Source organism: Salvelinus namaycush, unplaced genomic scaffold (genome assembly GCF_016432855.1).
Source record: "Salvelinus namaycush isolate Seneca unplaced genomic scaffold, SaNama_1.0 Scaffold1274, whole genome shotgun sequence".
NCBI classification, from domain to species: domain Eukaryota; kingdom Metazoa; phylum Chordata; class Actinopteri; order Salmoniformes; family Salmonidae; genus Salvelinus; species Salvelinus namaycush.
In genome coordinates, this window is record NW_024057980.1 from 11,279 (window position 1) to 74,673 (window position 63,395).

General features: G+C 46.1%; 1 protein-coding gene across 1 annotated transcript; it reads right to left on the reverse strand.

The window, feature by feature from the left end:
* Window positions 1-28,967: 28,967 nt before the first annotated feature.
* LOC120036267 (lysosomal-trafficking regulator-like) lies at window positions 28,968-60,642 on the reverse strand. Its single transcript, XM_038982743.1, has 6 exons — window positions 60,510-60,642; window positions 56,217-56,315; window positions 43,215-43,354; window positions 43,033-43,130; window positions 34,305-34,461; window positions 28,968-30,562 (listed from the first exon to the last, which is right to left on the reverse strand). The coding sequence occupies exons 1-6, from the start codon at window positions 60,633-60,635 to the stop codon at window positions 30,352-30,354; spliced, it is 831 nt and encodes a 276-aa protein (XP_038838671.1). The 5' UTR covers window positions 60,636-60,642; the 3' UTR covers window positions 28,968-30,351.
* Between the last annotated feature and the right edge of the window lie 2,753 nt (window positions 60,643-63,395).

A 63,395-nucleotide genomic window follows, 5' to 3' on the forward strand; every position in this document is an offset into this window, starting at 1 on the left:
AATGCCATTTTATCTCTGTTCTTTTTTAGTCAGGTCAGTAAATAAATATAAATTACGGTCCCATTCTGATTTGCTTCTAACAGTGCCAAGAATTAGAACAGGTCATGGTAGAAATAGTTTTAGTTACTCAGCTCCGTGGTCCTGGAATTCTCTCCTGAACATTTTAAAATGTGATGATCTAGTTTCATTGGTGGAGTTTAAACACTTGATCGATGCATATATCATAGAAGAGTGTAATTGTTTTTAGTCAAGATGTTTGTGTTTTTAATGTAATAAGTAATTGTTGTACTGTATGTGTGTTTATAGTTTTGTTTAATGTTGTGTTAGTGTATATAAGTTGTTTTGTCTGAAACTTTGTTCCCCTGCTGCTATTGGACCAGGTCTCTCTTGGAAAAGAGATGTTATCTCAATGAGAAAAAACCTGTATAAATAAAGGTTAATAAAAAAAAATATATATATAATAATAACTGATCCCTAGTGATATAGTAACTGATCCCTAGTGATATAGTAACTGATCCCTAGTGATATAGTAACTGATCCCTAGTGATATAGTAACTGATCCCTAGTGATATAGTAACTGATCCCTAGTGATATAGTAACTGATCCCTAGTGATATAGTAACTGATCCCTAGTGATATAGTAACTGATCCCTAGTGATATAGTAACTGATCCCTAGTGATATAGTAACTGATCCCTAGTGATATAGTAACTGATCCCTAGTGATATAGTAACTGATCCCTAGTGATATAGTAACTGATCCCTAGTGATATAGTAACTGATACCTAGTGATATAGTAACTGATCCCTAGTGATATAGTAACTGATCCCTAGTGATATAGTAACTGATCCCTAGTGATATAGTAACTGATCCCTAGTGATATAGTAACTGATCCCTAGTGATATAGTAACTGATCCCTAGTGATATAGTAACTGATCCCTAGTGATATAGTAACTGATCCCTAGTGATATAGTAACTGATCCCTAGTGATATAGTAACTGATCCCTAGTGATATAGTAACTGATCCCTAGTGATATAGTAACTGATCCCTAGTGATATAGTAACTGATCCCTAGTGATATAGTAACTGATCCCTAGTGATATAGTAACTGATCCCTAGTGATATAGTAACTGATCCCTAGTGATATAGTAACTGATCCCTAGTGATATAGTAACTGATCCCAACCCTGATCGCTAGTGATATAGTAACTGATCCCTAGTGATATAGTAACTGATCCCAACCCTGATCCCTAGTGATATAGTAACTGATCCCTACCCTGATCCCTAGTGATATAGTAACTGATCCCTACCCTGATCCCTAGTGATATAGTAACTGATCCCAACCCTGATCCCTAGTGATATAGTAACTGATCCCTAGTGATATAGTAACTGATCCCTAGTGATATAGTAACTGATCCCTAGTGATATAGTAACTGATCCCTAGTGATATAGTAACTGATCCCTAGTGATATAGTAACTGATCCCTAGTGATATAGTAACTGATCCCTAGTGATATAGTAACTGATCCCTAGTGATATAGTAACTGATCCCTAGTGATATAGTAACTGATCCCTAGTGATATAGTAACGGATCCCTAGTGATATAGTAACTGATCCCTAGTGATATAGTAACTGATCCCTAGTGATATAGTAACTGATCCCAACCCTGATCGACAGTGATATAGTAACTGATCCCTAGTGATATAGTAACTGATCCCAACCCTGATCGACAGTGATATAGTAACTGATCCCTAGTGATATAGTAACTGATCCCAACCCTGATCGACAGTGAAATAGTAACGGATCCCAACCCTGATCCCTAGTGATATAGTAACTGATCCCTAGTGATATAGTAACTGATCCCAACCCTGATCGACAGTGACATAGTAACTGATCCCAACCCTGATCGACAGTGACATAGTAACTGATCCCAACCCTGATCGACAGTGACATAGTAACTGATCCCAACCCTGATCGACAGTGACATAGTAACTGATCCCTAGTGATATAGTAACTGATCCCTAGTGATATAGTAACTGATCCCTAGTGATATAGTAACTGATCCCTAGTGATATAGTAACTGATCCCTAGTGATATAGTAACTGATCCCTAGTGATATAGTAACTGATCCCTAGTGATATAGTAACGGATCCCTAGTGATATAGTAACTGATCCCTAGTGATATAGTAACTGATCCCTAGTGATATAGTAACTGATCCCAACCCTGATCGACAGTGATATAGTAACTGATCCCTAGTGATATAGTAACTGATCCCAACCCTGATCGACAGTGATATAGTAACTGATCCCTAGTGATATAGTAACTGATCCCAACCCTGATCGACAGTGAAATAGTAACGGATCCCAACCCTGATCCCTAGTGATATAGTAACTGATCCCTAGTGATATAGTAACTGATCCCAACCCTGATCGACAGTGACATAGTAACTGATCCCAACCCTGATCGACAGTGACATAGTAACTGATCCCAACCCTGATCGACAGTGACATAGTAACTGATCCCAACCCTGATCGACAGTGACATAGTAACTGATCCCAACCCTGATCGACAGTGACATAGTAACTGATCCCGACAGTGATATAGTAACTGATCCCAACCCTGATCGACAGTGACATAGTAACTGATCCCAACCCTGATCGACAGTGACATAGTAACTGATCCCAACCCTGATCGACAGTGACATAGTAACTGATCCCAACCCTGATCGACAGTGACATAGTAACTGATCCCAACCCTGATCGACAGTGATATAGTAACTGATCCCTAGTGATATAGTAACTGATACCTAGTGATATAGTAACTGATCCCTAGTGATATAGTAACTGATCCCAACCCTGATCGACAGTGATATAGTAACTGATCCCTAGTGATATAGTAACTGATCCCTAGTGATATAGTAACTGATCCCAACCCTGATCGACAGTGATATAGTAACTGATCCCTAGTGATATAGTAACTGATACCTAGTGATATAGTAACTGATCCCTAGTGATATAGTAACTGATCCCTAGTGATATAGTAACTGATCCCTAGTGACATAGTAACTGATCCCTAGTGATATAGTAACTGATCCCTAGTGATATAGTAACTGATCCCTAGTGACATAGTAACTGATCCCTAGTGATATAGTAACTGATCCCTAGTGATATAGTAACTGATCCCTAGTGACATAGTAACTGATCCCTAGTGATATAGTAACTGATCCCTAGTGACATAGTAACTGATCCCTAGTGACATAGTAACTGATCCCTAGTGATATAGTAACTGACCCCTAGTGAAATAGTAACTGATCCCTAGTGATATAACAACTGATCACAACACCGATCCCTAGTGATATAGTAACTGATCCCTAGTGATATAACAACTGATCACAACACCGATCCCTAGTGATATAGTAACTGACCCCTAGTGATATAGTAACTGATCCCTAGTGATATAACAACTGATCACAACACCGATCCCTAGTGGTATAGTAACTGATCCCTAGTGATAGTAGCTGATCCCAACACTGATCCCTAGTGATATAGTAACGGACCCCTAGTGATATAGTAACGGATCCCTAGTGATATAGTAACGGATCCCTAGTGATATAGTAACGGATCCCAACCCTGATCGACAGTGATATAGTAACTGATCCCTAGTGATATAGTCACAGATCCCTAGTGACATAGTAACGGATCCCTAGTGATAGTAACTGATTCCAACCCTGATCGACAGTGATATAGTATATAGTATCTGATCCCTAGTGATATAGTAACTAACCCCAACACTGATCCCAAGTGATATAGTAACGGATCCCTAGTGATATAGTAACTAACCCCAACACTTATCCATAGTGATATAGTAACGGATCCCTAGTGATATAGCAACTGATCACAACACTGATCCATAGTGATATAGTAACTGATCCCTAGTGATATAGTAACTGATCCCTAGTGACATAGTAACTGATCCCTAGTGACATAGTAACTGATCCCTAGTGACATAGTAACTGATCCCTAGTGACATAGTAACTGATACCTAGTGATATAGTAACTGATCCCTAGTGACATAGTAACTGATCCCTAGTGATATAGTAACTGATCCCTAGTGACATAGTAACTGATCCCTAGTGACATAGTAACTGATCCCTAGTGACATAGTAACTGATCCCTAGTGACATAGTAACTGATACCTAGTGATATAGTAACTGATCCCTAGTGACATAGTAACTGATCCCTAGTGACTTAGTAACTGATCCCTAGTGGTATAGTAACTGATCCCTAGTGATAGTAACTGATCCCAACACTGATCCCTAGTGATATAGTAACGGACCCCTAGCGATTGAGTAACGGACCCCTAGCGATTTAGTAACTGATCCCTCGTGATTTAGTAACTGATCCCTAGTGATTTAGTAACGGATCCCTCGTGATTTAGTAATGGATCCCTAGTGATATAGTAACGGATCCCTGGTGATATAGTAACTGATCCCTAGTGATTTAGTAACGGATCCCTAGTGATATAGTAACAGATCCCTAGTGATATAGTAACTGATCCCTAGTGATATAGTAACTGATCCCTTGTGATATAGTAACGGATCCCTAGTGATATAGTAACGGATCCCTAGTGATTTAGTAACTGATCCCTAGTGATATCGTAACTGATCCCTAGTGATATAGTAACAGATCCCTGGTGATATAGTAACTGAGCCCTAGTGATATAGTAACGGATCCCTTGTGATATAGTAACGGATCCCTAGTGATTTAGTAACTGATCCCTAGTGATATAGTAACTGATCCCTAGTGATATAGTAACTGATCCCTAGTGATATAGTAGCTGATCCCTAGTGATATAGTAACTGATCCCTGGTGATATAGTAACTGATCCCTAGTGATATAGTAACTGATCCCTGGTGATATAGTAACTGATCCCTAGTGATATAGTAACTGATCCCAACACTGATCCCTAGTGACATAGTAACGGATCCCAACACTGATCCCTAGTGACATAGTAACGGATCCCAACACTGATCCCTAATGATATAGTAACGGATCCCAACACTGATCCCTAGTGACATAGTAACGGATCCTAACACTGATCCCTAGTGATATAGTAACGGATCCCTAGTCTTAGTTAGTGGTAAATTATCCTAGAGCCAACACAGATGTCAAACAGCTCTCTGTCCATGTACTCTTGGATTTAAGGGCTGCCTTCAACACTGTTGACCATGATGTCCTTCTGGAGAGACTGGAGAGGTGGGTTGGCCTCTCTGGTCCTGTTCTAAATGTGTTTAGGATCAATTTAACCGGTTGAGAGTTTGTCACCTTTGGTGAACATAACTCAGAGAAAATACATATCACGTGGCGTTCCAAAATGTTCGATTTTGGGTCCGGTACTGTTCAGTTTATATATATATATGTTACCCCTTCGTAGCATTATCAGAAAGCACAGCATTGATTTTCACTGCTACGTAGACGATACACAACTTTACATTTCTAATTCAGCAGAGGATTTTAGCTCCACGGAGAAATTATTAGACTGTATTAGTGATTTAAATACTTGGATGGCTCACGACTTCCTCCAGCTAAATCAAGACAAGACCGAGGTAATTATTGTTGAAGCCAAAGCACAGAGAGAGAATCTGGCCGCACATTTTAATTCACGGGTAATAAAGATAAAACACCAGATAAAAAAAACTAGGTGTTATTTTAGATTCTGAACTCTCTAATCACACATTAGGAATGTGACCAAACCACCTGAGGAACAATGCCAAGGTGCGGACGTTTCTCTCTCAGGATGATACAGAGAGACTCATCCATACTTTTATTACAAGCAGGCTTGACTACTGTAATGCTCTCCTGTCTGGTCTACCCAAGAAAGCTATTGGTCATCTGTAAAACATACAGTATGCTGCAGCACGGGTACTGACCAAGACCAGACAGAGAGAACACATTACACCGGTTTTAAGGTCTCTGTACTGTAAAACATACAGAATGCTGCAGGGTACTGACCAAGACCAGACAGAGAACACATTACACCGGTTTTAAGGTCTCTGTACTGTAAAACATACAGAATGCTGCAGGGTACTGACCAAGACCAGACAGAGAACACATTACACCGGTTTTAAGGTCTCTGTACTGTAAAACATACAGAATGCTGCAGGGTACTGACCAAGACCAGACAGAGAACACATTACACCGGTTTTAAGGTCTCTGTACTGTAAAACATACAGAATACTGCAGGGTACTGACCAAGACCAGACAGAGAACACATTACACCGGTTTTAAGGTCTCTGTACTGTAAAACATACAGAATGCTGCAGGGTACTGACCAAGACCAGACAGAGAACACATTACACCGGTTTTAAGGTCTCTGTACTGTAAAACATACAGAATGCTGCAGGGTACTGACCAAGACCAGACAGAGAGAACACATTACACCGGTTTTAAGGTCTCTGTACTGTAAAACATACAGAATGCTGCAGGGTACTGACCAAGACCAGACAGAGAGAACACATTACACCGGTTTTAAGGTCTCTGTACTGTAAAACATACAGAATGCTGCAGGGTACTGACCAAGACCAGACAGAGAACACATTACACCGGTTTTAAGGTCTCTGTACTGTAAAACATACAGAATGCTGCAGGGTACTGACCAAGACCAGACAGAGAACACATTACACCGGTTTTAAGGTCTCTGTACTGTAAAACATACAGAATGCTGCAGGGTACTGACCAAGACCAGACGGAGAACACATTACACCGGTTATAAGGTCTCTGTACTGTAAAACATACAGAATGCTGCAGGGTACTGACCAAGACCAGACAGAGAACACATTACACCGGTTTTAAGGTCTCTGTACTGCAAAACATACAGAATGCTGCAGGGTACTGACCAAGACCAGACAGAGAACACATTACACCGGTTTTAAGGTCTCTGTACTGCAAAACATACAGAATGCTGCAGGGTACTGACCAAGACCAGACGGAGAGAACACATTACACCGGTTATAAGGTCTCTGTACTGGCTGCCTGTGAGTTTTAGAATATATTTGAAGATTATTCTATTGGTTTTTAAATCAATCCACAATTGTTCCCCCCAATACATGTCAGACATACTTTTAGTTATGTACCCAGTAGGTCCCTCAGGTCCTCTGGCCTTATAACTATCCCAAAGCCTAGGACCAAGAGGCATGGAGAGACAGCCTTATAACTATCCCAAAGCCTAGGACCAAGAGGCATGGAGAGACAGCCTTATAACTATCCCAAAGCCTAGGACCAAGAGGCATGGAGAGGTAGCCTTATAACTATCCCAAAGCCTAGGACCACGAGGCATGGAGAGACAGCCTTTTAACTATCCCAAAGCCTAGGACCACGAGGCATGGAGAGACAGCCTTTTAACTATCCCAAGCCTAGGACCAAGAGGCATGGAGAGAAAGCCTTTTAACTATCCCAAGCCTAGGACCAAGAGGCATGGAGAGACAGCCTTTTAACTATCCCAAAGCCAAGGACCAAGGGGCATTGAGAGACAGCCTTTAGTTACTCTGCCCCCAGCCTTTAGTTACTATGCCCCCAGCCTTTAGTTACTATGCCCCCAGCCTTTAGTTACTCTGCCCCCAGCCTTTAGTTACTCTGCCCCCAGCCTTTAGTTACTCTGCCCCCAGCCTTTAGTTACTATGCCCCCAGCCTCTGGAATAGCCTGCCAGAGATCCTGAGGGGGGCTGAAACTGTGGACAAGAGATCTTAAAACATATTTCTAGCTTTGCTTTTCCTCAGGGTGATTTTTAGTTGTTCAGTTTGTGTCACTTTTGTTTTTTATCCTCTTATGTTTTATTGTGTAGTAAATATTTCAGCTTTTATTTTCATTGTTTTTTTAAATCGCTTTTTTTTTCTTCCTGAAAAGCACATTGCGTTGCATTCCATGTCTGTAATGTGCTGTATAAGTTCCAACCCATTACTAACTTACCTTTATCCTGTCCATACAAGCCTCCATCTTGAGTTGTTCCACAGCTTTCCTGGCGTGGGAGATGCTGGCTGTGCTGTTGTTGACCACACCGTCCTTCATGATGATGACCTGGGAAAGGAGCACAAAGAGACGTTGGGTCAAGAGGCAGGGGGGGGGGGGGGGGGCATGTACGTGCGTGTGCATGTGTCCCCCCCCTCTGTGTGTGTGTGTGTGTGCTGTTGGCCACACATTTTTATTCACGGGTAATAAAGATAAAACACCAGGTAAAAAAAACCTAAGTGTTATTTTAAATTCTGAACTCAATTTCCTTTCACACATTAGGAATGTGACCAAACCACTTGAGGAGGATTGCCAAGGTGTTGATGATAATCTTGGGGTTGAGTAGAAATATGAATGATGAAGCCAGAACCATAAAACTTCCTAAGAGTTGGTTGACCATCTTGTCATCTTCAGAAACTTCCTAAGAGTTGGTTGAATATCTTGTCATCTTCAGAAACTTCCTAAGAGTTGGTTGAATATCTTGTCATCTTCAGAAACTTCCTAAGAGTTGGTTGAATATATTTTCATCTTCAGAAACTTCCCAAGAATTGGTTGAATATCTTGTCATCTTCAGAAACTTCCTAAGAGTTGGTTGAATATCTTGTCATCTTCAGTTGTGTAGAAGAAGCACAAAGACATGGAGCCAAGAGGTCTGACATTCGTAGCCTGTTTCAAAACCGAAATAACTACCATGGCTGTACACATTGGAAATGTATTTAGTGAGAGACCGGTATTCCCCTACTGTTGTTCAAGCCATGTTACTATGTGATTTACCTCTATCATTGACTGAGCGATAGTTAAGAAACAGGAGTGTCTGCAGGTCTGCCTGACTGTCTGCATCCTACATTGAGTTATTTCTAAATGCATAGTAAATATTGTTAGTCAGAGGGTAGATCCAATAAATAATAAAATCACTCCCACAGTCGCTGCTAACACAGAATACCCCACAGTCGCTGCTAACACAGAATACCCCACAGTCGCTGCTAACACAGAATACCCCACAGTCGCTGCTAACACAGAATACCCCACAGTCGCTGCTAACACAGAATACCCCACAGTCGCTGCTAACACATAATACCCCACAGTCGCTGCTAACACAGAATCCCCCACAGTCGCTGCTAACACAGAATACCCCACAGTCGCTGCTAACACAGAATCCCCCACAGTCGCTGCTAACACAGAATACCCCACAGTCGCTGCTAACACAGAATCCCCCACAGTCGCTGCTAACACAGAATACCCCACAGTCGCTGCTAACACAGAATACCCCACAGTCGCTGCTAACACAGAATACCCCACAGTCGCTGCTAACACAGAATCCCCCACAGTCGCTGCTAACACAGAATACCCCACAGTCGCTGCTAACACAGAATCCCCCACAGTCGCTGCTAACACAGAATACCCCACAGTCGCTGCTAACACAGAATACCCCACAGTCGCTGCTAACACAGAATACCCCACAGTCGCTGCTAACACAGAATACCCCACAGTCGCTGCTAACACAGAATACCCCACAGTCGCTGCTAACACAGAATCCCCCACAGTCGCTGCTAACACAGAATACCCCACAGTCGCTGCTAACACAGAATACCCCACAGTTCCACAATCCCAGTGATTGATGCTGAGATGTATCTACTGCTCGTGTTTAGTGAGGAAGACGCTGGAAAATACTGGCCAATAGGTGAATCCTGAATCCACATCAGAAAGATAGGCCTATTTAATTCCCAGGTAGTTGGATATACTGTACAGTGGACATTCTGACTAGAGTGGGCTTGGTTCTCCCACCTGGTGTTGCTGCCTACAGAGCAGCATGACTGGGAAAACAGCCCATCCTACATTACAGGCCTGTTCATCACCATCATGACTGGGAAAACAGCCCATCCTACATTACAGGCCTGTTCATCACCATCATGACTGGGAAAACAGCCCATCCTACATTACAGGCCTGTTCATCACCATCATGACTGGGAAAACAGCCCATCCTACATTACAGGCCTGTTCATCACCATCATGACTGGGAAAACAGATGTTCTATTTGCACACAGTACATGTAGCTCACCCTCACTGAGCCCCCGCTGCTCCATATATCGTCTTAGTGGACTCCCTTTTCTCTATTCATATTTGGAAATAAAGGCCAGATATTTTGAGGTGGAGTCGTCTGTCTATTCAGTATAATGTACAGGTCATTTTTTTTTTAGAGGGCCTTCTTGGCCCAGCATTACCGCGGACGGGGTTGGGTACTAGAGAGAGACTAGGGCAACTACGTTATTGAATGTAATTATTTTCCAGGGTGGGTGCGCCCAACACCGCCCGTTATAACCCGGTGGTAACCGATAACGTTGTTACAGACCCGGTCATCATCTACGGTTTGATAACCCCAACCACATTTATATCCGGACACAATAAACACAGGTTTAATTATAGGGCTTATTATGGGAATCATTCGACCAATCTAACTATGCAGCTGAGGCGCTGCAAATGGTTATCAACATGGCAATATGGGCTATGTTCCGCTAGAAAGAAACAGCCACTCGCCCTTCCTTAGCCTACAGTGATTCTAGAATACTTTAAGGCCAATAAGCGATAACCCACTCATATCTCATCATTAACATTTCAAAAATGCACATGCAATATTTGAACACGTCGTAGGAGTATAACTATGAAATCAGCAGCGTAAAGAACGCGGTTTTTGTTTCACCCACCTGAAATGATGCCAGTGATGATTCCAATATCGAGAATTCCGGACTTGACTCCACCCAACAAAGAGACCTGTCAAATATCACCGGGGGGGATGAACGGTCTCGAAAAGGAAACCCCGGAACGTTCCAGACAGGCTGGAATGATGACCGACTACGAAGCACGATATGTATTTGTGTTGATGGTGAGAAATAGGCTGTGGTCTCATTAGTCGCTTGCTGTGACTGTGCGGTGTCTCTTCCCAAAATGTGCCGTGCGTTTACGCATATTCCGTTTTAGGAGGGATGGTTGTGTCGCGGTCGCGTTGGGTCCGTCTGTACTGTCAGAGTCAGAGCCCCATCAGTAGGCTAGTAGCTGGATCTGGAGGAGAGAGAATTAAGCAGGCAGCTGGGGGAGACCTCGCTATGACAAGGAAATATGCTGCGTTTGCTTGTACTGTATTGTGGAAGAAACACCTAAATGAACACCGTCCATCTTTCCTTAACTATTAGTACTTCACTTTTACACCCATGCGTGTGAAAATGGCACCTGCCGCCTTTTCTATTTGCCTCAGTATTGCCGTAGGGCAACAGAGCAGAGCGCGCTGGGGACGGGAGCGGAATCCCGGTTTGATCCGCTTTGACATCATCGTGGGTTTCCCATGTCGGTCTTTCTTGGAAAGGGAACGGCAGTTAGGAAACTCGCTGAATCAGAGGCCACAAAACGTACACAACAATCAGATAAAACCACCCCTTACTCCCATTCATAATAATAATAATAAAATGTGAGATATGCGTACCAAATGGCACCCCATATACTAAATTATAGTGCACTGTATAGGGAACAGGTTGCCATTTGGCTAACATAGAACATAGAAGTCTGGACATAGAAGTCTGGTGGTCAGAAAAGGGGGGGAAAGGTTTTCATTCTTTTAATAGGCCTTCTGCTCTCTCTGTGTGGTGCAGCTAGATGGTCCACTGCAGCGATTCTCAACTGGGGGGTCGGGAGGTCTCGAATGGTGCCTGAATAAACTAAATATGTCTGAAGTTAAACGATTTAAACCAGGTAGAAAGTGTGTAGAAATTATAATGAATTTACATTTAATCTCTGAACAATCTTTCTTCAATAACAGTATTTTTTTTAAATGGAGCTATTAGCAGCGCCATTATGGTTGATTTTGTGGTCTCAACCCAGTGAGTTTAATAACATTATTTATCAAGAATATGGGCAAAATGTAATCATTGACAATGAAAGTGGTGGGAATGTTTTTCCCTTGTCATGTAATTGCTACATTTAATATCAATATAGCATTTAAAATATACTGAAAAATATAAATAAAACGCAAAATGTAAAGTGTTGGTTTCATGAGTTGAAATAAAAGATCCCAGAAATGTTCCATATGCAAAATTTGTTTCCATCCCTGTTAGTGAGCATTTCTCCTTTGCCAAGATAATCCATCCACTTGACAGGTGTGGCATATCAAGAAGCTGATTAAACAGCATGATCATTACACAGGTGCACCTTGTGCTGGGGACAATAAAAGACCACTCTAAAATGTGCCGTTTTGAAGGAGTGTGCAATTGGCATGCTGACTGCAGGAATGTCAACCAGAGTTGTTGCCAGAGAATTGAATGTTCATTGCGCTACCATAAATTCCCTCCAAATTCGTTTTACAGAACGTCCAACCGGCCTCAAAACCATAGAGCAAGTGTAACAACGCCAGCCCAGGACCTCCACATCCGGCTTCTTCACCTGTGGGATCATCTGAGACCAGCCACCTGGACAACTGAGGAGTCTTTCTGTCTACAATAAAAACCTTTTGTAGAGAAACTCATTCTGATTGGCTGGGCCTGGCTCCCCAGTGGGTGGGCCTATGCCCTCACAGGCCAATCCATGGCTGCGCCCCTGCCCAGTCATGTGAAATCCATAGATTATGGCATAATAACTACTGCTACTACTACTGCTACTACTACTACTACTACTACTGCTGCTAATACTACTACTAGTACTGCTACTACTAATACTACTAGTACACTACTACTACTACTACTAGTAGTACTGCTACTACTACTGCTACTACTGCTACTACTAATACTACTAGTACACTACTACTACTACTACTAGTAGTACTGCTACTACTACTGCTACTACTACTACTACTACTACTACTACTACTACTACTACTACTACTCTTTAAACAAGAATAATGTACATTTTCCAGAGAAGAAGTCAAGGCACATAATCTAAAGTTTCTTAAATATGCAAATGTATATTTATATACTGATCACATGGTTTGTTGATAATTCAAAACAAATGAATGTTCCATAATCCAGACATCGACCTCCAGGCCAGAGCAGGAGAGGCCAGGGGGCATCCCAAATGGCATCATATGTCCTTTATAGTGTACTACTGTTGACCAGGACTCTGTTAGTAGTGTACTACTGTTGACCAGGACTCTGTTAGTAGTGTACTACTGTTGACCAGGACTCTGTTAGTAGTGTACTACTGTTGACCAGGACTCTGTTAGTAGTGTACTACTGTTGACCAGGACTCTGTTAGTAGTGTACCATATAGGGAAGGACTCTGTTAGTAGTGTACTACTGTTGACCAGGACTCTGTTAGTAGTGTACCATATAGGGAAGGACTCTGTTAGTAGTGTACCGTATAGGGAAGGACTCTGTTAGTAGTGTACCATATATTTTTTTCATATTGCCCTTTTTTTAATCAAAATACATCATTCATACAATGTTGCACCTGCTAACGATGCCTTAGGAACCATGTTACACCTGCTAACGATGCCATAGGAACCATGTTGCACCTGCTAACGACGCCTTAGGAACCATGTTGCACCTGCTAACGACGCCGTAGGAACCATGTTACACCTGTTAACGACGCCTTAGGAACCATGTTGTACCTGCTAACGACGCCTTAGGAACCATGTTGCACCTGCTAACGACGCCGTAGGAACCATGTTACACCTGTTAACGACGCCTTAGGAACCATGTTGCACCTGCTAACGACGCCTTAGGAACCATGTTGCACCTGCTAACGACGCCTTAGGAACCATGTTGCACCTGCTAACGACGCCTTAGGAACCATGTTGCACCTGCTAACGACGCCTTAGGAACCATGTTGCACCTGCTAACGACGCCGTAGGAACCATGTTGCACCTGCTAACGACGCCTTAGGAACCATGTTACACCTGCTAACGACGCCTTAGGAACCATGTTACACCTGCTAACGACGCCTTAGGAACCATGTTGCACCTGCTAACAACGCCTTAGGAACCATGTTGCACCTGTTAACGACGCCTTAGGAACCATGTTGCACCTGCTAACGACGCCTTAGGAACCATGTTACACCTGCTAACGACGCCTTAGGAACCATGTTACACCTGCTAACGACGCCGTAGGAACCATGTTGCACCTGCTAACGATGCCGTAGGAACCATGTTACACCTGCTAACGACGCCTTAGGAACCATGTTACACCTGTTAACGACGCCTTAGGAACCATGTTGCACCTGCTAACGACGCCTTAGGAACCATGTTGCACCTGCTAACGACGCCTTAGGAACCATGTTGCACCTGCTAACGACGCCTTAGGAACCATGTTACACCTGCTAACGACGCCTTAGGAACCATGTTGCACCTGCTAACGAAGCCTTAGGAACCATGTTGCACCTGTTAACGATGCCTTAGGAACCATGTTACAACCTGCTACCGATGCCTTAGGAACCATGTTACACCTGCTACCGATGCCTTAGGAACCATGTTACACCTGCTATCGATGCCTTAGGAACCATGTTGCACCTGCTAACGATGCCGTAGGAACCATGTTACACCTGCTAACGACGCCTTAGGAACCATGTTGCACCTGTTAACGACGCCTTAGGAACCATGTTGCACCTGCTAACGACGCCTTAGGAACCATGTTACACCTGCTAACGACGCCTTAGGAACCATGTTACACCTGCTAACGATGCCTTAGGAACCATGTTGCACCTGCTAACGACGCCGTAGGAACCATGTTACACCTGCTAACGACGCCTTAGGAACCATGTTACACCTGTTAACGACGCCTTAGGAACCATGTTGCACCTGCTAACGACGCCTTAGGAACCATGTTACACTTGTTAACGACGCCTTAGGAACCATGTTGCACCTGCTAACGATGCCTTAGGAACCATGTTACACCTGTTAACGACGCCTTAGGAACCATGTTGCACCTGCTAACGACGCCTTAGGAACCATGTTACACCTGTTAACGACGCCTTAGGAACCATGTTACACTTGTTAACGACGCCTTAGGAACCATGTTGCACCTGCTAACGACGCCTTAGGAACCATGTTACACCTGTTAACGACGCCTTAGGAACCATGTTACACCTGCTACCGACGCCTTAGGAACCATGTTACACCTGCTAACGACGCCTTAGGAACCATGTTACACCTGCTAACGACGCCTTAGGAACCATGTTGCACCTGTTAACGACGCCTTAGGAACCATGTTACACCTGCTAACGACGCCTTAGGAACCATGTTGCACCTGCTAACGACGCCTTAGGAACCATGTTGCACCTGCTAACGACGCCGTAGGAACCATGTTGCACCTGCTAACGACGCCTTAGGAACCATGTTACACCTGCTAACGACGCCTTAGGAACCATGTTACACCTGCTAACGACGCCTTAGGAACCATGTTGCACCTGCTAACGACGCCTTAGGAACCATGTTGCACCTGTTAACGACGCCTTAGGAACCATGTTGCACCTGCTAACGACGCCTTAGGAACCATGTTACACCTGCTAACGACGCCTTAGGAACCATGTTACACCTGCTAACGACGCCGTAGGAACCATGTTGCACCTGCTAACGACGCCGTAGGAACCATGTTACACCTGCTAACGACGCCTTAGGAACCATGTTACACCTGTTAACGACGCCTTAGGAACCATGTTGCACCTGCTAACGACGCCTTAGGAACCATGTTACACTTGTTAACGACGCCTTAGGAACCATGTTGCACCTGCTAACGACGCCTTAGGAACCATGTTACACCTGTTAACGACGCTTTAGGAACCATGTTACACCTGCTAACGACGCCTTAGGAACCATGTTACACCTGCTAACGACGCCTTAGGAACCATGTTACACCTGCTAACGACGCCTTAGGAACCATGTTGCACCTGTTAACGACGCCTTAGGAACCATGTTACACCTGCTAACGACGCCTTAGGAACCATGTTGCACCTGCTAACGACGCCTTAGGAACCATGTTGCACCTGCTAACGACGCCTTAGGAACCATGTTGCACCTGCTAACGACGCCTTAGGAACCATGTTGCACCTGCTAACGACGCCTTAGGAACCATGTTACACCTGCTAACGACGCCTTAGGAACCATGTTACACCTGCTAACGACGCCTTAGGAACCATGTTGCACCTGTTAACGACGCCTTAGGAACCATGTTGCACCTGCTAACGACGCCTTAGGAACCATGTTACACCTGCTAACGACGCCTTAGGAACCATGTTGCACCTGCTAACGACGCCGTAGGAACCATGTTGCACCTGCTAACGATGCCGTAGGAACCATGTTACACCTGCTAACGACGCCTTAGGAACCATGTTACACCTGCTAACGACGCCTTAGGAACCATGTTACACCTGTTAACGACGCCTTAGGAACCATGTTGCACCTGCTAACGACGCCTTAGGAACCATGTTACACTTGTTAACGACGCCTTAGGAACCATGTTGCACCTGCTAACGACGCCTTAGGAACCATGTTACACCTGTTAACGACGCTTTAGGAACCATGTTACACCTGCTACCGACGCCTTAGGAACCATGTTACACCTGCTAACGACGCCTTAGGAACCATGTTACACCTGCTAACGACGCCTTAGGAACCATGTTGCACCTGTTAACGACGCCTTAGGAACCATGTTACACCTGCTAACGACGCCTTAGGAACCATGTTGCACCTGCTAACGACGCCTTAGGAACCATGTTGCACCTGCTAACGACGCCTTAGGAACCATGTTGCACCTGCTAACGACGCCTTAGGAACCATGTTGCACCTGCTAACGACGCCTTAGGAACCATGTTACACCTGCTAACGACGCCTTAGGAACCATGTTACACCTGCTAACGACACCTTAGGAACCATGTTACACCTGCTAACGACGCCTTAGGAACCATGTTACACCTGCTACCGATGCCTTAGGAACCATGTTACACCTCCTACCGATGCCTTAGGAACCATGTTGCACCTGCTACCGATGCCTTAGGAACCATGTTACACCTGCTAACGATGCCTTAGGAACCATGTTACACCTCCTACCGATGCCTTAGGAACCATGTTGCACCTGCTACCGATGCCTTAGGAACCATGTTGCACCTGCTAACGATGCCGTAGGAACCATGTTACACCTGCTAACGACGCCTTAGGAACCATGTTACACCTGTTAACGACGCCTTAGGAACCATGTTACACTTGTTAACGACGCCTTAGGAACCATGTTGCACCTGCTAACGATGCCTTAGGAACCATGTTACACCTGTTACCGATGCTTTAGGAACCATGTTACACCTGCTACCGACGCCTTAGGAACCATGTTACACCTGCTAACGACGCCTTAGGAACCATGTTACACCTGCTAACGACGCCTTAGGAACCATGTTGCACCTGTTAACGACGCCTTAGGAACCATGTTGCACCTGCTAACGACGCCTTAGGAACCATGTTGCACCTGCTAACGACGCCTTAGGAACCATGTTGCACCTGCTAACGACGCCTTAGGAACCATGTTGCACCTGCTAACGACGCCTTAGGAACCATGTTGCACCTGCTAACGACGCCTTAGGAACCATGTTACACCTGCTAACCACGCCTTAGGAACCATGTTACACCTGCTAACGACGCCTTAGGAACCATGTTACACCTGCTAACGACGCCTTAGGAACCATGTTGCACCTGCTAACGACGCCTTAGGAACCATGTTACACCTGCTAACGACGCCTTAGGAACCATGTTACACCTGCTAACGACGCCTTAGGAACCATGTTGCACCTGCTAACGACGCCGTAGGAACCATGTTACACCTGCTAACGACGCCTTAGGAACCATGTTGCACCTGTTAACGACGCCTTAGGAACCATGTTGCACCTGCTAACGATGCCTTAGGAACCATGTTACACCTGCTAACGACGCCTTAGGAACCATGTTGCACCTGCTAACGATGCCTTAGGAACCATGTTGCACCTGCTAACGACGCCTTAGGAACCATGTTACACCTGCTAACGACGCCTTAGGAACCATGTTGCACCTGCTAACGACGCCTTAGGAACCATGTTACACCTGCTAACGATGCCTTAGGAACCATGTTACACCTGCTAACGATGCCTTAGGAACCATGTTACACCTGCTAACGATGCCTTAGGAACCATGTTGCATCTGCTACCGATGCCTTAGGAACCATGTTACACCTGCTAACGATGCCTTAGGAACCATGTTACACACATTATGTTCCACTTCAGGAGCAGCCACGTCAAGGAAGAGCATGGAACAATACTGATCAGTAGAGAATGGGACCATGTGTACTATGGAGTGTACATATGTATCTCTATGGAGTGTGTACTGTGGAGTGTACATATGTATCTCTATGGAGTGTGTACTGTGGAGTGTACATATGTATCTCTATGGAGGGTGTACTGTGGAGTGTACATATTTATCTCTATGGAGTGTGTACTGTGGAGTGTACATATGTATCTCTATGGAGTGTGCACTGTGGAGTGTACATATTTATCTCTATGGAGTGTGTACTGTGGAGTGTACATATTTATCTCTATGGAGTGTGTACTGTGGAGTGTACATATTTATCTCTATGGAGTGTGCACTGTGGAGTGTACATATGTATCTCTATGGAGTGTGTACAGTCGTGGCCTAAAGTTTTGAGAATGACACAAATATTAATTTCCTCCAAGTTTGCTGCTTCAGTGTCTTTAGATATTTTTGTCAGATGTTACTATGGAGAACTGAAGTATAATTACAAGCATTTCATAAGTGTCAAAGGCTTTTATTGACAATTACATGAAGATGATGCAAATAGTCAATATTTGCAGTGTTGACCCTTCTTTTTCAAGACCTCTGCAATCCGCCCTGGCATGCTGTCAATTAACTTCTGGGCCACATCCGGACTGATGGCAGCCCATTCTTGCATAATCAATGCTTGGGAGTTTGTCATAATTTGTGGGTTTTTGTTTGTCCACCCGCCTCTTGAGGATTGACCACAAGTTCTCAATGGGATTAAGGTCTGGGGAGTTTCCTGGCCATGGACCCAAAATATTGATGTTTTGTTCCCCGAGCCACTTAGTTATCACTTCTGCCTTATGGCAAGGTGCTCCATCATGCTGGAAAATGCAGTGTTCATCACCAAACTGTTCCTGGATGGTTGGGAGAAGTTGCTTTTGGAGGATGTGTTGGTACCATTCTTTATTCATGGCTGTGTTCTTAGGCAAAATTGTGAGTGAGCCCACTCCCTTGGCTAAGAAGCAACCCCACACATGGTCTCAGGATGCTTTACTGTTGGCATGACACAGGACTGATGGTAGCGCTCACCTTGTCTTCTCCGGACAAGATTTTTTCCAGATGCCCCAAACAATCAGAAAGGGGATTCAGAGAAAATGACTTGACCCCAGTCCTCAGCAGTCCAATCCCTGTACCTTTTGCAGAATATCAGTCTGTCCCTGATGTTTTTCCTGGAGATAAGTGGCTTCTTTGCTGCCCTTCTTGACACCAGGCCATCATCCAAAAGTCTTTGCCTCACTGTGCGTACAGATGCACTCACACCTGCCTGCTGCAGGTGCAATCTTTAGGTGCAATCTTACTGGCAGCAATATTCTTGCCTGTGAAGCCCTTTTTGTGCAAAGCAATGATGACAGCACGTGTTTCCTTGCAGGTAACCATGGCTGACAGAGGAAGAACAATGATTCCAAGTACCACCCTCCTTTTGAAGCTTCAAGTCTGTTATTCAAGTGATCTCCAGCCTTGTCATCGTCAACACTCACACCTGTGCTAACGAGAGAATCACTGACATGTCAGCTGGCCCTTTTGTGGCAGGCCTGAAATACAGTGGAAATGTTTTTTGGGGGATTCAGTTAATTTGCATGGCAAAGAGGGAATTTGCAATTAATTGCAGTTCATCTGATCACTCCTCATAACATTCTGGAGTATATGCAAATTGCCATTATACAAACTGAGGCAGCAGACTTTGTGAAAATTAATATCTGCGTCATTCTCAAAACTTTTGGCCACGACTGTAGGCCTCCAGGCCAACTTAGCTGAGTTACATGGGGACCTGGGCAGTTTTTTCCAGGTTAAAGTAAATGGAACACTTGTAAGAGCTAGGTTCTCCATGCTCAAGGAGATGGATGCTCCTAGCTCCTTCTTTGGTTTGGAAAAACAGAGCAGTGAAGCCAAGGGTCTGCATTGTCTACGGCTGTCTGGTGGGCAGGTGACCTCTGTGGTGGGGGAAATGCGGGAGCGGACTGTGGAGTTTTATACTGAGGGCAGAACTGTGTAATCCTATGTGTGCTCAGGTTTGATTTGCAGAACTCCCTAAGCTCTCTCTGGCACAGAGGGATGAAATGGACATTCCTCTGTTGTCCCATGAAATGGCAGAGGCCTTAACCCAGATGTTCCCCGGCCGTGCACCGGGGGTCGATGGACTCCCAGTGGAGAAGTATAAAAAATTCTCGGGAATAACTGGACAGAACTTGTGCGTCGGGGTAGGAGGTTCTGACTCTCCTGCCCAAGAAAGAGGACATGTGTGAACTTAAGAACTGGAGGCCTGTGGCATTGCTCTGTGCGGACTACAATATATTTGCCAAGGTCCTCGCTAATAGACAAGTCCTATCTGGACTCTATAGTACACAAGGACCAGATGTATTGTGTTCCGGGATGCTCAATCAGGAACAACCTGTTTTTAAATCAGGGACATGACGACGTAAGATGGCATTTCGCTACACCCGCAAAAACATCTGCTAAATATGTGTATGTGACCAATACAATTTGATTTGATTGTCGAAACTTTCTAATGTTAACTCTGGACTGGTCTTTTTAGTCCAAGAGTTGGCTTTTGATAGAGTGGACCATGAGTATCTGTTTAATGTGATGTTTGGTTTGGAGAAAGGTTGTTGACCTGTGTGAAGATGTTGTATGGTGGGGCGTCATGTATGGTCAAGGTGGGAGGGGGGCTCAGTAGGCCAGTCTAGGTGAGACAGGGAATTAGACAAGGATGGCCTCTATCGGGGCAGTTATATACACTTGCCATTGAGCCTTTTATGGGCCTGCTAGCAGGAGACTGCAGGGAGTGTGCTGGACAGGCATGGGTGTGGTGACAGGCATAGCAGTGTCGGCGGATGACGTTTCTGTGATGGTGAGGGATGGTCAGGATATGCAGGCACTAGAGACGAGACTGAAGGTGTACGAGCGAGTTTCGTCAGCTAAGGTAAACTGGGGCAAGAGTGAAGCTCTGCTATGTGGGGCATGGAGGGATAGGGCACCTCCTCTGCTTCCAGGGGGTTTGCAGTGGGGTTGTGAAGGGCTTAAAGTGTTGGGGGTGTACCTGGGCTCTGAGAGGTGGGTCAGGAAGAACTGGGAGGGGCTGTCACAGGCAGTGGTGTCAAGACTGGCCAGGTGGAGGTGGCTCCTGTCCCAAGTGTCATATAGAGGGAGGGTGATGATAATCAACAACCTGGTGGCATCTTCCCTGTGGCACTAACTTGCTGTCCTCAACCCCCCCGCCGGTCTGCTCGCAGACCTGCAACGCAAGCTGGTAGACTTTTTCTGGTCGGGCCATCACTGGCTGAGGGCGGCAGTGTTGTACATGACCGTCCACGAAGGAGGACAGGGCCTGGTGGAACTGGAGAGCAGGATGGCTGCTTTCCGGCTAAAGGCGGTGCAGAGACTGTTGCACCATACTGATGTTGGCTGGAGGGAACCAGCATGCGCGCTGCTGAGGAGAGCTGGTGGATTAGGGTTGGACCGGCAGCTGTTCCTCATGAGGCTGGCGGATTAGGGTTGGACCGGCAGCTGTTCCTCATGAGGCTGGAGGATTAGGGTTGGACCGGGCAGCTGTTCCTCATGAAGCTGGAGGATTAGGGTTGGACCGGCAGCTGTTCCTCATGAGGCTGGAGGATTAGGGTTGGACCGGGCAGCTGTTCCTCATGAGGCTGGAGGATTAGGGTTGGACCGGGCAGCTGTTCCTCATGAGGCTGGAGGATTAGGGTTGGACCGGCAGCTGTTCCTCATGAGGCTGGAGAGGCTGAGTACAGCAGGTCTCTGATTTTTACTCTGCGGTGCCGAGGGTCTGGCAGCTGCTAAGGCCCACACAAGACGGGGGTGTGGAACGAGCCGATCTTCCACAACCCAAACCATCCTTTTGAGATTGGTTCAGTCGGCCACCCTGCAGAGGCGACTGATGGCAGCGGGTTTACTAAGGCTGGGAGACCTGCGACTGCTGGGAGAGGAGGTCGTGGCACAACAAACAGGAATAACGTCTCTTAGGCTGCTGGAGAGATTCCTGGAGGAGGTCCAGGAGGCACTGTCTGAGCCGGTAAGGGGGGTGTTTGAGTGGCCAAAGGGACAGGGGCCACCAATGTTTCCGCCATTGCAGGTGACAGCAGAGACTGGAGACTGGCAAGGGGGTCTGGAGGACTTGTTAGATTTTAACACTCCGAGCCTGGGGGAGTTTGAGGGGGTGGGGGGTAAAGCCCTCTACAACCTCTGCATTAAGGTGAGGAACATTAGGAGCCTAACAGGAGTGAAGGCACATCAGTGGCAGGGGATATGTGGGGGGGAGAGTATGGTGGGTTTTAGATGGAGGGGGCTCTACAAACCCCCAGTACCAAAAGGGTCAGGGGACCTCCAGTGGAGGGTTCTACATGGAGCCCTGGCCACTAACAGCTGGTTGGCACGGGTCGACCCGGGAGTCGGACAGGGGTGTCCTTTCTGTGTTATGAGTGAAACTGTGCATCGTGTTTTCTGTTTGCTCAGGCAAAGTTGGCTATTTGGCTAACAAGGAGGAACAGGGTCAAAGGTGGGGGATAACAGATCCTTCACTATTATTTAATGGGATGGTCTCTGTGCGCCTTAGGGTGGAATTTGAGTTCTATAAAATGATAAACAGTGTGGAGATGTTTCAGGGGATATGGTGTGTTGGGGGGGCTGTCTGTACAGCTGGGGAAGATGTTTCAGGAGATATGGTGTGTTGGGGGGGTTTCCTGTATAGCTGGGGAAGATGTTTCAGGGGATATGGTGTGTCGGGGGGCCGTCTGTACAGCTGGGGAAGATGTTTCAGGGGATATGGTGTGTTGGGGGGCTGTCTGTATAGCTGGGGAAGATGTTTCAGGAGATATGGTGTGTTGGGGGGGCTGTCTGTATAGCTGGGGAAGATGTTTCAGGAGATATGGTGTGTTGGGGGGGCTGTCTGTATAGCTGGGGAAGATGTTTCAGGAGATATGGTGTGTTGGGGGGGCTGTCTGTATAGCTGGGGAAGATGTTTCAGGAGATATGGTGTGTTGGGGGGGCTGTCTGTATAGCTGGGGAAGATGTTTCAGGAGATATGGTGTGTTGGGGGGGCTGTCTGTATAGCTGGGGAAGATGTTTGAGGAGATATGGTGTGTTGGGGGGGGCTGTCTGTATAGCTGGGGAAGATGTTTCAGGAGATATGGTGTGTTGGGGGGGCTGTCTGTATAGCTGGGGAAGATGTTTCAGGAGATATGGTGTGTTGGGGGGCTGTCTGTATAGCTGGGGAAGATGTTTCAGGAGATATGGTGTGTTGGGGGGGGCTGTCTGTATAGCTGGGGAAGATGTTTCAGGAGATATGGTGTGTTGGGGGGGCTGTCTGTATAGCTGGGGAAGATGTTTCAGGAGATATGGTGTGTTGGGGGGCTGTCTGTATAGCTGGGGAAGATGTTTCAGGGGATATGGTGTGTTGGGGGCTGTCTGTATAGCTGGGGAAGATGTTTCAGGAGATATGGTGTGTTGGGGGGCTGTCTGTATAGCTGGGGAAGATGTTTCAGGGGATATGGTGTGTTGGGGGGCTGTCTGTATAGCTGGGGAAGATGTTTCAGGAGATATGGTGTGTTGGGGGGCTGTCTGTATAGCTGGGGAAGATGTTTCAGGGGATATGGTGTGTTGGGGGGCTGTCTGTATAGCTGGGGAAGATGTTTCAGGGGATATGGTGTGTTGGGGGGCTGTCTGTATAGCTGGGGAAGATGTTTCAGGGGATATGGTGTGTTGGGGGGCTGTCTGTATAGCTGGGGAAGATGTTTCAGGGGATATGGTGTGTTGGGGGGGTTGTCTGTATAGCTGGGGAAGATGTTTCAGGAGATATGGTGTGTTGGGGGGCTGTCTGTATAGCTGGGGAAGATGTTTCAGGGGATATGGTGTGTTGGGGGGGCTGTCTGTATAGCTGGGGAAGATGTTTCAGGGGATATGGTGTGTCGGGGGGCCGCCTGTACAGCTGGGGAAGATGTTTCAGGGGATATGGTGTGTTGGGGGGCTGTCTGTATAGCTGGGGAAGATGTTTCAGGGGATATGGTGTGTCGGGGGGCTGTCTGTATAGCTGGGGAAGATGTTTCAGGGGATATGGTGTGTTGGGGGGCTGTCTGTATAGCTGGGGAAGATGTTTCAGGAGATATGGTGTGTTGGGGGGGTGGCTGTCTGTACAGCTGGGGAAGATGTTTCAGGAGATATGGTGTGTTGGGGGGGCTGTCTGTATAGCTGGGGAAGATGTTTCAGGAGATATGGTGTGTTGGGGGGCTGTCTGTATAGCTGGGGAAGATGTTTCAGGAGATATGGTGTGTTGGGGGGCTGTCTGTATAGCTGGGGAAGATGTTTCAGGAGATATGGTGTGTTGGGGGGCTGTCTGTATAGCTGGGGAAGATGTTTCAGGGGATATGGTGTGTTGGGGGGGGGGCTGTCTGTATAGCTGGGGAAGATGTTTCAGGAGATATGGTGTGTTGGGGGGCTGTCTGTATAGCTGGGGAAGATGTTTCAGGAGATATGGTGTGTTGGGGGGCTGTCTGTACAGCTGGGGAAGATGTTTCAGGGGATATGGTGTGTCGGGGGGCTGTCTGTATAGCTGGGGAAGATGTTTCAGGGGATATGGTGTGTTGGGGGGGGGGCTGTCTGTATAGCTGGGGAAGATGTTTCGGGAGATATGGTGTGTTGGGGGGCTGTCTGTATAGCTGGGGAAGATGTTTCAGGAGATATGGTGTGTTGGGGGGCTGTCTGTACAGCTGGGGAAGATGTTTCAGGGGATATGGTGTGTTGGGGGGCTGTCTGTATAGCTGGGGAAGATGTTTCAGGAGATATGGTGTGTCGGGGGGGCTGTCTGTATAGCTGGGGAAGATGTTTCAGGGGATATGGTGTGTCGGGGGGCTGTCTGTATAGCTGGGGAAGATGTTTCAGGAGATATGGTGTGTTGGGGGGCTGTCTGTATAGCTGGGGAAGATGTTTCAGGGGATATGGTGTGTTGGGGGGCTGTCTGTATAGCTGGGGAAGATGTTTCAGGAGATATGGTGTGTTGGGGGGCTGTCTGTATAGCTGGGGAAGATGTTTCAGGGGATATGGTGTGTTGGGGGGCTGTCTGTATAGCTGGGGAAGATGTTTCAGGAGATATGGTGTGTTGGGGGGCTGTCTGTATAGCTGGGGAAGATGTTTCAGGGGATATGGTGTGTTGGGGGGCTGTCTGTATAGCTGGGGAAGATGTTTCAGGGGATATGGTGTGTTGGGGGGCTGTCTGTATAGCTGGGGAAGATGTTTCAGGGGATATGGTGTGTTGGGGGGCTGTCTGTATAGCTGGGGAAGATGTTTCAGGAGATATGGTGTGTTGGGGGGGGCTGTCTGTATAGCTGGGGAAGATGTTTCAGGAGATATGGTGTGTTGGGGGGGCTGTCTGTATAGCTGGGGAAGATGTTTCAGGAGATATGGTGTGTTGGGGGGCTGTCTGTATAGCTGGGGAAGATGTTTCAGGGGATATGGTGTGTTGGGGGGCTGTCTGTATAGCTGGGGAAGATGTTTCAGGAGATATGGTGTGTTGGGGGGCTGTCTGTATAGCTGGGGAAGATGTTTCAGGGGATATGGTGTGTTGGGGGGCTGTCTGTATAGCTGGGGAAGATGTTTCAGGAGAATCAGTTGATGGCTGTAAGACGCAGTTGATGGCTGTAGGACGCAGTTGATGGCTGTAGGACGCAGTTGATGGCTGTAGGACGCAGTTGATGGCTGTAGGACGCAGTTGATGGCTGTAGGACGCAGTTGATGGCTGTAGGACGCAGTTGATGGCTGTAGGACGCAGTTGATGGCTGTAGGAAGCAGTTGATGGCTGTAGGACGCAGTTGATGGCTGTAGGAAGCAGTTGATGGCTGTAGGACGCAGTTGATGGCTGTAAGACGCAGTTGATGGCTGTAAGACGCAGTTGATGGCTGTAGGAATCAGTTGATGGCTGTAGGAAGCAGTTGATGGCTGTAAGACGCAGTTGATGGCTGTAAGACGCAGTTGATGGCTGTAAGACGCAGTTGATGGCTGTAAGACGCAGTTGATGGCTGTAGGAAGCAGTTGATGGCTGTAGGACGCAGTTGATGGCTGTAGGAAGCAGTTGATGGCTGTAGGACGCAGTTGATGGCTGTAGGAAGCAGTTGATGGCTGTAAGAATCAGTTGATGGCTATAGGAAGCAGTTGATGGCTGTAAGACGCAGTTGATGGCTGTAAGAATCAGTTGATGGCTATAGGAAGCAGTTGATGGCTGTAAGAATCAGTTGATGGCTATAGGAAGCAGTTGATGGCTGTAGGAAGCAGTTGATGGCTGTAGGAAGCAGTTGATGGCTGTAAGACGCAGTTGATGGCTGTAGGAAGCAGTTGATGGCTGTAAGAATCAGTTGATGGCTGTAAGAATCAGTTGATGGCTATAGGAAGCAGTTGATGGCTGTAAGAATCAGTTGATGGCTATAGGAAGCAGTTGATGGCTGTAGGAAGCAGTTGATGGCTGTAAGACGCAGTTGATGGCTATAGGAAGCAGTTGATGGCTGTAAGACGCAGTTGATGGCTGTAAGACGCAGTTGATGGCTGTAAGACGCAGTTGATGGCTGTAAGACGCAGTTGATGGCTGTAAGACGCAGTTGATGGCTGTAGGAATCAGTTGATGGCTGTAAGAATCAGTTGATGGCTATAGGAAGCAGTTGATGGCTGTAAGAATCAGTTGATGGCTATAGGAAGCAGTTGATGGCTGTAAGAATCAGTTGATGGCTATAGGAAGCAGTTGATGGCTGTAAGAATCAGTTGATGGCTATAGGAAGCAGTTGATGGCTGTAAGACGCAGTTGATGGCTGTAGGAAGCAGTTGATGGCTGTAGGACGCAGTTGATGGCTGTAAGACGCAGTTGATGGCTGTAAGACGCAGTTGATGGCTGTAAGACGCAGTTGATGGCTGTAAGACGCAGTTGATGGCTGTAAGACGCAGTTGATGGCTGTAAGACGCAGTTGATGGCTGTAAGACGCAGTTGATGGCTGTAAGACGCAGTTGATGGCTGTAGGAAGCAGTTGATGGCTGTAGGAAGCAGTTGATGGCTGTAAGACGCAGTTGATGGCTGTAAGAATCAGTTGATGGCTGTAGGAAGCAGTTGATGGCTGTAAGACGCAGTTGATGGCTGTAGGAAGCAGTTGATGGCTGTAGGACGCAGTTGATGGCTGTAAGACGCAGTTGATGGCTGTAGGAAGCAGTTGATGGCTATAGGAAGCAGTTGATGGCTGTAAGACGCAGTTGATGGCTATAGGAAGCAGTTGATGGCTATAGGAAGCAGTTGATGGCTGTAAGAATCAGTTGATGGCTATAGGAAGCAGTTGATGGCTGTAGGAAGCAGTTGATGGCTGTAAGACGCAGTTGATGGCTATAGGAAGCAGTTGATGGCTGTAAGAATCAGTTGATGGCTATAGGAAGCAGTTGATGGCTGTAAGAATCAGTTGATGGCTATAGGAAGCAGTTGATGGCTGTAAGACGCAGTTGATGGCTATAGGAAGCAGTTGATGGCTGTAAGAATCAGTTGATGGCTATAGGAAGCAGTTGATGGCTGTAAGACGCAGTTGATGGCTGTAGGAAGCAGTTGATGGCTGTAAGACGCAGTTGATGGCTGTAGGAAGCAGTTGATGGCTGTAGGACGCAGTTGATGGCTGTAAGACGCAGTTGATGGCTGTAGGACGCAGTTGATGGCTGTAAGACGCAGTTGATGGCTGTAAGACGCAGTTGATGGCTGTAAGACGCAGTTGATGGCTGTAGGAAGCAGTTGATGGCTGTAAGACGCAGTTGATGGCTGTAAGACGCAGTTGATGGCTGTAAGACGCAGTTGATGGCTGTAAGACGCAGTTGATGGCTGTAGGAAGCAGTTGATGGCTGTAGGACGCAGTTGATGGCTGTAAGAATCAGTTGATGGCTGTAGGAAGCAGTTGATGGCTGTAGGACGCAGTTGATGGCTGTAAGACGCAGTTGATGGCTGTAGGAAGCAGTTGATGGCTGTAAGACGCAGTTGATGGCTGTAGGAAGCAGTTGATGGCTGTAGGAAGCAGTTGATGGCTGTAAGACGCAGTTGATGGCTGTAGGAAGCAGTTGATGGCTGTAGGAAGCAGTTGATGGCTGTAAGAATCAGTTGATGGCTGTAGGAAGCAGTTGATGGCTGTAGGAAGCAGTTGATGGCTGTAGGAAGCAGTTGATGGCTGTAAGACGCAGTTGATGGCTATAGGAAGCAGTTGATGGCTGTAAGAATCAGTTGATGGCTATAGGAAGCAGTTGATGGCTGTAGGAAGCAGTTGATGGCTGTAGGAAGCAGTTGATGGCTGTAGGAAGCAGTTGATGGCTGTAAGAATCAGTTGATGGCTGTAAGAATCAGTTGATGGCTGTAAGAATCAGTTGATGGCTATAGGAAGCAGTTGATGGCTGTAAGAATCAGTTGAAGGCTGTATGAATCAGTTGATGGCTGTAAGAATCAGTTGATGGCTGTAAGAATCAGTTGATGGCTGTATGAATCAGTTGATGGCTGTAGGAAGCAGTTGATGGCTGTAGGAAGCAGTTGATGGCTGTAGGAAGCAGTTGATGGCTGTAAGAATCAGTTGATGGCTGTAAGAATCAGTTGATGGCTGTAAGAATCAGTTGATGGCTGTAAGAATCAGTTGATAGCTGTAGTGCATTGGAGAGGCAGCAATTTCAGACCAGTAAACACAAGGACAACACTCGACAGCAGATCATTCTCAGCTTTCATTGATAATAAGAAATAACGACAATAGCACTCTAAGGAAGCCAATGCAAAAACAAAGTGAAAACAAAATGACACAAGAAACAGGGTTGATACAAAGCAGGAAACAGGTTTGATACAAGGCAGGAAACAGGTTTGATACAAAGCAGGAAACAGGTTTGATACAAGGCAGGAAACAGGTTTGATACAAAGCAGGAAACAGGTTTGATACAAAGCAGGAAACAGGTTTGATACAAGGCAGGAAACAGGGTTGATACAAAGCAGGAAACAGGTTTGATACAAGGCAGGAAACAGGTTTGATACAAGGCAGGAAACAGGTTTGATACAAAGCAACACACCCCTGCACCCATCCACACCCATCCATGCATCCCCCTCCGTCTCCTTAATTCCAGCATGCAAGAAGAGGCCTTTCTTAGGGCACAGGGCAGGACATTACAGGCGACACAACCCACGTCATCCCAGATCCCCCTAGCTGGTCTACGTAGTCTAGAGTTCAGAGTGGACAGGAAGGGTATCTCAGACCCCACAGGGCCATGCAGGGTCATCTCCAGGCAGGTGACAGATATGCAGGGTCATCTCCAGGTAGGTGACAGATATGCAGTGTGCCCCTGTAACTGCAGCTTGTCCTGGTCTCTCAGGAACAAGAGCCATCAGTCAGGTGACTCATGCAGAGAGAGACACATGCGTTGTCCGTAGAGGAGAGACGGGGACGGGTCTTCAACCCTCTGCTCTGGCTTTGGATTGGTCAGACACTAGCAGAGGCGGGGCCTTCAGCCCTCTGGTCTGACTTGGGATTGGTCAGATGTTATGTAGCAGCTCACCAGGACAGTCCAAACAACCAATCAAGTCATCAGCAACACATTTCAGAAGGAGGGAACACTATTACCACGACAACAAAACCAAAACATTCCAAAAGCAAATACAATGTATATCTAGATCTCTTTAATATCATATCTTAGCTTCATGTTAACAGACGCTAGTCTGCTCGCACGGAAATGTCTGTAGGGTCTTAGGGTCTGAGCTGAGGGCTTTGATTGGTCGTCTGCAGCATGTTGACATGTCCGTCTCCCGGCGAGGGGAGGGGACTGACTGTTCCGTCCGCCTGGAGAACTGTGGTTATTGTAGTTTTGTCCCAGGGTTGTCTGGAGCAATGCGTCAGAAGAGAAGAGAACTATGGGTATTGTAGTTCTGACTCTCAACATGCCAGGAGGTCTGGGGGCTGCCATAAGAGCAGAGGACTGTGGGTATTGTAGTTCTGTCTCTCAGGGTAGTCTGGGGCCATGCGTCAGAAAAGGACTATGGGTATTGTAATCATGTCTCTCAGGAGGATTGTGGGTAGTGTAGTCATTCAAGGCCCTAGTCTGTCAGCTGGCAGCGTAGCTAGAGAGGAAGCTGTAGAACATGGGGAGTTTCATCCTCTGCTGGTCTCTCCTACACCAGGCCATGACCGTCCCCTCACTGTTAGCGGTGTAGAGGTGGTGGCCGTCACAGGAATACGTCAGGCTGATGATAGGCTTGTTCGACTTGGGGAAGGTGATCTCTCTCACTGGCTTCAAGTCCCAGGTGCTCCACAGCCTGAATGGTTGTGACGAGAGGAAAAAGGAAGACCTTTGTTATTTGACATTTATTCAGGAAGCCACATTCAGATTCAGAACGTCTTTATGACACTACCCAGGTTCCCATCCAATTGAGCGACAGTTTTTCCACGCGCATATTAAAACATTTGCATATAAACAATATGTGCATTTTCCCAGAAGAGATGTTTTTCCATCAGATTGATTTGTTGCAGATAAAAGGACGTGAACAGAAAGATATCTTGTACAGAATAAAAAATACAACTTAAAATGGGTTTCCATCTCAAATGTTTTTCTTATATAATGAATGTGCCCACTCTGGTCTTGGTACGTTCTCTCTAGCCAACAGAGATGGTGTGGGTAGGCTACCTACAGTTCCTTCAGGAAGTATTGGTACGTTCTCTCTAGCCAACAGAGATAGTGTGGGTAGGCTACATACAGTTCCTTCAGGAAGTATTGGTACGTTCTCTCTAGCCAACAGAGATAGTGTGGCTAGGCTACCTACAGTTCCTTCAGGAAGTATTGGTGCTTTCTCTCTAGCCAACAGAGATAGTGTGGCTAGGCTACCTACAGTTCCTTTAGGAAGTATTGGTACGTTCTCTCTAGCCAACAGAGATAGTGTGGGTAGGCTACATACAGTTCCTTCAGGAAGTATTGGTACGTTCTCTCTAGCCAACAGAGATAGTGTGGGTAGGCTACCTACAGTTCCTTCAGGAAGTATTGGTACGTTCTCTCTAGCCAACAGAGATAGTGTGGGTAGGCTACATACAGTTCCTTCAGGAAGTATTGGTACGTTCTCTCTAGCCAACAGAGATAGTGTGGGTAGGCTACATACAGTTCCTTCAGGAAGTATTGGTACGTTCTCTCTAGCCAACAGAGATAGTGTGGGTAGGCTACCTACAGTTCCTTCAGGAAGTATTGGTACGTTCTCTCTAGCCAACAGAGATAGTGTGGGTAGGCTACATACAGTTCCTTCAGGAAGTATTGGTACGTTCTCTCTAGCCAACAGAGATAGTGTGGGTAGGCTACCTACAGTTCCTTCAGGAAGTATTGGTGCGTTCTCTCTAGCCAACAGAGATAGTGTGGGTAGGCTACCTACAGTTCCTTCAGGAAGTATTGGTGCGTTCTCTCTAGCCAACAGAGATAGTGTGGGTAGGCTACCTACAGTTCCTTCAGAAAGTATTCACACCCCTTGACTAATTCAATATTTTGTTGAAATGTATTACAGCCTGAATTCAAAAATATATGTAATATTTTTTTTTCCTCAGCAATCTACACACAAAACCCCATAATGACGAAGTGAAAACATGTATTTAGACATTTTGGTAAATGTTTTGAAAATGAAATACAGAAATATCTAATTTACATAAGTATTCAACCCCCTGAGTCAAAACTTTGTAGAAGCACATTTGGCAGCGATTACAGCTGTGAGTCTTTCCGGGTAAGGCTCTAAGAGCTGTGAGTCTTTCCGGGTAAGGCTCTAAGAGCTGTGAGTCTTTCCGGGTAAGGCTCTAAGAGCTGTGAGTCTTTCCGGGTAAGGCTCTAAGAGCTGTGAGTCTTTCTGGGTAAGGCTCTAAGAGCTGTGAGTCTTTCCGGTTAAGTCTCTAAGAGCTGTGAGTCTTTCTGGATAAGGCTCTAAGAGCTGTGAGTCTTTCCGGGTAAGGCTCTAAGAGCTGTGAGTCTTTCCGGGTAAGGCTCTAAGAGCTGTGAGTCTTTCCGGGTAAGGCTCTAAGAGCTGTGAGTCTTTCCGGGTAAGGCTCTAAGAGCTGTGAGTCTTTCCGGGTAAGGCTCTAAGAGCTGTGAGTCTTTCCGGGTAAGGCTCTAAGAGCTGTGAGTCTTTCCGGGTAAGGCTCTAAGAGCTGTGAGTCTTTCCGGATAAGGCTCTAAGAGCTGTGAGACTTTCCGGATAAGGCTCTAAGAGCTGTGAGTCTTTCCGGGTAAGGCTCTAAGAGCTGTGAGTCTTTCCGGGTAAGGCTCTAAGAGCTGTGAGTCTTTCCGGGTACGTCTCTAAAAGCTGTGAGTCTTTCCGGGTACGTCTCTAAAAGCTGTGAGTCTTTCCGGGTACGTCTCTAAAAGCTGTGAGTCTTTCCGGGTACGTCTCTAAGAGCTGTGAGTCTTTCCGGGTACGTCTAACAGCTTTCCGCACCTTGATTATGCAACATTTACCCATTTTTCAAGATCTGTCAAATTGGTTGTTGATCATTGCTAGACAGACATTTTCAGTTATTGCTATAGATTTCCAAATAGATTTAAGTCAAAACGAAGTCCAAACTAACTCGGCCACTGTATATTTGGCCTTGTGTTTTAGGTTATTGTCCTGCTGAAAGGTGCATTCATCTCCCAGTGTCTGGTGGAAAGCAGACTGAACCAGGTTTTCCTCTATTTTGCCTGTGTTTAGCTCCATTCTGTTTCTTTTCTATCCTGAAAAACTCCCCAGTCCTTAATGATGACAAGCCTACCCATAACATGATGCAGACACCACTATGCTTGAAAATATGGAGAGTGGTACTCAGTAATGTGTTGTATTGGATTTACCTCAAACATAACACTTTGTATTCCGGACATAAGTTAATTTCTTTGTCACATTTTCTGTAGTTTTACTTTAGTGCCTTGTTGCAAACAGGATGCATGTTTTGGAATATTTGTATTCTGTACAGGCTTCCTTCTTTTCACTCTGTCATTTAGGTTAGTATTGTGGAGTAACTACAATGTTGTTGATCCATCCTCAGGTTTCTCCTGTCACAGCCATTAAACTCTAACGGTTTTAAAGTCATCATTGGCCTCATGGTGAAAATCCCTGAGCAGTTTCCTTACTCTCCGTCAACTGAGTTAGGAAGGACGCCTGTATCTTTGTAGTGACTGGGTGTATTGATGCACCATCCAAAGTGTAATTAATAACTTCACCATGCTCAATGGGATATTCAATGTCTGTTTTTTTAAGTTTACCCATCTACCAATAGGTGTCCTTCTTTGAAAGGCATTGGAAAACCTCTGGGTCTTCGGAGTTGAATCTGTGTTTGAAATTCGCTGCTTGACTGAGCTCTTACAGATAATTGTATGTGTAGGGTACAGAGATGAGGTAGTCATTCAAAAATAATTTTAAACACTATTATTGCACACAGAGTGAGTCCATGACACTTATGTGACTTGTTAAGCACATTTTGACTCCTGAACTTATTTAGCCTTGCCATAACGAAGAGGTCGAATACTTATTTACTCAAGACATTTCAGCTTTTAACTTGAAATTATTTGTAAAAAACGTAACATAATTTACATTTTGTAACAACAAAATGTGGACAAGTCGAGGGGTGTGAACACTGTCTGAAGGCTCCGCACACGAGGAGGAGATTATGGAGAAAGAGACTTTTATCTGTCAAACGGCAGCCAAGTCCATATTTATCGAAAGGAGCATCAACACAAAAATCATCACGTCAATCAAAGTTTATTACATCAATATTTGTTCAGAAAGGCGTTTCCGCCACAATTTCTCATAATTTTACAGTCACAAAAAAGTATCCCACCTTGTCTAATGTATTTAGTTTTTTCGACATTTGGAAAGTTTATCGACAAATTTGAGGTTTTCATCAGGTCTGTTGTGACATTCTCTATCCAACATGTACTTTACTCACGTTAAAAGTTTGGAGGGAAACCTGGGTAATTCTGGACAATTTGTTTACAGCAGCATAAAAACAGTCACAAGGAAACAGACTCGTACACAGAGAGACAGACAGGAAGCTGCTCACCTGACCACTCCGTTCTCCAGTCCCCCTGTGATGACGTTGACAGACACTCCCTCCGGCTGATTGGAGAACGCCACAGAGCAGATGATCTCGCGACAGTGGACGTGGCCAATCAGATCGCCGTTCACAGTCCACAACCGTAGGTCACTGCCCCCGCCCACTGGATGTACACAATGACATAATAGGTTAGAGGATGAGTGATACACGCAGGCAGTCAGCCAGACACGCAGGCAGTCAGCCAGACACGCAGGCAGTCAGCCAGACACGCAGGCAGTCAGCCAGACACGCAGGCAGTCAGCCAGACACACAGGCAGTCAGCCAGACACACAGGCAGACAGACAAAAACACTCTAGACTATTCTATATACAGTAACAGCCAGGTCCTCCCACTAGACTATTCTATATACAGTAACAGCCAGGTCCTCCCACTAGACTATTCTATATACAGTAACAGCCAGGTCCTCCCACTAGACTATTCTATATACAGTAACAGCCAGGTCCTCCCACTAGACTATTCTATATACAGTAACAGACAGGTCCTCCCACTAGACTATATACAGTAACAGCCAGGTCCTCCCACTAGACTAGACTATATACAGTAACAGCCAGGTCCTCCCACTAGACTAGACTATATACAGTAACAGCCAGGTCCTCCCACTAGACTAGACTATATACAGTAACAGCCAGGTCCTCCCACTAGACTAGACTATATACAGTAACAGCCAGGTCCTCCCACTAGACTAGACTATATACAGTAACAGCCAGGTCCTCCCACTAGACTAGACTATATACAGTAACAGACAGGTCCTCCCACTAGACTATATACAGTAACCGCCAGGTCCTCCCACTAGACTAGACTATATACAGTAACAGCCAGGTCCTCCCACTAGACTATTCTATATACAGTAACAGACAGGTCCTCCCACTAGACTAGACTATATACAGTAACAGACAGGTCCTCCCACTAGACTATTCTATATACAGTAACAGCCAGGTCCTCCCACTAGACTATATACAGTAACAGCCAGGTCCTCCCACAAGACTATATACAGTAACAGACAGGTCCTCCCACTAGACTATATACAGTAACAGACAGGTCCTCCCACTAGACTAGACTATATACAGTAAAAGCCAGGTCCTCCCACTAGACTATTCTATATACAGTAACAGACAGGTCCTCCCACTAGACTATATACAGTAACAGACAGGTCCTCCCACTAGACTATATACAGTAACAGACAGGTCCTCCCACTAGACTATATACAGTAACAACCAGGTCCTCCCACTAGACTATATACAGTAAGACAGGTCCTCCCACTAGACTAGACTATATACAGTAACAGACAGGTCCTCCCACTAGACTATTCTATATACAGTAAGAGTCAGGTCCTCCCACTATTCTATATACAGTAACAGACAGGTCCTCCCTCTAGACTATTCTATATACAGTAACAGCCAGGTCCTCCCACTATTCTATATACAGTAACAGCCAGGTCCTCCCACTATTCTATATACAGTAACAGCCAGGTCCTCCCACTAGACTATTCTATATACAGTAACAGCCAGGTCCTCCCACTAGACTATATACAGTAACAGACAGGTCCTCCCACAAGACTATATACAGTAACAGACAGGTCCTCCCACTAGACTATATACAGTAACAGACAGGTCCTCCCACTAGACTATATACAGTAACAGACAGGTCCTCCCACTAGACTAGACTATATACAGTAACAGCCAGGTCCTCCCACTAGACTATATACAGTAACAACCAGGTCCTCCCACTAGACTATATACAGTAACAACCAGGTCCTCCCACTAGACTATTCTATATACAGTAACAGACAGGTCCTCCCACTAGACTATTCTATATACAGTAACAGACAGGTCCTCCCACTAGACTATATACAGTAACAGACAGGTCCTCCCACTAGACTATATACAGTAACAGACAGGTCCTCCCACTAGACTAGTCTATATACAGTAACAGACAGGTCCTCCCACTAGACTAGTCTATATACAGTAACAGACAGGTCCTCCCACTAGACTAGTCTATACACAGTAACAGACAGGTCCTCCCACTAGACTATATACAGTAACAGACAGGTCCTCCCACTAGACTAGACTATATACAGTAACAGACAGGTCCTCCCACTAGACTATATACAGTAACAGACAGGTCCTCCCACTAGACTAGACTATATACAGTAATAGACAGGTCCTCCCACTAGACTATTCTATATACAGTAAGAGCCAGGTCCTCCCACTATTCTATATACAGTAACAGCCAGGTCCTCCCACTAGACTAGACTATATACAGTAACAGCCAGGTCCAACCACTAGACTATATACAGTAACAAACCAGGTCCTCCCACTAGACTAGACTATATACAGTAACAGACAGGTCCTCCCACTAGACTAGACTATATACAGTAACAGCCAGGTCCTCCCACTAGACTATATACAGCAACAGACAGGTCCTCCCACTAGACTAGACTATATACAGTAACAGACAGGTCCTCCCACTAGACTATTCTATATACAGTAACAGACAGGTCCTCCCACTAGACTATATACAGTAACAGACAGGTCCTCCCACTAGACTAGACTATATACAGTAACAGACAGGTCCTCCCACTAGACTATTCTATATACAGTAACAGACAGGTCCTCCCACTAGACTATATACAGTAACAGCCAGGTCCTCCCACTAGACTATTCTATATACAGTAACAGACAGGTCCTCCCACTAGACTATATACAGTAACAGACAGGTCCTCCCACTAGACTATATACAGTAACAACCAGGTCCTCCCACTAGACTATTCTATATACAGTAACAGACAGGTCCTCCCACTAGACTAGTCTATATACAGTAACAGACAGGTCCTCCCACTAGACTAGTCTATATACAGTAACAGACAGGTCCTCCCACTAGACTATATACAGTAACAGACAGGTCCTCCCACTAGACTAGACTATATACAGTAACAGCCAGGTCCTCCCACTAGACTAGACTATATACAGTAACAGACAGGTCCTCCCACTAGACTATATACAGTAACAGCCAGGTCCTCCCACTAGACTATTATATATACAGTAACAGACAGGTCCTCCCACTAGACTATATACAGTAACAGACAGGTCCTCCCACTAGACTAGACTATATACAGTAATAGACAGGTCCTCCCACTAGACTATTCTATATACAGTAAGAGCCAGGTCCTCCCACTATTCTATATACAGTAACAGCCAGGTCCTCCCACTAGACTAGACTATATACAGTAACAGCCAGGTCCAACCACTAGACTATATACAGTAACAAACCAGGTCCTCCCACTAGACTAGACTATATACAGTAACAGACAGGTCCTCCCACTAGACTATTCTATATACAGTAACAGACAGGTCCTCCCACTAGACTATATACAGTAACAGCCAGGTCCTCCCACTAGACTATTCTATATACAGTAACAGACAGGTCCTCCCACTAGACTAGACTATATACAGTAACAGACAGGTCCTCCCACTAGACTATATACAGTAACAGACAGGTCCTCCCACTAGACTATATACAGTAACAGACAGGTCCTCCCACTAGACTAGACTATATACAGTAACAACCAGGTCCTCCCACTAGACTAGACTATATACAGTAACAGACAGGTCCTCCCACTAGACTAGACTATATACAGTAACAGACAGGTCCTCCCACTAGACTATTCTATATACAGTAACAGACAGGTCCTCCCACTAGACTATATACAGTAACAGACAGGTCCTCCCACTAGACTAGACTATATACAGTAACAGCCAGGTCCTCCCACTAGACTATTCTATATACAGTAACAGACAGGTCCTCCCACTAGACTAGACTATATACAGTAACAGACAGGTCCTCCCACTAGACTATATACAGTAACAGACAGGTCCTCCCACTAGACTATATACAGTAACAGACAGGTCCTCCCACTAGACTAGACTATATACAGTAACAGACAGGTTCTTCCACTAGACTATATACAGTAACAGACAGGTCCTCCCACTAGACTAGACTATATACAGTAACAGACAGGTCCTCCCACTAGACTAGTCTATATACAGTAACAGCCAGGTCCTCCCACTAGACTAGACTATATACAGTAACAGACAGGTCCTCCCACTAGACTAGACTATATACAGTAACAACCAGGTCCTCCCACTAGACTAGACTATATACAGTAACAGACAGGTCCTCCCACTAGACTAGACTATATACAGTAACAGACAGGTCCTCCCACTAGACTATATACAGTAACAGACAGGTCCTCCCACTAGACTATATATAGTAACAGACAGGTCCTCCCACTAGACTAGACTATATACAGTAACAGACAGGTCCTCCCACTAGACTAGACTATATACAGTAACAGACAGGTCCTCCCACTAGACTAGACTATATACAGTAACAGACAGGTCCTCCCACTAGACTATATACAGTAACAGACAGGTCCTCCCACTAGACTATATATAGTAACAGACAGGTCCTCCCACTAGACTAGACTATATACAGTAACAGACAGGTCCTCCCACTAGACTAGACACAGTAACAGCCAGGTCCTCCCACTAGACTATATACAGTAACAGCCAGGTCCTCCCACTAGACTATATACAGTAACAGACAGGTCCTCCCACTAGACTATTCTATATACAGTAACAGACAGGTCCTCCCACTAGACTATATATAGTAACAGACAGGTCCTCCCACTAGACTAGACTATATACAGTAACAGACAGGTCCTCCCACTAGACTAGACTATATACAGTAACAGACAGGTCCTCCCACTAGACTAGACTATATACAGTAACAGACAGGTCCTCCCACTAGACTATATACAGTAACAGACAGGTCCTCCCACTAGACTATATACAGTAACAGACAGGTCCTCCCACTAGACTATATACAGTAACAACCAGGTCCTCCCACTAGACTAGACTATATACAGTAACAGACAGGTCCTCCCACTAGACTAGACTATATACAGTAACAGCCAGGTCCTCCCACTAGACTATTTACAGTAACAGACAGGTCCTCCCACTAGACTAGACTATATACAGTAACAGACAGGTCCTCCCACTAGACTATTCTATATACAGTAACAGCCAGGTCCTCCCACTAGACTATTCTATATACAGTAACAGCCAGGTCCTCCCACTAGACTATATACAGTAACAACCAGGTCCTCCCACTAGACTATATACAGTAAGAGCCAGGTCCTCCCACTAGACTAGACTATATACAGTAACAACCAGGTCCTCCCACTAGACTAGACTATATACAGTAACAGACAGGTCCTCCCTCTAGACTATTCTATATACAGTAACAACCAGGTCCTCCCACTAGACTATATACAGTAACAGACAGGTCCTCCCAGTAGACTATATACAGTAACAGCCAGGTCCTCCCTCTAGACTATTATATATACAGTAACAGCCAGGTCCTCCCACTAGACTATATACAGTAACAACCAGGTCCTCCCACTAGACTATATACAGTAACAACCAGGTCCTCCCACTAGACTAGACTATATACAGTAACAGACAGGTCCTCCCACTAGACTATATACAGTAACAGACAGGTCCTCCCACTAGACTATATACAGTAACAACCAGGTCCTCCCACTAGACTATATACAGTAACAGACAGGTCCTCCCACTAGACTAGACTATATACAGTAACAACCAGGTCCTCCCACTAGACTAGACTATATACAGTAACGGACAGGTCCTCCCTCTAGACTATTCTATATACAGTAACAGACAGGTACTCCCACTAGACTAGACTATATACAGTAACAGACAGGTCCTCCCACTAGACTATATACAGTAACAACCAGGTCCTCCCACTAGACTAGACTATATACAGTAACAGACAGGTCCTCCCACTAGACTAGACTATATACAGTAACAACCAGGTCCTCCCACTAGACTATATACAGTAACAACCAGGTCCTCCCACTAGACTATATACAGTAACAGACAGGTCCTCCCACTAGACTATATACAGTAACAGACAGGTCCTCCCACTAGACTAGACTATATACAGTAACAGACAGGTCCTCCCACTAGACTATATACAGTAACAACCAGGTCCTCCCACTAGACTAGACTATATACAGTAACAGACAGGTCCTCCCACTAGACTAGACTATATACAGTAACAGCCAGGTCCTCCCACTAGACTATATACAGTAACAACCAGGTCCTCCCACTAGACTATATACAGTAACAGACAGGTCCTCCCACTAGACTAGACTATATACAGTAACAGACAGGTCCTCCCACTAGACTAGACTATATACAGTAACAACCAGGTCCTCCCACTAGACTATATACAGTAACAACCAGGTCCTCCCACTATTCTATATACAGTAACAGCCAGGTCCTCCCACTAGACTAGAATATATACAGTAACAGCCAGGTCCTCCCACTATTCTATATACAGTAACAGCCAGGTCCTCCCACTAGACTAGACTATATACAGTAACAGACAGGTCCTCCCTCTAGACTATATACAGTAACAGACAGGTCCTCCCACTAGACTATATACAGTAACAGACAGGTCCTCCCACTAGACTATATACAGTAACAACCAGGTCCTCCCACTAGACTAGACTATATACAGTAACAGCCAGGTCCTCCCACTAGACTAGACTATATACAGTAACAACCAGGTCCTCCCACTAGACTAGACTATATACAGTAACAGACAGGTCCTCCCACTAGACTATATACAGTAACAACCAGGTCCTCCCACTAGACTAGACTATATACAGTAACAGCCAGGTCCTCCCACTAGACTAGACTATATACAGTAACAGACAGGTCCTCCCACTAGACTAGACTATATACAGTAACAGACAGGTCCTCCCTCTAGACTATATACAGTAACAGACAGGTCCTCCCACTAGACTAGTCTATATACAGCAACAGACAGGTCCTCCCACTAGACTAGACTATATACAGTAACAACCAGGTCCTCCCACTAGACTAGACTATATACAGTAACAGACAGGTCCTCCCTCTAGACTATATACAGTAACAGACAGGTCCTCCCACTAGACTAGACTATATACAGTAACAGCCAGGTCCTCCCACTAGACTATATACAGTAACAGCCAGGTCCTCCCACTAGACTATTCTATATACAGTAACAACCAGGTCCTCCCACTAGACTATATACAGTAACAGCCAGGTCCTCCCACTAGACTATTCTATATACAGTAACAGACAGGTCCTCCCACTAGACTAGACTATATACAGTAACAGCCAGGTCCTCCCACTAGACTATTCTATATACAGTAACAGCCAGGTCCTCCCACTAGACTATTCTATATACAGTAACAGACAGGTCCTCCCACTAGACTAGACTATATACAGTAACAGCCAGGTCCTCCCACTAGACTATTCTATATACAGTAACAGACAGGTCCTCCCACTAGACTAGACTATATACAGTAACAGCCAGGTCCTCCCACTAGACTATATACAGTAACAGCCAGGTCCTCCCACTAGACTATTCTATATACAGTAACAGACAGGTCCTCCCACTAGACTAGACTATATACAGTAACAGCCAGGTCCTCCCACTAGACTATATACAGTAACAGCCAGGTCCTCCCACTAGACTATTCTATATACAGTAACAGCCAGGTCCTCCCACTAGACTATATACAGTAACAGACAGGTCCTCCCACTAGACTAGACTATATACAGTAACAGCCAGGTCCTCCCACTAGACTATTCTATATACAGTAACAGCCGGGTCCTCCCACTAGACTAGACTATATACAGTAACAGCCAGGTCCTCCCACTAGACTATATACAGTAACAGCCAGGTCCTCCCACTAGACTATTCTATATACAGTAACAGACAGGTCCTCCCACTAGACTATATACAGTAACAACCAGGTCCTCCCACTAGACTATATACAGTAACAGCCAGGTCCTCCCTCTAGACTATTATATATACAGTAACAGACAGGTCCTCCCACTAGACTATATACAGTAACAACCAGGTCCTCCCACTAGACTAGTCTATATACAGTAACAGACAGGTCCTCCCACTAGACTATATACAGTAACAGCCGGGTCCTCCCACTAGACTATTCTATATACAGTAACAGCCAGGTCCTCCCACTAGACTATTCTATATACAGTAACAGACAGGTCCTCCCACTAGACTATATACAGTAACAACCAGGTCCTCCCACTAGACTATATACAGTAACAGCCAGGTCCTCCCTCTAGACTATTATATATACAGTAACAGACAGGTCCTCCCACTAGACTATATACAGTAACAACCAGGTCCTCCCACTAGACTAGTCTATATACAGTAACAGACAGGTCCTCCCACTAGACTATATACAGTAACAGCCAGGTCCTCCCACTAGACTAGACTATATACAGTAACAGACAGGTCCTCCCACTAGACTATTCTATATACAGTAACAGACAGGTCCTCCCACTATTCTATATACAGTAACAGCCAGGTCCTCCCACTAGACTAGACTATATACAGTAACAGCCAGGTCCTCCCACTAGACTAGACTATATACAGTAACAGACAGGTCCTCCCACTAGACTAGACTATATACAGTAACAGCCAGGTCCTCCCACTATTCTATATACAGTAACAGCCAGGTCCTCCCACTAGACTAGACTATATACAGTAACAGACAGGTCCTCACCTGAGTCACAGACCGTAGCGATGTCCCCTGTGGTCTCACTGGCTGACACTGCGGTCACCGGGCTCTTGTGACCCGTCAGGCTCTGGACATAACACAACCTAACAAGACAAACAGGTGATTATGTTTTCTGTCTTCCATGAATAAAGCCGGGTCATTGTCAGCAGGCCACCACGTACACCCACCTGTTGAGGTCCCAGAGGATGCATGTTCCGTCCCTGGACACAGAGATAAGGATACTGTATGGTTTACACACATGGAGGCTGGTCACCTCGGAGCTGTGGCCATACAGGTGGACCTGGGACTCTACCTCCATCTCTGTAGGCTGCAGGAAAAGATACACAGAGGAAGAGGAGGGAGTTATACACAGGGAGGAAGAGGAAGAAGAGGAGGGAGTTATACACACAGGGAGGAAGAGGAAGAGGAGGGAGTTATACACAAGGAGGAGGAGGAGGAGGAGGAGGGAGTTATACACGAGGAGGAGGAAGAGGAGGGAGTTATACACAGGGAGGAGGAGGGAGTTATACACAGGGAGGAGGAGGAGGAAGAGGAGGGAGTTATACACAGGGAGGAGGAAGAGGAGGGAGTTATACACAGGGAGGAGGAAGAGGAGGGAGTTATACACAGGGAGGAGGAGGAGGAGGAGGGAGTTATACACAGGGAGGAGGAAGAGGAGGGAGTTATACACAGGGAGGAGGAAGAGGAGGGAGTTATACATAGGGAGGAGGAAGAGGAGGGAGTTATACACAGGGAGGAGGAAGAGGAAGAGGAGGGAGTTATACACAAGGAGGAGGAGGAGGAGGAGGGAGTTATACACAGGGAGGAGGAGGAGGAGGAGGAGGGAGTTATACACAGGGAGGAGGAGGAGGAGGAGGGAGTTATACACAGGGAGGAGGAGGAAGAGGAGGGAGTTATACACAGGGAGGAGGAGGAAGAGGAGGGAGTTATACACAGGGAGGAGGAGGAAGAGGAGGGAGTTATACACAGGGAGGAGGAGGAAGAGGAGGGAGTTATACACAGGGAGGAGGAAGAGGAGGGAGTTATACACAGGGAGGAGGAAGAGGAGGGAGTTATACACAGGGAGGAGGAGGGAGTTATACACAGGGAGGAGGAGGGAGTTATACACAGGGAGGAGGAGGGAGTTATACACAGGGAGGAGGAGGGAGTTATACACAGGGAGGAGGAGGAGGAGGGAGTTATACACAGGGAGGAGGAGGAGGAGGAGGGAGTTATACACAGGGAGGAGGAGGAGGAGGAGGGAGTTATAGACAGGGAGGAGGAGGAGGAGGGAGTTATACACAGGGAGGAGGAGGAGGAGGGAGTTATACACAGGGAGGAGGAGGAGGGAGTTATACACAGGGAGGAGGACGAGGAAGAGGAGGGTGTTATACACAGGGAGGAGGAAGAGGAGGGAGTTATACACAGGGAGGAAGAAGAGGAAGAGGAGGGAGTTATACACAGGGAGGAGGAGGAGGAAGAGGAGGGAGTTATACACAGGGAGGAGGAAGAGGAGGGAGTTATACACAGGGAGGAGGAAGAGGAAGAGGAGGGAGTTATCACAGGGAGGAGGAAGAGAGAGTTATACACAGGGAGGAGGAGGAGGAAGAGGAGGGAGTTATACACAGGGAGGAGGAAGAGGAGGGAGTTATACACAGGGAGGAGGAAGAGGAATAGGAGGGAGTTATACACAGGGAGGAGGAGGAGGAGGAGGAGGAGGGAGTTATACACAGGGAAGAGGAGGAAAAGGAGGAGGGAGTTATACACAGGGAGGAGGAAGAGGAGGGAGTTATACACAGGGAGGAGGAAGAGGAGGGAGTTATACACAGGGAGGAGGAAGAGGAAGAGGAGGGAGTTATACACGGAGGAGGAAGAGGAAGAGGAGGGAGTTATACACAGGGAGGAGGAAGAGGAAGAGGAGGGAGTTATACACAGGGAGGAGGAGGAGGAAGGAGTTATACACAGGGAGGAGGAGGAGGAAGAGGAGGGAGTTATACACAGGGAGGAGGAAGAGGAGAGAGTTATACACAGGGAGGAGGAAGAGGAGGAGGGAGTTATAGACAGGGAGGAGGAAGAGGAGGGAGTTATACACAGGGAGGAGGAGGGAGTTATACACAGGGAGGAGGAGGAGGAAGAGGAGGAGGGAGTTATACACAGGGAGGAGGAAGAGGAAGAGGAGGGAGTTATACACAGGGAGGAGGAGGAGGAGGAAGGAGTTATACACAGGGAGGAGGAGGAAGAGGAGGAGGAGGGAGTAATACACAGGGAGGAAGAGGAGGAGGAGGAGGGAGTAATACACAGGGAAGAGGAGGAAAAGGAGGAGGGAGTTATACACAGGGAGGAGGAAGAGGAGGGAGTTATACACAGGGAGGAGGAAGAGGAGGGAGTTATACACAGGGAGGAGGAAGAGGAGGGAGTTATACACGGAGGAGGAAGAGGAAGAGGAGGGAGTTATACACAGGGAGGAGGAAGAGGAAGAGGAGGGAGTTATACACAGGGAGGAGGAGGAGGAAGGAGTTATACACAGGGAGGAGGAGGAGGAAGAGGAGGGAGTTATACACAGGGAGGAGGAAGAGGAGAGAGTTATACACAGGGAGGAGGAAGAGGAGGAGGGAGTTATAGACAGGGAGGAGGAAGAGGAGGGAGTTATACACAGGGAGGAGGAGGGAGTTATACACAGGGAGGAGGAGGGAGTTATACACAGGGAGGAGGAGGAGGAAGAGGAGGAGGGAGTTATACACAGGGAGGAGGAAGAGGAAGAGGAGGGAGTTATACACAGGGAGGAGGAGGAGGAGGAAGGAGTTATACACAGGGAGGAGGAGGAAGAGGAGGAGGAGGGAGTAATACACAGGGAGGAAGAGGAGGAGGAGGAGGGAGTAATACACAGGGAGGAAGAGGAGGAGGAGGAGGGAGTAATACACAGGGAGGAAGAGGAGGGAGTTATACACAGGGACATAAGAAACACAAGACCAAACCTAAAAGCATACAGAATGAAACATGGTTTGATGATGATGGAGAAATCTAAGGAAGTCATTGAGAAATATATCTAATCAAAGACACAGCGAACCAGACAACACAAACATACACCTTCAATATGGATTAACACTGAAGCAATACAAACACACAGGAACAGAAAATCAGCTGGATGGAATTGAGGAATCCATCAAACCACTTCTGGGAAAACTAGAATAAATTAAACAAACCTCATCATGAGGAACTGGCTCTCCAAAATGGGGATATGTGGAGAAATCACTTTGCAACCCTCCACAGCAATATAACAAAGAGCCCAGAACAAAAATAAAAATATATCACCTATTGGAAAGACACCACAAAAAATGTAAGTAAACTTCAAATGCTATTTGTCTCTAAACAGACAGTACATGGTGTCAGACTGTAACTGATAGAAAACACTGACTAGGTACAGACTCAGAGAGGACAGTCTGGCTATAGAGACCGGTCGTCACAGACAAACCTGGCTGCCCAGAGAGGACAGTCTGGCTATAGAGACCGGTCGTCACAGACAAACCTGGCTGCCCAGAGAGGACAGTCTGGCTATAGAGACCGGTCGTCACAGACAAACCTGGCTGCCCAGAGAGGACAGTCTGGCTATAGAGACCGGTCGTCACAGACAAACCTGGCTGCCCAGAGAGGACAGTCTGGCTATAGAGACCGGTCGTCACAGACAAACCTGGCTGCCCAGAGAGGACAGTCTGGCTATAGAGACCGGTCGTCACAGACAAACCTGGCTGCCCAGAGAGGACAGGCTGGCTATAGAGACCGGTCGTCACAGACAAACCTGGCTGCCCAGAGAGGACAGTCTGGCTATAGAGACCGGTCGTCACAGACAAACCTGGCTGCCCAGAGAGTACAGTCTGGCTATAGAGACCGGTCGTCACAGACAAACCTGGCTGCCCAGAGAGGACAGTCTGGCTATAGAGACCGGTCGTCACAGACAAACCTGGCTGCCCAGAGAGGACAGTCTGACTATAGAGACCGGTCGTCACAGACAAACCTGGCTGCCCAGAGAGGACAGTCTGGCTATAGAGACCGGTCGTCACAGACAAACCTGGCTGCCCAGAGAGGACAGGCTGGCTATAGAGACCGGTCGTCACAGACAAACCTGGCTGCCCAGAGAGGACAGTCTGGCTATAGAGACCGGTCGTCACAGACAAACCTGGCTGCCCAGAGAGGACAGGCTGGCTATAGAGACCGGTCGTCACAGACAAACCTGGCTGCCCAGAGAGGACAGGCTGGCTATAGAGACCGGTCGTCACAGACAAACCTGGCTGCCCAGAGAGGACAGTCTGGCTATAGAGACCGGTCGTCACAGACAAACCTGGCTGCCCAGAGAGAACGGTCTGGCTATAGAGACCGGTCGTCACAGACAAACCTGGCTGCCCAGAGAGGACAGTCTGGCTATAGAGACCGGTCGTCACAGACAAACCTGGCTGCCCAGAGAGAACGGTCTGGCTATAGAGACCGGTCGTCACAGACAAACCTGGCTGCCCAGAGAGGACAGTCTGGCTATAGAGACCGGTCGTCACAGACAAACCTGGCTGCCCAGAGAGGACAGTCTGGCTATAGAGACCGGTCGTCACAGACAAACCTGGCTGCCCAGTGAGCACAGTCTGGCTATAGAGACCGGTCGTCACAGACAAACCTGGCTGCCCAGAGAGGACAGGCTGTGCTCACTCTGCTCCAGGGGAGAGGTAGAGACAGAGCTGCATTTCCTACTACACTGTGACAAATACTCAGACCTAAGAGAATATTTCTTTCCCAAAATTATAATTCAATACAAAGAATTTAAACTATAAAAGATGAAGAAAATATCAAATATTTATTGGGTGAAAAGCCAAAATGTGCAGTTTTGGCAGCCAAATATGGGTCCTCCTGCCACAACCTGAGGGACAGCCAGTGAAAAGTACAAAGTAATGATGATAATATTTCCCGTTTTGTTTTGTCTTTCATACCAGGTCATGTGTCTTCTCAGTCATGTTGACACTGGTCTACTACCAGGTCATGTGTCTTCTCAGTCATGTGGACACTGGTCTACTACCAGGTCATGTGTCTTCTCAGTCATGTTGACCCTGGTCTACTACCAGGTCATGTGTCTTCTCAGTCATGTTGACACTGGTCTACTACCAGGTCATGTGTCTTCTCAGTCATGTTGACACTGGTCTACTACCAGGTCATGTGTCTTCTCAGTCATGTTGACCCTGGTCTACTACCAGGTCATGTGTCTTCTCAGTCATGTGGACACTGGTCTACTACCAGGTCATGTGTCTTCTCAGTCATGTTGACACTGGTCTACTACCAGGTCATGTGTCTTCTCAGTCATGTTGACACTGGTCTACTACCAGGTCATGTGTCTTCTCAGTCATGTTGACACTGGTCTACTACCAGGTCATGTGTCTTCTCAGTCATGTTGACACTGGTCTACTACCAGGTCATGTGTCTTCTCAGTCATGTTGACACTGGTCTACTACCAGGTCATGTGTCTTCTCAGTCATGTTGACACTGGTCTACTACCAGGTCATGTGTCTTCTCAGTCATGTTGACACTGGTCTACTACCAGGTCATGTGTCTTCTCAGTCATGTTGACACTGGTCTACTACCAGGTCATGTGTCTTCTCAGTCATGTTGACACTGGTCTACTACCAGGTCATGTGTCTTCTCAGTCATGTTGACACTGGTCTACTACCAGGTCATGTGTCTTCTCAGTCATGTTGACACTGGTCTACTACCAGGTCATGTGTCTTCTCAGTCATGTTGACACTGGTCTACTACCAGGTCATGTGTCTTCTCAGTCATGTTGACACTGGTCTACTACCAGGTCATGTGTCTTCTCAGTCATGTTGACACTGGTCTACTACCAGGTCATGTGTCTTCTCAGTCATGTTGACACTGGTCTACTACCAGGTCATGTGTCTTCTCAGTCATGTTGACACTGGTCTACTACCAGGTCATGTGTCTTCTCAGTCATGTTGACCCTGGTCTACTACCAGGTCATGTGTCTTCTCAGTCATGTTGACCCTGGTCTACTACCAGGTCATGTGTCTTCTCAGTCATGTTGACCCTGGTCTACTACCAGGTCATGTGTCTTCTCAGTCATGTTGACACTGGTCTACTACCAGGTCATGTGTCTTCTCAGTCATGTTGACACTGGTCTACTACCAGGTCATGTGTCTTCTCAGTCATGTTGACACTGGTTTACTACCAGGTCATGTTGACACTGGTCTACTACCAGGTCATGTGTCTTCTCAGTCATGTTGACACTGGTCTACTACCAGGTCATGTGTCTTCTCAGTCATGTTGACACTGGTCTACTACCAGGTCATGTGTCTTCTCAGTCATGTTGACCCTGGTCTACTACCAGGTCATGTGTCTTCTCAGTCATGTTGACACTGGTCTACTACCAGGTCATGTGTCTTCTCAGTCATGTTGACACTGGTCTACTACCAGGTCATGTGTCTTCTCAGTCATGTTGACACTGGTTTACTACCAGGTCATGTTGACACTGGTCTACTACCAGGTCATGTGTCTTCTCAGTCATGTTGACACTGGTCTACTACCAGGTCATGTGTCTTCTCAGTCATGTTGACACTGGTCTACTACCAGGTCATGTGTCTTCTCAGTCATGTTGACACTGGTCTACTACCAGGTCATGTGTCTTCTCAGTCATGTTGACCCTGGTCTACTACCAGGTCATGTGTCTTCTCAGTCATGTTGACCCTGGTCTACTACCAGGTCATGTGTCTTCTCAGTCATATTGACACTGGTCTACTACCAGGTCATGTGTCTTCTCAGTCATGTTGACACTGGTCTACTACCAGGTCATGTGTCTTCTCAGTCATGTTGACACTGGTCTACTACCAGGTCATGTGTCTTCTCAGTCATGTTGACACTAGTCTACTACCAGGTCATGTTGACACTGGTCTACTACCAGGTCATGTGTCTTCTCAGTCATGTTGACACTGGTCTACTACCAGGTCATGTGTCTTCTCAGTCATGTTGACACTGGTCTACTACCAGGTCATGTGTCGTCTCAGTCATGTTGACACTGGTCTACTACCAGGTCATGTGTCTTCTCAGTCATGTTGACACTGGTCTACTACCAGGTCATGTGTCTTCTCAGTCAGGTTGACACTGGTCTACTACCAGGTCATGTGTCTTCTCAGTCATGTTGACACTGGTCTACTACCAGGTCATGTGTCTTCTCAGTCATGTTGACACTGGTCTACTACCAGGTCATATGTCTTCTCAGTCATGTTGACACTGGTCTACTACCAGGTCATGTGTCTTCTCAGTCATGTTGACACTGGTCTACTACCAGGTCATGTGTCTTCTCAGTCATGTTAACACTGGTCTACTACCAGGTCATGTGTCTTCTCAGTCATGTTAACACTGGTCTACTACCAGGTCATGTGTCTTCTCAGTCATGTTGACACTGGTCTACTACCAGGTCATGTGTCTTCTCAGTCATGTGGACACTGGTCTACTACCAGGTCATGTGTCTTCTCAGTCATGTTGAGACTGGTCTACTACCAGGTCATGTGTCTTCTCAGTCATGTTGAGACTGGTCTACTACCAGGTCATGTGTCTTCTCAGTCATGTTGACACTGGTCTACTACCAGGTCATGTGTCTTGTCAGTCATGTTGAGACTGGTCTACTACCAGGTCATGTGTCTTCTCAGTCATGTTGACACTGGTCTACTACCAGGTCATGTGTCTTCTCAGTCATGTTGAGACTGGTCTACTACCAGGTCATGTGTCTTCTCAGTCATGTTGACACTGGTCTACTACCAGGTCATGTGTCTTCTCAGTCATGTTGACACTGGTCTACTACCAGGTCATGTGTCTTGTCAGTCATATTGACACTGGTCTACTACCAGGTCATGTGTCTTCTCAGTCATGTTGACACTGGTCTACTACCAGGTCATGTGTCTTCTCAGTCATGTTAACACTGGTCTACTACCAGGTCATGTGTCTTGTCAGTCATGTTGACACTGGTCTACTACCAGGTCATGTGTCTTCTCAGTCATGTTGACACTGGTCTACTACCAGGTCATGTGTCTTCTCAGTCATGTTGACACTAGTCTACTACCAGGTCATGTGTCTTCTTAGTCATGTTGACCCTGGTCTACTACCAGGTCATGTGTCTTCTCAGTCATGTTGACACTGGTCTACTACCAGGTCATGTGTCGTCTCAGTCATGTTGACACTGGTCTACTACCAGGTCATGTGTCTTCTCAGTCATGTTGACACTGGTCTACTACCAGGTCATGTGTCTTCTCAGTCATGTTGACACTGGTCTACTACCAGGTCATGTGTCGTCTCAGTCATGTTGACACTGGTCTACTACCAGGTCATGTGTCATGTTGACACTGGTCTACTACCAGGTCATGTGTCTTCTCAGTCATGTTGACACTGGTCTACTACCAGGTCATGTGTCTTCTCAGTCATGTTGACACTGGTCTACTACCAGGTCATGTGTCTTCTCAGTCATGTTGACACTGGTTTACTACCAGGTCATGTGTCTTCTCAGTCATGTTGACACTGGTCTACTACCAGGTCATGTGTCTTCTCAAGTCATATTGACACTGGTCTACTACCAGGTCATGTGTCTTCTCAGTCATGTTGACACTGGTCTACTACCAGGTCATGTGTCTTCTCAGTCATGTTGACACTGGTCTACTACCAGGTCATGTGTCGTCTCAGTCATGTTGACACTGGTCTACTACCAGGTCATGTGTCTTCTCAGTCATGTTGACACTGGTCTACTACCAGGTCATGTGTCTTCTCAGTCATGTTGACACTGGTCTACTACCAGGTCATGTGTCTTCTCAGTCATGTTGACACTGGTCTACTACCAGGTCATGTGTCTTCTCAGTCATGTGGACACTGGTCTACTACCAGGTCATGTGTCTTCTCAGTCATGTGGACACTGGTCTACTACCAGGTCATGTGTCTTCTCAGTCATGTTGACACTGGTCTACTACCAGGTCATGTTGACACTGGTCTACTACCAGGTCATGTGTCTTCTTAGTCATGTTGACCCTGGTCTACTACCAGGTCATGTGTCTTCTCAGTCATGTTGACACTGGTCTACTACCAGGTCATGTGTCGTCTCAGTCATGTTGAGACTGGTCTACTACCAGGTCATGTGTCTTCTCAGTCATGTTGACACTGGTCTACTACCAGGTCATGTGTCTTCTCAGTCATGTTGACACTGGTCTACTACCATGTCATGTGTCTTCTCAGTCATGTTGACACTGGTCTACTACCAGGTCATGTGTCTTCTCAGTCATGTTGACACTGGTCTACTACCAGGTCATGTGTCTTCTCAGTCATGTTGACACTGGTCTACTACCAGGTCATGTGTCTTCTCAGTCATGTTGACACTGGTCTACTACCAGGTCATGTGTCTTCTCAGTCATGTTGACACTAGTCTACTACCAGGTCATGTTGACACTGGTCTACTACCAGGTCATGTGTCTTCTCAGTCATGTTGACACTGGTTTACTACCAGGTCATGTGTCTTCTCAGTCATGTTGACACTGGTCTACTACCAGGTCATGTGTCTTCTCAAGTCATATTGACACTGGTCTACTACCAGGTCATGTGTCTTCTCAGTCATGTTGACACTGGTCTACTACCAGGTCATGTGTCTTCTCAAGTCATATTGACACTGGTCTACTACCAGGTCATGTGTCTTCTCAGTCATATTGACACTGGTCTACTACCAGGTCATGTGTCTTCTCAGTCATGTTGACACTGGTCTACTACCAGGTCATGTGTCTTCTCAAGTCATATTGACACTGGTCTACTACCAGGTCATGTGTCTTCTCAGTCATATTGACACTGGTCTACTACCAGGTCATGTGTCTTCTCAAGTCATATTGACACTGGTCTACTACCAGGTCATGTGTCTTCTCAGTCATGTTGACACTGGTCTACTACCAGGTCATGTGTCTTCTCAAGTCATGTTGACACTGGTCTACTACCAGGTCATGTGTCTTCTCAGTCATGTTGACACTGGTCTACTACCAGGTCATGTGTCTTCTCAGTCATGTTGACACTGGTCTACTACCAGGTCATGTGTCTTCTCAAGTCATATTGACACTGGTCTACTACCAGGTCATGTGTCTTCTCAGTCATATTGACACTGGTCTACTACCAGGTCATGTGTCTTCTCAGTCATATTGACACTGGTCTACTACCAGGTCATGTGTCTTCTCAGTCATGTTGACACTGGTCTACTACCAGGTCATGTGTCTTCTCAAGTCATATTGACACTGGTCTACTACCAGGTCATGTGTCTTCTCAGTCATGTTGACACTGGTCTACTACCAGGTCATGTGTCTTCTCAGTCATGTTGACACTGGTCTACTACCAGGTCATGTGTCTTCTCAAGTCATATTGACACTGGTCTACTACCAGGTCATGTGTCTTCTCAAGTCATATTGACACTGGTCTACTACTGTTGCTTTAATGTATTGTTGTTCTGATTAATATTGTTGTTGTAGTTGTTGTTAATGGTAATCCCATGTCCACTACTACTATTATTATTACTGTTGGTCCCACCATTTATTTATAAATATATATATATATTATTTTTTCGATATGTATACTTTGACAATGTAAGTAATAATGAACTTGCCATGTCAATAAAGTCAATTGAATTGAAACAGAGAGAGAGACAGAGTATGCACTGTGGGGGTCTAGAGGGAGGGATAATGGTAGGTCAGTGGGTGTTGATGTGGAGGCGGACGGATGGAAGGATGGAGAGAGGAGGATGGCTGGAGGGTGACTGAGGGTGTTGCCATGGAGACCCACGGTACTGTACTCAATGTGGTGCTGGTAGAGAGAGAGAGAGAGAGAGAGAGAGAGAGAGAGAGAGAGAGAGAGAGAGAGAGAGAGAGAGAGAGAGAGAGAGAGACAGAGAGACAGAGACAGAGACAGAGACAGAGAGACAGAGACAGAGAGACAGAGAGAGAGAGAGAGAGAGACAGAGAGACAGAGAGACAGAGAGACAGAGACAGAGACAGAGAGACAGAGACAGAGAGACAGAGAGAGAGAGAGAGAGAGAGAGAGAAAAGGGAGAGAGAGAGAGAGAGAGAGAAAAGGGAGAGAGAGAGAAAAGGGAGAGAGAGAGAAAAGGGAGAGAGAGAGAGAAAGGCAGACCTGGCTCTCAAGAGAAGACAGGCTATGTGCACACTGCCCACAAAATGAGGTGGAAACTGAGCTGCACTTCCTAACCTCCTGACAAATGTATGTCCATAATAGAGACACATATTTCCCTCAGATTACACAGATCCATAAAGAATACAAAAACAAAAAAATCGATCACACAGCCATGCAATCTCCATAGACAAACATTGGCAGTAGAATGGCCTTACTGAAGAGCTCAGTGACTTTCAACGTGGCACTGTCTTAGGATGCCACCTTCCCAACAAGTCAGTTTGTCAAATATCTGCCCTGCTAGAGCTGCCCCGGTCAACTGTAAGTGATGTTATTGTGAAGTGGAAACGTCTAGGAGCAACAACGGCTCAGCCGTGAAGTGGTAGGCCACCCAAGCTCACAGAACAGGACCGCCGAGTGCTGAAGCACGTAGCGCGTATCTGTCCTCAGTTGTAACACTCACTACTCACTACTCCTAACTGCCTCTGGAAGCAACATCAACACAATAACTGTTCGTCTGGCGTTTCATGAAATGGTTTTCCACGGCAGAGCAGCCGCACACAAGTCTAAGATCACCATGCGCAATGCCAAGTGTGGGCTGGAGTGGTGTAAAGCTCGCCGCCATTGGACTCTGGAGCAGTGGAAACGCCATCTGGCAGTCCGATGGATGAATCTGGGTTTGGCGGATGCCAGGAGAACGCTACCTGCCCCAATGCATAGTGCCAACTGTAAAGTTTGGTGGAGGAGGAATAATGGTCTGGGGCTGTTTTTCATGGTTCGGGCACCTTCGTTCCAGTGAAGGAAAATCTTAACGCTACAGCATACAATGACATTCTAGACAATTCTGTGCTTCCAACTTTGTGTTAACAGTTTGGAGAAGGCCCTTTCCTGTTTTAGCATGACAACGCCCCTGTGCACAAAGCGAGGTCCATACAGAAATGGTTTATCGAGATCGGTGTGGAAGAACTTGACTGGCCTGCACAGAGCCCTGACCGCAACCCCATCAAACACCTTTGGGATGAATTGGAACGCCAACAGTGAGCCAGGCCTAATCGCCCAACATCAGTTCCCCACCTCACTAATGCTCTTGTGGCTGAGTGGAAGCAAGTCCCCGCAGCAATGTTCCAACATCTAGTGGAAAGTCTTCCCAGAAGAGTGGAGGGTGTTATAGCAGCAATGTTCCTACATCTAGTGGAAAGCCTTCCCAGAAGAGTGGAGGCTGTTATAGCAGCAATGTTCCTACATCTAGTGGAAAGCCTTCCCAGAAGAGTGGAGGCTGTTATAGCAGCAATGTTCCAACATCTAGTGGAAAGCCTTCCCAGAAGAGTGGAGGCTGTTACAGCAGCAATGTTCCAACATCTAGTGGAAAGCCTTCCCAGAAGAGTGGAGGCTGTTATAGCAGCAATGTTCCAACATCTAGTGGAAAGCCTTCCCAGAAGAGTGGAGGCTGTTATAGCAGCAATGTTCCAGCATCTAGTGGAAAGCCTTCCCAGAAGAGTGGAGGCTGTTATAGCAGCAATGTTCCAACATCTAGTGGAAAGCCTTCCCAGAAGAGTGGAGGCTGTTATAGGAGCAATGTTCCAACATCTAGTGGAAAACCTTCCCAGAAGAGTGGAGGCTGTTATAGTAGCAAAGGGGGGAACCAACTTCATATTAATACCCATGATTTTGGAATGAGATGTTGAACATGCAGGTGTCCACATACTTTTGGTTATGTAGTGTATATACATATATTGAGAGAGAGAGGCTTGTACTACTCACAGTAGTAGACATGCAGGTGTCCACATACTTTTGGTAATGTAGTGTGTATATGTACTACTCACAGTAGTAGACATGCAGGTGTCCACATACTTTTGGTCAAGTAGTGTGTATATGTACTACTCACAGTAGTAGACATGCAGGTGTCCACATACTTTTGGTCAAGTAGTGTGTATATGTACTACTCACAGTAGTAGACATGCAGGTGTCCACATACTTTTGGTCAAGTAGTGTGTATATGTACTACTCACAGTAGTAGTATTGAAGCGGTTAATGTAGGCCGTGATGACTCCGCATCTACTGCCGGTGAACAGCTGACATCCATCAGACACCCAGGCACACGCTGTTACCTAGAGAGAGAATGATTAACGTTTACCTGGTGTAGTGGAGAGCACCATATGAAGTGATAAAGACTAGCTACAGTAGTTTACCTGGTGTAGTGGAGAGCACCATATGAAGTGATAAAGACTAGCTACAGTAGTTTACCTGGTGTAGTGGAGAGCACCATATGAAGTGATAAAGACTAGCTACAGTAGTTTACCTGGTGTAGTGGAGAGCACCATATGAAGTGATATTAAAGACTAGCTACAGTAGTTTACCTGGTGTAGTGGAGAGCACCATATGAAGTGATATTAAAGACTAGGTACAGTAGTTTACCTGGTGTAGTGGAGAGCACCATATGAAGTGATATTAAAGACTAGGTACAGTAGTTTACCTGGTGTAGTGGAGAGCACCATATGAAGTGATATTAAAGACTAGCTACAGTAGTTTACCTGGTGTAGTGGAGAGCACCATATGAAGTGATATTATAGACTAGATACAGTAGTTTACCTGGTGTAGTGGAGAGCACCATATGAAGTGATATTAAAGACTAGCTACAGTAGTTTACCTGGTGTAGTGGAGAGCACCATATGAAGTGATATTAAAGACTAGGTACAGTAGTTTACCTGGTGTAGTGGAGAGCACCATATGAAGTGATATTAAAGACTAGCTACAGTAGTTTACCTGGTGTAGTGGAGAGCACCATATGAAGTGATATTAAAGACTAGGTACAGTAGTTTACCTGGTGTAGTGGAGAGCACCATATGAAGTGATATTAAAGACTAGCTACAGTAGTTTACCTGGTGTAGTGGAGAGCACCATATGAAGTGATATTAAAGACTAGGTACAGTAGTTTACCTGGTGTAGTGGAGAGCACCATATGAAGTGATATTAAAGACTAGCTACAGTAGTTTACCTGGTGTAGTGGAGAGCACCATATGAAGTGATATTATAGACTAGCTACAGTAGTTTACCTGGTGTAGTGGAGAGCACCATATGAAGTGATATTATAGACTAGCTACAGTAGTTTACCTGGTGTAGTGGAGAGCACCATATGAAGTGATATTATAGACTAGCTACAGTAGTTTACCTGGTGTAGTGGAGAGCACCATATGAAGTGATAAAGACTAGCTACAGTAGTTTACCTGGTGTAGTGGAGAGCACCATATGAAGTGATAAAGACTAGGTACAGTAGTTTACCTGGTGTAGTGGAGAGCACCATATGAAGTGATAAAGACTAGGTACAGTAGTTTACCTGATGTAGTGGAGAGCGCCATATGAAGTGATAAAGACTAGGTACAGTAGTTTACCTGGTGTAGTGGAGAGCACCATATGAAGTGATATTAAAGACTAGCTACAGTAGTTTACCTGGTGTAGTGGAGAGCACCATATGAAGTGATATTAAAGACTAGGTACAGTAGTTTACCTGGTGTAGTGGAGAGCACCATATGAAGTGATATTAAAGACTAGGTACAGTAGTTTACCTGGTGTAGTGGAGAGCACCATATGAAGTGATATTAAAGACTAGGTACAGTAGTTTACCTGGTGTAGTGGAGAGCACCATATGAAGTGATATTAAAGACTAGGTACAGTAGTTTACCTGGTGTAGTGGAGAGCACCATATGAAGTGATAAAGACTAGCTACAGTAGTTTACCTGGTGTAGTGGAGAGCACCATATGAAGTGATAAAGACTAGCTACAGTAGTTTACCTGGTGTAGTGGAGAGCACCATATGAAGTGATATTAAAGACTAGCTACAGTAGTTTACCTGGTGTAGTGGAGAGCACCATATGAAGTGATATTAAAGACTAGCTACAGTAGTTTACCTGGTGTAGTGGAGAGCACCATATGAAGTGATATTAAAGACTAGGTACAGTAGTTTACCTGGTGTAGTGGAGAGCACCATATGAAGTGATATTAAAGACTAGCTACAGTAGTTTACCTGGTGTAGTGGAGAGCACCATATGAAGTGATAAAGACTAGCTACAGTAGTTTACCTGGTGTAGTGGAGAGCACCATATGAAGTGATATTAAAGACTAGCTACAGTAGTTTACCTGGTGTAGTGGAGAGCACCATATGAAGTGATAAAGACTAGGTACAGTAGTTTACCTGGTGTAGTGGAGAGCACCATATGAAGTGATATTAAAGACTAGGTACAGTAGTTTACCTGGTGTAGTGGAGAGCACCATATGAAGTGATATTAAAGACTAGCTACAGTAGTTTACCTGGTGTAGTGGAGAGCACCATATGAAGTGATAAAGACTAGGTACAGTAGTTTACCTGGTGTAGTGGAGAGCACCATATGAAGTGATAAAGACTAGCTACAGTAGTTTACCTGGTGTAGTGGAGAGCACCATATGAAGTGATAAAGACTAGCTACAGTAGTTTACCTGGTGTAGTGGAGAGCACCATATGAAGTGATATTAAAGACTAGCTACAGTAGTTTACCTGGTGTAGTGGAGAGCACCATATGAAGTGATAAAGACTAGGTACAGTAGTTTACCTGGTGTATTGGAGAGCACCATATGAAGTGATATTAAAGACTAGGTACAGTAGTTTACCTGGTGTAGTGGAGAGCACCATATGAAGTGATAAAGACTAGCTACAGTAGTTTACCTGGTGTAGTGGAGAGCACCATATGAAGTGATAAAGACTAGCTACAGTAGTTTACCTGGTGTAGTGGAGAGCACCATATGAAGTGATAAAGACTAGCTACAGTAGTTTACCTGGTGTAGTGGAGAGCACCACATGAAGTGATAAAGACTAGGTACGTTAGTTTACCTGGTGTAGTGGAGAGCACCATATGAAGTGATAAAGACTAGCTACGTTAGTTTACCTGGTGTAGTGGAGAGCACCATATGAAGTGATATTAAAGACTAGGTACAGTAGTTTACCTGGTGTAGTGGAGAGCACCATATGAAGTGATATTAAAGACTAGGTACAGTAGTTTACCTGGTGTAGTGGAGAGCACCATATGAAGTGATATTAAAGACTAGGTACAGTAGTTTACCTGGTGTAGTGGAGAGCACCATATGAAGTGATATTATAGACTAGATACAGTAGTTTACCTGGTGTAGTGGAGAGCACCATATGAAGTGATATTAAAGACTAGGTACAGTAGTTTACCTGGTGTAGTGGAGAGCACCATATGAAGTGATAAAGACTAGGTACAGTAGTTTACCTGGTGTAGTGGAGAGCACCATATGAAGTGATATTAAAGACTAGCTACAGTAGTTTACCTGGTGTAGTGGAGAGCACCATATGAAGTGATAAAGACTAGGTACAGTAGTTTACCTGGTGTAGTGGAGAGCACCATATGAAGTGATATTAAAGACTAGGTACAGTAGTTTACCTGGTGTAGTGGAGAGCACCATATGAATTGATATTAAAGACTAGCTACAGTAGTTTACCTGGTGTAGTGGAGAGCACCATATGAAGTGATATTAAAGACTAGGTACAGTAGTTTACCTGGTGTAGTGGAGAGCACCATATGAATTGATATTAAAGACTAGCTACAGTAGTTTACCTGGTGTAGTGGAGAGCACCATATGAAGTGATATTAAAGACTAGGTACAGTAGTTTACCTGGTGTAGTGGAGAGCACCATATGAATTGATATTAAAGACTAGCTACAGTAGTTTACCTGGTGTAGTGGAGAGCACCATATGAAGTGATATTAAAGACTAGGTACAGTAGTTTACCTGGTGTAGTGGAGAGCACCATATGAATTGATATTAAAGACTAGCTACAGTAGTTTACCTGGTGTAGTGGAGAGCACCATATGAAGTGATATTAAAGACTAGGTACAGTAGTTTACCTGGTGTAGTGGAGAGCACCATATGAAGTGATATTAAAGACTAGGTACAGTAGTTTACCTGGTGTAGTGGAGAGCACCATATGAAGTGATATTAAAGACTAGCTACAGTAGTTTACCTGGTGTAGTGGAGAGCACCATATGAAGTGATATTAAAGACTAGGTACAGTAGTTTACCTGGTGTAGTGGAGAGCACCATATGAAGTGATATTAAAGACTAGCTACAGTAGTTTACCTGGTGTAGTGGAGAGCACCATATGAAGTGATATTATAGACTAGATACAGTAGTTTACCTGGTGTAGTGGAGAGCACCATATGAATTGATATTAAAGACTAGCTACAGTAGTTTACCTGGTGTAGTGGAGAGCACCATATGAAGTGATATTAAAGACTAGCTACAGTAGTTTACCTGGTGTAGTGGAGAGCACTGTATGAAGTTGATGGGCGGTTCACTCTGTTTGCTCTTCAGCCTCAGCATGTTGTCAGCATAGCCCCAACTCAAGATGGCAGACCACTGGATATCTGTACTGTGCATGCTCCTCACACCTAGAGACACAGAGGAGAGGGTCAGTGCTCCTCACACCTAGAGACACAGAGGAGAGGGTCAGGTCTCCTCACACCTAGAGACACAGAGGAGAGGGTCAGGTCTCCTCACACCTAGAGACACAGAGGAGAGGGTCAGGGCTCCTCACACCTAGAGACACAGAGGAGAGGGTCAGTGCTCCTCACACCTAGAGACACAGAGGAGAGGGTCAGGTCTCCTCACACCTAGAGACACAGAGGAGAGGGTCAGGTCTCCTCACACCTAGAGACACAGAGGAGAGGGTCAGGGCTCCTCACACCTAGAGACACAGAGGAGAGGGTCAGTGCTCCTCACACCTAGAGACACAGAGGAGAGGGTCAGGTCTCCTCACACCTAGAGACACAGAGGAGAGGGTCAGGGCTCCTCACACCTAGAGACACAGAGGAGAGGGTCAGGGCTCCTCACACCTAGAGACACAGAGGAGAGGGTCAGGTCTCACACCTAGAGACACAGAGGAGAGGGTCAGGTCTCACACCTAGAGACACAGAGGAGAGGGTCAGGGCTCCTCACACCTAGAGACACAGAGGAGAGGGTCAGGGCTCCTCACACCTAGAGACACAGAGGAGAGGGGCAGTGCTCCTCACACCTAGAGACACAGAGGAGAGGGTCAGGTCTCACACCTAGAGACACAGAGGAGAGGGTCAGGTCTCCTCACACCTAGAGACACAGAGGAGAGGGTCAGGGCTTCTCACACCTAGAGACACAGAGGAGAGGGTCAGGTCTCCTCACACCTAGAGACACAGAGGAGAGGGTCAGGTCTCCTCACACCTAGAGACACAGAGGAGAGGGGCAGTGCTCCTCACACCTAGAGACACAGAGGAGAGGGTCAGGTCTCCTCACACCTAGAGACACAGAGGAGAGGGGCAGTGCTCCTCACACCTAGAGACACAGAGGAGAGGGTCAGGTCTCCTCACACCTAGAGACACAGAGGAGAGGGTCAGGGCTTCTCACACCTAGAGACACAGAGGAGGGGGTCAGGGCTCCTCACACCTAGAGACACAGAGGAGAGGGTCAGTGCTCCTCACACCTAGAGACACAGAGGAGAGGGTCAGTGCTCCTGACACCTAGAGACACAGAGGAGAGGGGCAGTGCTCCTCACACCTAGAGACACAGAGGAGAGGGGCTCCTCACACCTAGAGACACAGAGGAGAGGGGCTCCTCACACCTAGAGACACAGAGGAGAGGGTCGGGTCTCCTCACACCTAGAGACACAGAGGAGAGGGTCAGGTCTCCTCACACCTAGAGACACAGAGGAGAGGGTCAGGTCTCCTCACACCTAGAGACACAGAGGAGAGGGTCAGTGCTCCTCACACCTAGAGACACAGAGGAGAGGGTCAGTGCTCCTCACACCTAGAGACACAGAGGAGAGGGTCGGGGCTCCTCACACCTAGAGACACAGAGGAGAGGGTCAGGGCTCCTCACACCTAGAGACACAGAGGAGAGGGGCTCCTCACACCTAGAGACACAGAGGAGAGGGGCTCCTCACACCTAGAGACACAGAGGAGAGGGTCAGGTCTCCTCACACCTAGAGACACAGAGGAGAGGGTCAGGTCTCCTCACACCTAGAGACACAGAGGAGAGGGTCAGGTCTCCTCACACCTAGAGACACAGAGGAGAGGGTCGGGGCTCCTCACACCTAGAGACACAGAGGAGAGGGTCAGTGCTCCTCACACCTAGAGACACAGAGGAGAGGGTCGGGGCTCCTCACACAGCTCACTTGTTTTCATTAAAAGCAGATCATATTACAATTGCCACAACATGAAAAGACGTGTTAATGTATATATTTATGTCAGGAAAGACCCTTTTAATTGTGTCTGGTTTACCGTTCCAAATAAAATTGAATCTTTTTTTCCTCATATAATTTCAAAACCTGGTCGCTAGGTGTAGGCAAGGCCATAACCAGATAGGTAAACTGGGATATGACTAAAGAGTTAGTCAGGGTAAACTGGGATATTACTAAAGAGTTAGTCAGGGTAAACTGGGATATGACTAAAGAGTTAATCAGGGTCAACTGGGATATGACTAAAGAGTTAGTCAGGGTAAACTGGGATATGACTAAAGAGTTAATCAGGGTAAACTGGGATATGACTAAAGAGTTAGTCAGGGTAAACTGGGATATGACTAAAGAGTTAATCAGGGTAAACTGGGATATGACTAAAGAGTTAATCAGGGTAAACTGGGATATGACTAAAGAGTTAATCAGGGTAACTGGGATATGACTAAAGAGTTAATCAGGGTACACTGGGATATGACTAAAGAGTTAATCAGGGTAAACTGGGATATGACTAAAGAGTTAATCAGGGTAAACTGGGATATGACTAAAGCGTTAATCAGGGTAAACTGGGATATGACTAAAGAGTTAATCAGGGTAAACTGGGATATTACTAAAGCGTTAATCAGGGTAAACTGGGATATGACTAAAGAGTTAATCAGGGTAAACTGGGATATTACTAAAGCGTTAATCAGGGTAAACTGGGATATGACTAAAGAGTTAATCAGGGTAAACTGGGATATGACTAAAGAGTTAATCAGGGTAAACTGGGATATGACGAAAGAGTTAATCAGGGTAAACTGGGATATGACTAAAGAGTTAATCAGGGTAAACTGGGATATGACTAAAGAGTTAATCAGGGTAAACTGGGATATGACTAAAGAGTTAATCAGGGTACACTGGGATATGACTAGAGAGTTAATCAGGGTAAACTGGGATAA

Bases quoted from the DNA above. Each gene is read 5' to 3' on its own strand.
- LOC120036267 (XM_038982743.1), bottom strand. From the start codon at position 60,635: ATGCACAGTACAGATATCCAGTGGTCTGCCATCTTGAGTTGGGGCTAT. The intron at 56,316-60,509 runs GTAAACTACTGT...TTCTCTCTCTAG, and splicing joins AGTGCTCTCCACTACACCAG to GTAACAGCGTGTGCCTGGGT. The intron at 43,131-43,214 runs GTGGGTGTACGT...TTGTCTTGTTAG, and splicing joins ATCCTCTGGGACCTCAACAG to GTTGTGTTATGTCCAGAGCC.